This window comes from Uloborus diversus, chromosome 9, assembly GCF_026930045.1.
Source record: "Uloborus diversus isolate 005 chromosome 9, Udiv.v.3.1, whole genome shotgun sequence".
Lineage (NCBI taxonomy): Eukaryota > Metazoa > Arthropoda > Arachnida > Araneae > Uloboridae > Uloborus > Uloborus diversus.
In genome coordinates this window covers 142,423,345-142,495,433 of record NC_072739.1, presented here as the reverse complement: position 1 = coordinate 142,495,433, position 72,089 = coordinate 142,423,345, and the positions used below count along the sequence as shown (strand labels likewise).

Below are 72,089 nucleotides of genomic sequence, written 5' to 3'. Positions count from 1 at the left end.
ATAGATGCCGCCCCCCCCCCCCAAGGAAGATGGCACATCTCCTCATATGCTACAGAGCCCCGCCCCCTCCCAAATTAGATCAAATTTCCTGTCTTTTCAAATTACCCCCCCCCCCCCCCCCCTCCCTAAATTTTGTGCAACTTGCGCCATGGATCATATTCCCTCAAAGTTTCAGTTTAAGTCATGTTTCTTTAGGTAAGCAAGTTGGACACATTGTCGTAAACTTTGAGTATATTTTTCTTTTGTAAATGAGAACAAAAATCTGAAAAGAGCAATAGCCCAGTAACCAAACTCAGTCAACCCTTTGAAATATGACATGCTGAGAAGAAATATCTTGCAGATAGAACCAAGCAAAAAACGGTTAACATTGATTTCATGTAGGTACTAATCTCATCAAAAACAACCCTGTTGTAAAAATTTCCCCGCCAAGAAAACCTTTAACTTCTCCGCACAAAAAAGAAAACCTGAATCCTAAACCCAAAAACCCTCAGCCATAAAAAGTTATGATACCTAGTTTGCCCGCCAAGTATCTGCCAAACTATCATCCTCCCTCTTCTCCTTTTTCATCACAGCTACTTCCATTAGAACCTCCTGCCACCTTCAACTCCTCAGAAATATGAATAGATCTTTTAAATTGTTTATCTTGTTTGGCGGGAAGCTTTTCAATGTGAAGTGGTTGCTTGGTGAGCAAAAAGCTTCCCGCCAAACAAGATAAACAATTTAAAAGATCTATCCATATTTCTGAGGAGTTGAAGGTGGGAGGAGGTTCTAATGGAAGTAGCTGTGATGAAAAAGGAGAAGAGGGAGGATGATAGTCTGGCAGATACTTGGCGGGCAAACTAGGTATCATAACTTTTTATGGCTGAGGGTTTTTGGGTTTAGGATGCAGGTTTTCTTTTTTGTGCGGAAAAGTTCAAGGTTTTCTTGGCGGGGAAATTTTTACAACAGGGTTGTTTTTGATGAGATATCACATCTTTTTGCATTGATATTATTACTTTGTCTGTATTTTTAGAATTGAGAACATAAAGTCAAAAAATTTTCAATTGAAACAATGCTGTTTTGTGTTTTAAGGAACAATAATGGCTAGCCTAATTTTACGTCAAGTTATTTTCTGACTATTAAGATTCTATGTTCATTTTGCGAGAATTGGGCGGTTTAAATTTCATTACAATTCTTGTATCCTCTATCTGTTGCAAAGAAAATTTCTTGAACAATAAAATACTATATTTTAAATTATATTGCTTTCGAGTATTTTACAACTTCGCAATAAATTCTATTACAGTTTCTTTATTTGACAGATTAATCAACATTTTCATGAAGGTTTCTTTAAATGTTTCACAGCTTGAGGGCTATTTTAATCTAGCTTTTCACTTTTTGTATAATTACTTTTTTTCTTAAATCGTGGATTATTTTACGTTTTATGGGATAATTTTAATTGCTTGGTGATTTATCTTTTTCTTGATAGAAGTCTTTGTCTTGTTTAATACCTAGTTTTGTTTAAAAGTTCATTTAAAAAGCGAAATAACGCATGTTATCACCGAGCAAAAAAAAAAAAAAAACCTTAAGCCATTAAATATTTTAAATTTGAATGTGTCAGAAGATCTATACAACTTTACTCGATGTCAAATCGCGGATATCCCAAATTTGCCATAGCGAATGCGCATGTTGCGCGCGGACTAAGCCCATTAAAAGTCTTGCTTAAATTAATTGCAAAAAATTTTTCAGCTAACAAATTACTGCAAAGCACGGATATCCACACACGTATTTCATATATTTTCAATTCATTATGTATTGTTTGTGCAAAATCCATTAATTTAGAAAATAAGCAAACCAATAAAAAAAGTGCTATTTTTCGCTTTCAATTAAAAAGTTATATGTCCCGTATTCATATGCGTACAGTTTCATATAATTTGTCACGTAAAATATTGTAATGGTTTAACCCCAGTTTCGCGCCGACATTTAAAATTTCTTCCCTCCATAAATGTATCAAAACTGAAAAACAGGAAGAAAAGAAATTTTGTATCGGCAAAACTGGGGTTGGGGGGGGGGGAGGACAGCATTCTAATCTCATTCATTAATTTGTTTCTCTGCTTAAGTATAAACGAACAACATAGCTCATTGGGCTTTCTGTTTTCAGATTCTAAGTCTGCGCGCATGCGCAGTCGCTGTGACAAATTTGTGATATCCGCGATTTAACGTCTAGTTGCAACTGTTGGATATGTTTTAGTCTTGATTGAATTTCATTTCTTAAGACAACTTTGGAATAACTGTTAGATCTGTTCTAACCTTGCAATTGCAGTCCGAGATAAACAAACCCTATGAGCTGAGAGTAAGTACATAGGAATTTAGGGAAAATTAGTGATTTTCAAACTTTAATTACTCCGGCCCATGATGTCCCTGGGGGTTGAATTTTTGTATATGTACTCAATGGCCCCCCAAGAATATGTATGCAAAAAATCATTACCGTAGCTCCCCGGGGGGCTGTGATAGAACCCCGGGAAGGTACAATTTGGGAGGTGAAAACGAGGGGGGGAGGGGAGGGGGGGGTCAAATGGCACAAAAGGCACATCAGTAGGGCACAAGGAATGTGTGTGCGAAATTTCAGCTTGATTCCTTTTTTCGTCTGGGCCCTGTCAAAGAATGCGAAATCTTTTTGGAACAGCGATTTTATAACTTTAGTACCTCCTCCCCCTGATGATCTAGGGGATTGTATTTTGGTTTACGGCGTCAGGGGCCACTAGAAATTGAGTGTACCAAAAATCAACTCCGGGGGTCTTCATGGGGCTGAGATACAGAGGGGTGAAAAACCCAAAAAACCCCAATTCGTTCTTTCGCGTAATCTTGTTCTTGGTCTCTTTATTTTCTTTCGTCTTTGGCGGTGGATTTGCTTCTGTTGGCTGCTGACGTTTGGTTTCCTAGGCGGGGCGGGACGCTCCCGCGTCCCGTGATTTTTAGAATCTGAAAATTGAAGTTTAGTTAAAAACCTTAACTTAGTTTGTTAAATTCATGCCACACGGTGGTCAGCTGACCCCTTGACCCTCCCCTGAATCCGCCCCTGAGCTGGACACTACCTGTTTTGTGACAAAAGTTACAAAGCGATTGGTCTTTTATTTCTTGAGAAATCCATAAAAATGTGAATTATTGAAAGTGTCCCAATACTTTTGGTCATATAGTATATACTGACGTGGGAAGGTATAGTGTAATATCTGCTGAAATGAGTTTTTGAGATGTTTGAAGATACACGTTTTGGATTTCATACTAAGAACAGAGAAATGTTGGAACTTGACTTTTTTTCGTGCTCTTATTTTCGGCGGAAACTAAATCAAGTAATCTTGAACCATATTGCTCTAAGTACAAAAGACAAAATGAATAATTTGCAGATACTGCCCTTTGCCTTCCCAGTTTTTTTTTTTTTTTTGAGAGAGAGAGAGAGAGAGAGTTTTGCTCAACTTACGAAAAAATTGTTTCTATTCGGATATCTTTAAGAATTTGTTTTGTGACGCATTTTTAACGTTCGTAAATTGCTTTTTTTTCCCCTGTTTTTATTCATTAAAATTAAAATAAACTGCAGTTTTTTTCAAAAGTGTGTTATATTTCTGTTGTATGTTACATATGCAGGTCAATTTTTATTTCGTTTGCAGAGCATTCAAAGCTAAAACGGTTTTATTTACAAATTATTAAGAAACACGTGCTTATTATGTAGGGTAACGGCACCAGTCACAGACATGCTTAAGACATCGCTCTCAAGTTAACTCAATTTTCTAAGCCTTTTAATGTATTTAGACTTTTTAAACTATTTTTCTCTCATGCAACTACATCTCATCTAGCGTTTGGCTGCTTCTGGATCCTCTAAATTAGTTAATTCTACTTTTATTTGCTCAATTTCGAAAAAAGGTCAGACCCCCCCCCCCCCTCCCCCAGGAACAGACACCGAAATATCTGATGATATCCAGTAATCAATAGGATGAGGAAAGGATGAATAATTGACAAAATTCCCTTTTCTCTTCAAAATGAACAAAAGTTCTTTTTTTTTTTAAACTAAAGCCTTATTAAATTCAAATGAACATGAAACACCAGCTGACCTCGTGATGGCTGTTCATAACCTTCCACCACTGCCTTGTAAATACCAACTCAGTATCGTAACTAGGGATTGGCAGAAGTGACCTCTCCTCAGGGGCGCAGCAGCCCGGGGGGTTTCATTTCGACTGATTTAAAAAAATTAAGAGTTTTTTTTCTTTTTTAATTATAGAAATTTAAAAATGCTTTAAAAAATTTAAAAAAAAAAAAACTCATGAGAAAAATATCTAGAGGGGGCATATATAATCTACTGGGAAGGAACACTGGGCATCATTGAAAACAATTCTAAAAAAGAAAAGAAGAAAAAAAAATCACAATAATGCTTTCTATTTGTCAAATTAATCAATCAAAATACTTCAAAAAATTTTTTTTGGGTGGGGGGTGGGGGGGGAGGTCACAATGACCTCCGATGACTTCCCACGTGGGCAACCCTGGGGAGGGGCGCAATTTCTTTAGTTCGCCAGGGACGCTAGACCTCATAGTTACGCTACTGTACCAACTGGTTCATAAAGTTCACTCTGATAACACTAGATATCTGCACCTTATTCATTGAGCCATAGCAATAAGTTTTACCCGCTTATTATTAAAAGACTTGTTATTTAAATTCAAACTTGTGACTGTCTGTTACTGGTCCCTTGTCTGTTACAGGTGACCTTACTCTATTAGTTATTTTTTAATTACTTTTTTTCACATACTATTTCACATAGCAAAAAAAAATGTAATCAAAAACACAAAATAATTAAACTTTTTAAGAAATTTAGGCATAACGTCCCGTTTTGCGGAAAAAATAGTCACGTTAATCACAACATAAAACTTGCCGTTCTTGTTCGTTTGGAAAAGCAATTCGGGTTTACCGTTTACCCTATTCTTGTCCTTAACCTTGTCCCCTCTGCGCTATTTCCCCCATAAAGCTGAAAAACCGTAAAAATGCCCGGCATATGTTTTCATAAGCCTTTCGCTACACATCTGCCTTTCGAATCGTCTGCCGTAGCGAGGAAGAAGGGAGAGAAAAACACCGCTATTTACCCCTTTTCCCTATCATTTGGTGTGGGTATAAAAAAAATTTCCTGTATTCTTGTGTCATTCTTCCACATCAATCTTTTACCCTTCCTTGACCTTCTACATTGACGAACAGATAATCATAATCATTAGCATATATTTTAGCTCTATTTTTCTGTGCGTTGATCTTATAAAAGTTGCTAAAAGTCAATTAAAATCATTAGGGTTCATTTAGTGTTCAGTTTTTATGCTCGAAATGTTAATAGTGTCGACACGAGTTTTAGTTGATTTGTGCCCCCGACAACTTAATGCTCTGTCAAATTTCACTTCATGTTTGTGTAATATTTAGGAAGAGAACTGTGAGTTCAATTGCAGAAAATGTGTGCTTTAAGTTTTGAGTGATTATCAGTATCGCGTCAAGACCCCAAAATTATAAAGGTTTAAATTTAAAAAAAAAAAAAAGTAGAATGGGATCGTTCCCAAAATTTTAAAAGTATTTTTTTCTGAAAGAGCATGCTTAAAATCATAGGATCTGACCATTTTTTAAATAATTTAAGTTTAATATTTTTAAAAAATTACTTAAATCGGTGAGCTTTCAGTGTGTACATTTCTTGGCGATGACATCACAAATGATGAAATGTCATTCTGTGTTGCAATTCATAGAGCAAAATATTTAATTCGCATCTTTACTCACGTGTATTGGCAACGATATGGTTGATAGCAAGCGCAGAGTGCAATTTTAATTCGCTGCTTGATTATCATAACGTGGAAACGTAGTAGAAAGATGCGGCAAAGTGCATCATTTGTGACGTCATAAAGACCACGCCTTGATTGAAAAATCGGACATTTAAAAAAAATTAATTAAAAAAAAAAACTCTTGGGAAAATGAAAGAATTTTCTGGGTCCATGTTTTTTTTTTTTTTTTTTTGCTATTTCTATCCATTTTAATAACTAAAAGTAGTACTTTTGATTGAAGGAAACCACCCCATTCCACGTGAGCAATTCGTCCCCGAATAAAGCCTCGTGAGTTCAGACAAAATTCGTGGACGTAAGAAATACGCAGATCGATTTTGTTCAGCGAGTGACTCAAAATCCACTTCGCCTAACAATAAAATATATTTGCAACATTCGCATCGTCTCAATGAAAAGCATCGTTTCTTCCTAGTTCAAGGGGCTGGAGTGAAAATGATGTATAATCGAAACGTTACTTATATTTTTACAAGTTAAACTCCAGTAATACACTACTAGAGTGACTCTCGTTTCACGCGAAAGTTACGTTCAACGGAAATGCCGCGTAAATTACGATTATGACGAATAGTAGTGCTAAAATAGGAGTTCGGTTCCATAGAGGAGAAGAAATACTTATCTAGTGACAGATAATCTTTACTAATAAATAAATCTGAAAGTCTGTGTCTCTGGTTCTCTGTCTAGAACGTGCCTACACCGGTCGGCCGATTTTCATGAACAAAGTAGCATAGAGTAAACACCTCGAAGCGATTTTTCGAAAATTCGATTTTGTTCTTTTTCTATTTCAATTTTAAGAACATTTTATTTAGCAAATTATGACGTAGACGAGCAAATTACCATAACGTGGACGAGCAAATAAAGCTAGCAAATTGGCGAGAAATTCATCATCCATTATTTGTCAATATACAGGCAAACCAAATGACCTTTTAATTTTCTACTACAGGCAAAGCCGTGCAGGTACCACTAGTTATACATATAATTTTTATGTGTACTTATTCTGATATATATGCACAACGTGCGTAAAGAGTACATGAATGAACAAAGTGTTTATAAAAAAATATTTTAAGCTGGTTGTCATTATTTTTCTCTTTTTATTCTTTGTGAGGCATTAACGCATCCATGATCACTCGCGTCATTTCTATGACGGGATCTTGTTGGTTTCTTATTAACTTGTCATTTCTAAAAGCTCTTCTCCTGGAAAAAGCTCTGGAACCAATGGCGAAAGAATTTCGCCAGTAGCCTATGCTCGCATATTAGCACGCAAAAATACAGTTTATAACTCGTAATTTGCTATCTCCTCAGGAGATAACCATTACAAATGGTAAATGAACCTCTTCTCTGTCTTGGGACAAAAGACAGCCCTGGCAGGTGCTATACAGCATGATTTTTGAAAAATATTTAAATGAAAGCCTACCGAGCAACGCAACTTTAACCGCGTTTCACTCAAAACTTAAAAGTGTCCATTTACATCCCTTTGCTTTTCATTGCTTCAGTTGTGTTTTGAAAAAACAAAATAAGCCCTAAGTTTATCAACAGTTTACTACATTTAAAGGAATAGAAAGCGGTGGTGTCACTTCGTGCAGACCCGAGATTTCACCCCCCTATAGAAAACGAAAAACTTAAGTCAAGCAGGAAATTTCCCCAATTTATAAGCCAGGTTTGCCAGTCGTTCCGGTTTTCAGACAAAATTCCGTTGCCCCGGCCGATGTACTTCCCGTTAAAAGATAAATTTGACTAGAGATGACTAAAAAAGTCTAAAAGTAGGGTTGCCAACCTTGGGGAAACAATTTGAGGAGCATCTGTGGTGATTTTGAGGAGAATTTTGAAGTTTTGCGGAGCAGATCGGTATTTTGTATAAAGTTCAATTACAAAAACAAAAACCACTTATTTAAAATTGTTTTTGAGCTTTGATAACCATTTTAAGCACTAGCATAAAAATATAAAACAGCTTTAAACGCTATGTCATGCTTGAAAACACTTGGTCGGGAAATGCGGCGCAAATACATAACTTTTTTGCGGAGCAACTCTGTCTGCATGATGCGAGCAGTTGGCAACCCTGCTAAAAATAATTAACTGTGAAGGATTATTCAAGTAATTACTTTTTCATTTGAAACATTAACATGCAAAATTAATGATGGACTAGCTTGTGAAGATATTTACAGCAAGATTAACACCGAAAAATATTCTAGCCAATGAAAAGTACATGTAAATATTGTTCAAATTTTTATTCCTCATTCAAATTGTTTCTTCTTACTTAAGTAACTTATCCCTATCAATATTAATTTGTAAGAAATAAATGTTTAATGTGTCATGTATTATTACCCCTGGTTTTGGTTTATAATTAGTAACCATTTATACATAACATTGAGAATAAATTGTCCTCTAAAACACTAAAAACCAGCCAACCGTATGTAGCCTTATGAATAGGCTTGCCAGACGTCCCGTTTAGACCGGGACAGTCCCAGTTTTCTGGGAAAATCCCGGTGTCCCGTCCAGTTTACTTCAGGTCCCGGAAAAGCTAAATTTGATTAGCTGACCAAAAAAGTTTAAAAAATATTAACTGTGAAGGATTATTTTGGATAATTATTTTGTCATTTGAAACATAGACTTATAAAATTAATATCGAATCAGCTTGTGAGGATTTTTACAACAACATTAAAACCAAAAAAGTCTTTTCAAAAAAAAGCCCTAAAAATGAAAAATACATGTAAATATTGTCCAAGTTTTTATCCCTCATTCAAAGTATTTCTTCTTACTAAAGTAACTATTAAATATTGACTTGTAAAAAATAAAATATTTAAATTTATCTGCTTGTGTCATTTATTATTACCCCAGGTTTAGGCTCATAATTAGTATTTATTCATAGCATTGAGAATGAACTACCCTCTAAAATACGCTAAGAACCAGCCAGAGGTGTGTTCCCTTAAGGTGTGTTTGTGATCCGAAATTTTCAAATATTTTGGGCTGACAACACATTTTAAAGCTGAAAAAGTGTTAAAAAAAAGAAAAGAAAGAAAGAAAACTTTTAAAATTTTTCTTTTTAATAATTTCTGTTTGCATGTTGCAAAAATTTTTTACGGGGGGGGGAGAGGGGTCAAGTTTCTCATAGTTTCTGAAAATTTCGCACTTTCTTCAGAAAATTTAACTTGAGTCACTATCAACCCGTGGTTTCCTTTTGAATACTCACGACGAGGGAGGGGGGGGGGGGTATTCCGGTGGCCCCGGTTGGACATTTCAGAAATCTGGCAAGCCTTCGTATTTCCGATAGTTCATGATGTTGTAGGAAACTTTTGTATTGAAAGGATGAGAAATAAATCATGACTCTGAAAATAGGTATAAATGTAAATGGCAACGTAACGACGGACGTAAAGACGACATATAAAGGTAGTCGAACGTTATATAAATAGGCTTTACTAAGTATCATTTTTGGACTCATGAAGAGCGATGCCTCCAGAAATGCTAGAATATGAGTAAAAATGCGATCCTATGTGGGCAGACATCGTCTAGTACCAGGGTTGTAGTTTTGGCCGGACAAAACTGATTTTATCCAGGCCACTGGCTAAAACCGGCCAAAACTGGATTTAACCAACTGGCCAAAACTAAATTACATGAAAATACACTTCTAATTTGTATGTATGGAAGATCTGTGTTTTGCAACTAATAAATCTGTTATTTGAAAGTTTGTTAATTAAGCACAGCAATTTTAGTTAATTAAATATAATATTAGTGAAGTAATTTACATTATTATAACAATAGGAGTGAACAAATTTTAACTTTCTTCAAAATTAATAACAGAAATTGCTCACAACTAAAACAAAAGACATAAGGAATACAAGACAGCCTGTAACATAAATATTATACAGTAACTTTTCAGTAGTGTTGCTTTTTAATTTCAAAAGTGTTTCCCCTGTACCTTTAGTTTTGTTTTGTTTTTAAATGCTCATATATGTTTCAAAAAGAAGCTTTCTTTTTTTTCTTATTTATTCTTCAAAATTACTTCAAATACTTTGTACTTTTGTATGTGAGAATTAAAATCTATCTATTCAACTTACAATGTTTCACTCTATTATTTTTTTGATGTTATTGCATACTTTTCATGTAAACCTTATCTTCTAAACATGCTGTAATTTCTAAAAACTGTAAAACATGCTATTTAGATAAATAATGAAAGATGATTGATTATGGTTTGTTTCGCATTTCTTTTTAATAAATTATTATTTGGTTTTCATTTAAAATTTGATAATTTTCTAAGTGGTCAAAACTGGATAAAACTGGTTTCATCCCGGCCGGTTTAAACCGGTTTTATCCATGGTTAAAACCACCACTGGGCGAAACTCTTACAACCCTGTCTAGTATCCACATTGTATTTTTGCGCGTAAGTAGTTACCCAAAGTTATGAAAAATTCAATATCCTTTCATTTTTAACATATTCTAAATGGCTATTTTATGAACTTATAATATAAGGATATTCCACAGCCTTTTTCACTTAATGGCCTTTTCATGCCATCATGAGAATATTTTTGCCTTCATTTACATAGGGCCATTTTTCTCCATTCGTGTGAAAAGAATATCGAACAGTCAGCTGGTTGCTATAGTGAAGTTAGATACATTTATCGAAGGGCATTTGTTTCTTTATTTATTCTGAGAAGGAAATGGATGTTGTGTCAGAGAGTTTTATATGGTTCCTCCAAAACGAATTTTGTTTGGGTCTCTTTTTCAGGGTGGCGACAGATCAGGGAAAAGTCAGGGAACTTTATTAATCAGGGAAAAGCGAGGGAAATAACAGGGAATTTTGGAAAAAAATACAAAAAATCAGGGAAAATTGATTTTATGAAGATTTTTTTTTTTTTGCTTTACAAAATAAAGTACTCTAATTCCCTACGCATTTTCCGCCAATTATCTGTTCAAAAAAAAAAAAAAAAAAAAGGTAAGATTAATGAGGTGCTATTATACACTGCCGCATATTTGTGCATCTTTTTTCCTCAACGTCAAAGTATTGAATCTTACTTATTAACCACAGGATGAACTTCCTAAGATTGCTTCTGTGTCTGTTAGGTTGTTTATTTTACCTAGCTTGAAATTTCCTTTTACGCTTTCAATGCTACGTAAAATAAACAACCATACAGGCAAAGAGGAAGCCTTCATTAATGCCTTAGCTCCTTTGCCTTTATTCCATTGTCTCGAAGTAATTAGCGTATTGTAATCACGATTTCAAGAAGAAATCTTTGGTTTTTGAATTAATACTATAAAAGCTTAAAAGTTAATAACTTCTTCGCATTTTTAATTTAATTGCTAAAATTGAACGTTCAATAAAAAAAACTTTGTTTTTTGCCGTTATACTATTTGTTGTCACCGCAGATTATAAAGGTTTTATTTTCTTCAGACTTAAGTGATTCTTTAATTTTATAACCAAGTTGTATTCTTCTTTTATATATCTTGAAATAAACTAATTGCTTTTTTTTCTTGTTTTTTTTCCTTGCATTTCAAAGTTGTTTGTTACAAAAGCAATCTTAAGATTTTTTTTTCGTTACATATTGAAATCATTTGAAATAGAGTTAACTTGTGTACTTAAGTAAATATCTTTATTTTTTATTGTTAAAATGCTGTATTCTTTTATTAAAACCTATGTTCTGGATTAGAGAAAAGCTCCTTATGAATGGATGTCAAATGGTTTCATCTGTTTTGCATAAATATGTCAATTAGTTATATAAGAATAACTACATTACTTCTATTCTTTCACTATTACTTGTTATTCTTGCAACAATTATAAATACTGTTTGAAAACTTAGTTCAAAATAATTTCAATTACTTTTTAGTTCTATCATAAATACACATATATTTTTAAGAGTAATTTTAATAGTTTCTTAAAGTTCTTATCTTAATCAGGGAAAAGTCAGGGAACTTTTTTTCATAGTTCCTGTCGACACCCTGTTTTTCCTTTTCTCTCGCGTGTGGGGGGGGGGGGAGGGTAAATTAGTTTTGTAAGATAAATGTTATTTTTTATTCTAAATGCAAATATTAATTTATCGATTGGGAGAAATATTGATTAATTATCATAATCGTATTCGTCATCTCAAATGTGAAATCAGATTGAAAATGAAGAAATAATTTTAAGTCTTAATGCATCCCAGGGGAAGTCATAACCTTAAAACTTATGGAGGAGGAGGACTCCTTATCATCCACGCTTATGCAATGTATTATGTAATATGTGGGTCACAAAGTTGTTCTTTAACATTTATTGCATCTTAAGTTCATGTCATTTATTATTCCTTAAAATTATTTCTAAATTTTGTACTCATAGAATTTTACAGTTTGGTAGTACAGTATTGAAAACATTTTTGCTCCAAAATAAATGCTATTTATTCTTGCTAAAAATCCATCAAGTAAAAGTTATTTGCATTTCACGTACAGTTATCAAGCTTTTTTTATAGCACGTTCTTAAAATTAGTAACATGTAAGTTTGTTTTGATGTCTTGAAAGTAATAATGTTGTTCTTTCATGTTCCTTAATAAGAATTTTTTTTAATAGATTTTCTTACGAATTGAATAAATGTAAACAATTAGCTCATAGCCCGTAACATACAGTGTCTTTGTTCTCTGAATTTTGGAGACAATTTGAATGGTAGTTATCCGAGTCTGCGATATTCGTTTAATATCCAAATACGGAAGACAATATATTTATTGTACATGTAAAGTATGTGTTTTATTTCTGGGCCAAGTTTCAGAGGCAGGCATCTAAGCTTAGAAACTTTAAATTTTTATTGTTTTATTTTATTCATTTATTTACATTGTTCTACTAATGGGGTTGTTTCCTTCAGTCAAAAGTTCTACTTTTAGTCACTGAAACTGATAGAATAAGCAAAAAAAAAAAAAAAAAACATGGAGCGAAAAAAAAAACTAAAATTTCTTCGAGAAAAAACTTAATTAAAATGATTTTTAATTAATTTTTTAAAATGCCCGATTTTGAAAATAAGGCGAGGTCTTTATGGCGTCACAAATGATGCACTTTGGCGCATCTGTCTACCGCGTTTCCACGTTATGATAATCAAGAAGCAAATTAAATATTGCGCTATACACTTGCTATCATCCATATTGTTGCCAACTCATCGGAGTAAAGAAGCTAATTAAATATTGTGCTTTCTGAAATGGCATCAGTGAATGGTATTTCATCATTTGTGATGTCATCCGCTGAAGCGTTAACAATAAGAGCGCACCGATTAAATTTTTTTTTTTTTTAAATATTAAACTTAGTTATTAAAAAATTGTTAGATCCTATGTTTTTCAGTATGCTCTTTCAGAAAAAAATACTTTTAAAATTCCGGAACTGACCCTATTGTAGCACTTATTTTTTTCTAAAAAATTAAAACATAAATGAAAAATTCTTGCAATTAGATTAAGTAAAATTTCAAGATACACATTATCTGGGCTTCCTGTAAGCTGAAGATCGTTCAAAATTAAAAAATCATTTCAACGCCGTTTGCCTCATAATCTTAGCACTAGGTTTAGGCGGCACTAGGCCTTTAGGGCAGTACGGAAAGCATCAGTCATGTTTCTTTCCATAACTATTTGGACGAGTTTGTTCCAGAACACAGTAAATTCAACTGCTTCCCTAAAAATAATTAAAAACTCTGAAAACAGGGAACCTGACAGAAGTGATTTTTGGTAATGATAATATGATTAATCCTAAGTCGAATACAATTTTAATGAAAATTGATGTCGTTCACCTCATAATCTCAGAAAGTTCAAATAAAGAATCTGATGGTAACAAGACCGCAAGTGTGAAACTAAATGCCGAGAACAAGCATAGGAAAAAAAGGACTTCCGAATGCGGCACGTGTTGGGAAGTTAGAATTAGAATATTCTGAAGACCTCCTGGGAGCGCCTTGCTCCCCCGCTTATAGGCTTAACTAACTAGATGTTTATTCCAATGCCCCTAACTCGGGCCACGACCAGAAGCAGACGCGCAGAGCTCAGCGGGTGAGTACACATTTCCTGAGTGTTCTTCGAGCAATGCTGCTTTCGACAAATTCTTTTGCATAACTAAGCATCAATACATTTTCTGTGTATTCTTCGAGCAATGCTGCTTTCGACGAATTCTTTTGCATAACTAAGCATTAATACATTTTTCTGTGTATTCTTCGAGCAGTGCCGCTTTCGACGAATTCTTTTGCATAACTAAGCATCAATACATTTGGATTCTTCGAGCAATGCCGCTTTCGACGAATTCTTTTGCATAACTAAGCATCAATACATTTGGATTCTTCGAGCAATGCCGCTTTCGACGAATTCTTTTGCATGACTAAGCATCAATACATTTTCTGTGTATTCTTCGAGCAATGCCGCTTTCGACGAATTCTTATCCGTAACGAGACATCAATATAATTTCCAGAGCTTTCTTCTGGCAATGCCGCTTTCAACGAAATCTTATGCGTAACGAGACAATACATTTTCTGAGCATTCTTTGAGCAATGCCGCTTTTAACGAATTCTTACCCAATAACGAGGAATCAATATATTTTCAGATCTTTTTTTCTGTCAATGCCGCTTTCAACAAAAATCTTATGCGTAACGAGACAATACATTTTCTGAGCATTTTTTGAGCAATGCCGCTTTCAACGAAATCTTACCCGTAACGACGCATCAATATATTTTTAGATCTTTCTTCTGGCAATGCCGCTTTCAACGAAATCTTATGCGTAACGAGACAATACATTTTCTGAGCATTCTATGAGCAATGCCGCTTTCAACGAATTCTAATGGGTAACGAGACATCAATATAATTTTCTGAGGTTTCTTCGAGCAATGCCGCTTTCATCGGATTCTTTTACACAACGAGGGATCAATACATTTTCTGAGTATTCTTCGAGCAATGCCGCTTTTATCCATTTTTTTTTTTTTTTTTTTTTTTACGTAACGAGACATTAATATATTTTCTAATTATTGATTGAGCAATGTCGATTTCATGGAACTCTTTTCTGTCACAGGCGCAATATAATTTCAGAGTTTTCTTCTAGCAATGCCGCTTTTAACGAGTTCTTTTGCACATGCATCAACTATGTGTATGAAAATGCCCGAAATTGAACTGATTTATCAGATGCCATATGCACCTGCCAATATCCCTGTATTTAAAAAATAATTTCGGATTTTCTTTACTTTTATGACTTGAACAACCCTAACATAAGCTTTTTGAGATCACATGTTTTGCATTTTTATGTCAGGATCTATTTTTCTTAAATTGTTAAAATTATTTCTGCGTTAATAACCTTACTATATACTTATTCTGCCGTGGGAAGGTAAAGCACAGTATCTGCAGAAATGAATTTTTGAGATATTTGAAGAAACGCGTTTTGGATTTCATTATAACAAGAAGAATAGGGAAATGTTGGAATTAGACGTTTTATTCGTACTTCATTTTCAGCGGAAACCAACTTGTCCAGTAAAGCAATGACAACAATGCCAAAAAACGAAAAATTTATCTTTCCATAACAGTTCAACGGAAATGTAACAAATTTTGCTCACCCCGCGGTTTTCATGTTCGCTATATTTAAAATTGCTTAGAAGTCAGTTTTCCATTTTTAGAAGTATTTACTGTGACAGATCTTCATATTAGCAAGCAGCATACTCTCCTAATTCAATCAAAAAAAAAAAAAAAAAAGAGTCTAGCAACTGTTGATTATGTCTCAAAAATTAATTAATTAATAGTAATAATAATTTAAAAAATAAACTGAAAAAACAGAAGGCAAAAACTCGAATTAAGTGCGAAGAACAAGAAGTTGTACTTTTCCTTTAACCGTGGGTGATGCTTGATCAGAAAATAATCTTACTAAACGTCTAACATGTTTTGTGTGAACAAAATGCCCAAGTTTTTACATTTGTTTTTCGTTTTTCAAAAGAAGGCATAGTTTGAAGCGACTTCGTTAAAAAAAATTAGCAGTAACGGATTAATTTCCCAGTCTTTATTTTGCCAAAGAAGAAATTAACGCATGCGGAGTGGAAAAGGTGAATCACTAGTGCGCCCTAAAATTAAGAATTGGAACCACATTTTATGAAAAAAAAAATGTGGCAGTACATTGTTTGTACGTTGAACGCTTTGAAAAGTTACCGAAAAACGTTTCAAAAGTCATGACTTAATTCAATTAATTTCCATAATTTCTAAAGCCCGATGTCTAGAATTTTTTTCTCTGAAAAATGTCTAGACATGGAGCTTAAATTTCTGAATACTTGCAAATTTTGAATAGAAGTTTATGAGACACTTTCATGTTCGCGAAAATCGTTTCAAATTGATTAATACTTATACAGGAAGAGAAAATTGTATTGCGTTTAAAATTAAACTAAGTTGGCATATCACGCGTTGAGCTTGTAGTGAAATGCAGTACTGTTGTTGAAAAAAAATATTTGGGGAACACACACGCACTTCTTTGTTGGGTAGATGTCAGGGTTGATTTTTTGTTACATGAAAAAATTTCAGTTAAGATTTCTTATGCCACCTTTTATTCGAAATGTAGACTTTTTTTTTTTTTTTTTCAAAACGGTTTTTGAAACTAATTCAAGTTAGGTTTGTATTAATTTAACGATAGTAAACCATATGTTTCGGGAACGATCCCCCCCCCCAATTACACCGTACTGACATGTTGAAACTTGCTTATACAAAGCAGCTTCTGAGATTTGTTGATGGTATACGTCAGTGGTGCCCAACCTACGACCCGCGGGCCACTTCCAGCCCGCGAAGTTGATCCATGTGGCCTATTGTTTTGTTAAATGTCACAAATAGAAAAGCATGAAGTGGCGATGTCACAGATTTGAAGCCAAATACAGTGAAACCTGTGTAAGTTGACCACTTGCGGTGCAGTACTTTGGTGGACAACTTAGACAGGTGGTCAACTTATAGAGGGTAGTAATGAAAACTTTTTTTTTTGTCATTTCTTGTCCCAAGCATTTATTTTTTAACTAACTGGAATACTTTAAACTCACTTTCATTGTTTAACATTACTTTAAAACAATAAGAAAAAAATGTTGTTTGAATATTTTTAGAGATTATTTACCAGAATGACGCGTAAAGTATCATACAAATTTAAAATTTTTGTGAATTGATTTTAAAAAAAAAATGCCTCATTGCTTATGAAAAACTATTTACTTGATATTAACAATTCTTAAAAATTCATAACAAGTCAAAAGTGACTCAAATTCTTCATTTGATTTTTTCTTGTACATTTGTAACCATAGTAATCTATTTTTTAACAAAATAACTCCTTATTGAAGTTTGGCTCATTTTCTGGGACTTAACATTAGCCCAATGTTTTCCGATGGAAACATAAATATTCATAGGTTTTTCTAAAATGGTCTGGTTACTTATTTGAGGCATAACTGATGAAACTTTTAGTACAATCAAGATAGAGAGGTGGTCAAGTTACAGAGGTTTTCCTTCATTACATAAGATAAGACTAATTCCGTTCCTGACAAAAGCGGTCAACCTAGACAGGTGGCCAACTTACAAAGGTGGTCAACTTTACAGGTTTTACTGTATTCAGAAATTAATTTCTGAAAAGAAAAAAAAAATCATTTAATAAAATACGCATCGAGTAATGATAACAACAATTACTGATTTGTGTTTTTCTCCCCTGTTCCATATTTTCCTATGTTATTTAAAAACCAGGGAAATATTTCAAAATTTTGTATGTTCTGACTCGCGAGAATGATTTTAATGTTCGGCCCTCGAGCAGAAAAAAGTTGGGCACCACTGGCATAAGTATTAGTTACTGCTTTATGTAAATAAGAAGAACCTATGCACATGCAATGATTGCAAGATTGCAATATCTCGAGGTGGGTTAAAAAATAGCCCACCATCCATTAAAAAGGTGGGAATTTTTAATTCAAGCATGCGCCAAAGAGGTTGATGTGCTAAACTGCTTCTTAGTTCTTTATTTCAGCTTAAAATACAATAAAGGTTTGCTGAATCCATTTGCACTAATGAGATGTGTTTACGCTTATATTTTCACTTAGTTCCGTAATTTTAAAACTTTGGTATTTAATTGCAATTATTCGTACATAAGGAATTCGCAACTCCAATAAACTATTGGGGACGCTGCAGCCATTGTCTAATGGCGGATGAAAAAGGTAAAACAAACAAATGCCGTAACTTATAACTTACTTTGACGCTTAATGAATGACAGTAATTTTTCATCGTGTTTTTGTGGAAAGCTTTCTTTTCAATTCTTCTGAAATTACATTACATCATAAACTGTCTGAAGCCTGTAATTTACCCCAAAGAACACGTGGAATGGAATATTTTACCTTTTTCTTTAGTATTGTTAATCACCGCAAGGTAGCGTATTCAAGCTCTAGAGTTGCGAATCGTTGTGTATTATAATATGAAGTATATCAACTAAAGTTTTTTTTTTTTTTTTTTTTTGTATTTAAAAACTAATGATTTGTACGTGTTGCGGGCGTGATCGTACGTTCACACCCGCAGCACGTACAAATCATTATTTTTCAAGTACAAAATGTTATTATAGAAAGTTAGAAAGTTGATACTTCAACTTATGGTAATAGTATATATCTTAAAGTATTGTACGTACTACGATGAGGAATACACTGTACTCCCGATGATCCGTGCTAATTAATGCAAGGATTTGCACGAAAAATCGAAAAGCACTGATAATCTGAAAATGACCAAGCATGCAATAAAGTGTGTATTAGGAAGCTATAAGTAAAGTACATGGTGGTATATAAAATACTTTGAGTTTTAATTACGATACTCAACTAATACAAAAAGTATTACATTAGTACTAGTATTTAAATATTTAAATTTTCGGCTGCACGGATAGTTCACACACTGGTAATCGGGAGTACAGTGTATATGAAAACAACTGCAAGTTCTCCAATATTTCGAGTTGTCTTGGTAACACGAGTGTATTAATTTTAAAATGGCGTCTAAGTAGGAAAACTGCGTGTTTGTGTTACGTCCTGGTAGCGTCCAGCGTTATCCTGGTGAAGTCATCTCTGTTTGATAGAGGCTGTCCTTGCGTTCTTCTACCCTTTTGGTATTGGGGTACATTAAGGAGGTCATTAATGTGCCCCCAAAACACTGCAAGAACTGATGAACATCGCGCGTATTTGGTGAGTTTGTGGTAATTTCCATGTATGTGCGTTACTTTTGAAAATTATTGCGTTTCCAGAACGAATGAATATTTCGTAGTAACCCTGTATCACAATTAAACGCCAAAGTTTAAAATTCCGGTAATAAAGTGAAAATATATGAGTAAAATGTAACACATGACTTGCAAATGGTTTATACAAGATTACGATTTTCTCCATTCTAATTTCTATGCTTTTATTTCAGCATTGGCGCTAGCAACTTCAGCAGTGATCAAGGAAGTGTGGACTCTTGTCATTACAGCAGCAATGGCAGCGACAGCAACAGTGGGTCATCTCCGTGTTCTCCTGAGGAACCAGACAGGTTTTCGAGATCTGGCACTCCTCAACCCATGCCGCCCATACCGCCAGCTCTACAAGAAGACTGCCAAAGTGACGACTATCCGCTTGAACACCACAGTACAACCATCAAAAAGGACACCAAACACAGCTTATCGAGTAGTAATACGGACGATTTCTCTGATGAAAAAGGAAGAACATTTTTTCATCAAAAAACTTGCCCCGATCGAACAAAAACTGTCAGTGAACCAGTCACTAAACCCGAAGGAATCAAACACTTCTACCTCCCACAAAGTAGTTCGGTGCCAAAATCTCATTGTGAATCATTCCAAAGAGCTGAAACTCAAAATATTGTTCCTTCTTTCAAACAGACTGCTGACGCTTCTTGTTCTTCGAGTGAATGCAAAACTGCTGAATCTAGTGAGACAAGTGGTCATTCCGAATCTATATTCCATTTTGATAAGCGAAATAATAGTCAAATTAATTCTTGTAGCAGTATTAGTCAGTCAAATTGTTCCTCAACTGAATTTCAGCAATGTAGCTGGTTACATTGTAAAACGTGTGTTGAAGGAAATGCTGAACTAGTTGAGCATATTAGATCAGATCATGTTCAACCACAAATGGACAAAGAAAGTTTTGTGTGCTTGTGGACCGGCTGCAAGGTAAGAAAATTTTGGTTTATTTACTTTTGCTGTTTGAATTTGTTAAGCACTTTTTCGATCCTTCGCCCTTTGGGAAACGTTGTGAAGCTCTTCCAAATTCCCAGGTGTCGTGTGCTGGTATGATTGAAACGTATCTACCGGTGGATAAAAACTTGCAATCCTTTCTTTTCTCGAACTGTGCTTTGATTGATCTACTGGTAGAATCTTTTCTAACAGTACATGGCCCTTGAGTGCTAGTTCCTAGCATGTGCGACAATTCCGTGCCTGAAAAAAGCGGTCAACTTAAAAAGGTGGTCAAATTACAAGGGTGGTCATAGTTTTCCTCTTAGAAATATTTCTGAATCAGTTTTTACTTGTTTGTACGAAGTAAATAAGGAAGCATTTGCAAGAAAATTTCCGACTCAAATTTTTATTTTAATCACACTTGAATCCCCCCCCCCTCCGTACGTGTTTCTGTTAGTACATATTTGGCAAACAAAAAATCTCTTCGAGGGGGTTGAATCATAATTTCTGTACGTCCAATGCGTGTATGTATCCTTGCACAACTCAAAAACGGTTTGAAGTTGAAAGTTCGCTTGTGTATCCGAGGGCGGCATATTAAAAAAACCTTTACTCAGCTAGGAACCTTGTCATAGTTTTGGGACTCCTGATTGTTCAGCCGACGCAAATGCATCGACTATGTTTTTTCTCTATCCAACGCATGTGAACGAATTTCGTTTCTCAGAAATTCGGAATTCACGTTTGAGAGAGAGTGCTTTTATCTCCTCTCCCTTCAATATCTAGGAAACCCGGTTTCGAAATGAAACATTGAAAGAGCACGCAAAACAGGCTGTAAAGAAGATGGCTGACGCGTTTTTATGTGTTCGCCAATCAGCAGTCTTCAAATTTTTACTTGGTCTCTAGCAAAGTAAAGGTTATTTATATGCATCCGGGCGCGTACGGTTTGACTATGTTTAGTTGAGCTCCGACCTTGACAATGTTTACCACTTTTGAGTTCAGTAAAAAAAACAAGGTGTTATTGAAGCTGATTTGAGTTGGAATATTTAAGCAAATGTATACTACGAAAGTAACCCAACTCAACTCAGCACCAATTACTCCTTTTACCCATAAAAAGGTTAACATTGTCAAGGTCATGGCTCGACTAACCAGTACTATATACACATTTATGTGTTTGTTTATTGTTTTATCTTTCATATCTCAACAGAAAGTAAAAGTATAAAAATTAACGAGCCTATTTCTCATAAACCAAATCGATTTTACAGCATCATATAACAGTTGGCTTACTTAGGTTGTAAATTGTTTCAAAATTTTACCTTTTTAACGTTTGCTATTGATTCTTAAGAGTAAAACTGTTTGTTAGCATAAGTTAGAAGACAAATATAAATTCATTCTCTCTATCTCAAACAGCTAAGCGTTACGTTTCAGTAAATTTCAATCATTCATATACTTTTCATATTGAAATTTATTTTTTGCGAGAAAAAAAATAATTGACGTAATTGAAACTAATTTGAAGATTCAGAGCTAAAAATACACAAATAGCAATAATTATCGTCGAAACCTAAGAAGCACTGCCATCTCATGTTAAATTGAGCCTCATAGACACGCAGAGACTCCCCAAACTCAATCCCTCAGTTTTTACACATTGCCAATCCTAATATGGTAATTTATCTACAGCTGAAGACTTGTGACCCCCACCTACCTTCCCCTCGCAAGTCAAATTCTGACTGCGCTAATGACTCAAATATTATTGTACTCATTTTCACAATTCTCCGCATCACTGTATTTCGAGGCAACTGTAAAACAATAATTAATTTAAGAATCTCATTTTTATTGCACAAAATCTGAAAATTCGAGATAAACTTCTTTAAAAATAATCGTTGTTACTTTTCAGGAATTAACTGACTCTGAATATGGGCGGTAATAACATAAGGGTCATAGCACATTATTTAGCTTTGAAATGTCTCGTACGTAGCTCTAAATTTCGAAATAAATATATTTTTTCACTGTGAAAATCCAAATGAGACTTAAAAAATATTAGTGGGCTCTTTTTATCTGTAATTTTATAGTGAAAGAAATAAAAGAATTTTCACATTTATAGTTACGTAGAAGACATTTCATATCAAAATATGTGGAATGACTCTTGCCTTTCACGATCGATAAGGGCACTATTTTTATTTAGAGAATATCAATATAATTTAAGAACTCTCTTGTCTCTATTTTCATGGAATTTTTATAGACTACTGTCCTTGTTTTAAAACTAGTGCTACCCGCACGGCTTTGCCCATAGTAGAAAATTTAAAGGTCATTTGGTTCGCCTGCATATTTACAAATAATGGATGATGAATTTCTCGCCAATTGGTTTTATGTTCATTTGCTCGCCCATGTTACGGTTCCACGTTATGATAATTTCGTAATTTACTATTCTACGTTATGATAATTTACTCGGTAAAATGTTCTTAAAATTGGAATAGAAAAAGAACAAAATCGAATTTTCGAAAAATCGCTTCGAGGTGCACACACCCATGTTACAAACTAATTCTGTGCCAAATTTCGTGAAAATCGGCCTAACGGTTTAGGCGCTATGCGCGTCACAGATCCAGACAGAGAAACTTCGAGCTTTATTATTAGTAAAGAAAAAAATATCAAGAACGGTTTTCGCTATTGCAATAAAATGTGGATTTTTTTTTTTTTTTTTTTTTGGAAACCAAGCTTATTAAACAGACTTCGTTGGAATGAAGAATTAGGTCTTGAAATCAGCCTGATATAGAGAGAAAAAAGTGTCTTCGCAAGAAGTGTGAGCCTGCTAAATTATTCATTACCGTGAATCCCCGAAAATAAGACCAAATCAAAAAATAAGCCTTAGTGTGATTTTTCTCGACTAATTCATAAGTCATACTGCTTACTTCCAAAATAAGCTCTATTTACGATCGTTTTTGAAAAGAACGCTTTGGGACACGAGGAAGGAGGGGGCCAGGAAAGTATAATACTAGTGCAGAATAAGAAGATCTGGAACCCCCCCTCCCCCCCAGTAATTTCTCAATGTGAAGTCCTGAAAACGCCATTTTAAGCTGCCTTTGATTGTCTTAATGGGATGTCAAGTGCCCTGTTTCACCATCAAAGGTGGGATTGTATTAATTTTGTTCATTTTAGAATGTTCATTGAAAATAAATAAATGCTCTGAACTGGAATAAATGTATTTCTTAAATGAAAATAAAGTTGTTTCTTTTAACCAAAAAAAATGTGTTTTTAAGCATAAAACAAATAGTACTAATTTAAGTGTATAAAAAAAGTCATCCCCTGACAGTAGGCCAACAAAAATTAATATGAGACCGCGACCCATTTTCGGGAAAACACGGTACGAAGGGTTATTTAAAATGCAAAAAAGAACTTTCTAAACTTAAGTTGATAATATAAAAATTTTTTAGTAGTACAACTGCTACTGAAACAGTTTTATTAAATTAAAAAGACTTCGTGTAAATTGCCGACATCTTGATTTGATTGGATATTAAAAAAAAAAAATACCCTACGTACAAAATTTGGATTGTATCTTGATTTTTAAACTGTTTCTCAATATGTCTTCTTTTTATGAGATGTGGGATATTTGTAATCTAGTTCTAAAGAGACCCCCCCCCCGTACACACACACAACTTGGTAATTGTATCATTCATTCCATGCCAAATTAACGAGCCTCTGAACCTGACCATCATCGGTTACTACAAAATTTACAGGTTTGAGTCGACCCACGTGAGTATAGACAAAAAAATAGCTTTTTTTTGACCGTTAGTTTTTTGTGTGAGACCCCCCCCCCCCCCATAGTACTCAAAAACGGCAAAAAGTGATGGTTCAGTAGTTACAAAAATTCCCTTTTCTCAACTTCTACAGGAGTGGAGTGCCGTAGGTATCATTTTGAAGCTCTTTCGATTGGTTTTCGCATGATATGTCACTTGGCAAGGTAATGTGACAGTAATATTTCAAGGTCATTCAATCATTAATTGACCTTGAAAACGATATCAATATGCTATTCTCAGAAATTTAACTCTTTTATTCCATTGAACAAGAATCTGGTAGATATGAAAGCATTTTATCTTTTCAAACAATTCAACAGTATAACGCGTAACAACTTTCAAAAATGATCTTGAATACTCAAAAATGGCTGGTTTCTGAAGATATGATGGGTATTACTAACAAGGGTGGTTGTATTTAGATGCAGACAAAAAAAAAAAAATTTAATGGAAAAGAAAAATTAATTTGAATTTTGACATCTTGAATTCAAATTGTTTTTCGCAATCACGAGGGTGTGTATGTAGGCGTGTGTGTTTGTGTGGGGTATGTGTGTTTGTGTGTAGGGGGGTATGTGTGTGTAGGCATGTGTGTTTGTGTCTGTGTGCTGGCATAAGTGTGTGGGTAGTTGTGTGGGTATGAATGTGTGTGGGGGGTGTATGTGTATTTGTGTATAGGCATTTGTGTTTGTCTGTGTGCAGGCATGAATGTGTGGATAGTTGTGTGTGTGTAGGTGTCTGTATGCGTGTGTGTATGTGTTTGTGTGTGTGTATGTGTTTGTGTATGTGTGTAGGTGTATATGTGTGTATATATGTGTGTGTGTATGTGTGCGTGTGTGTGTAGTTGTGTATGTATGCGCGTATGTGTAGGACATGGATGCAACATGGAGACGGCTTTCGTTATAGGAGCAGCATCGTGAGGAGCCGGTCGACGGTTATGGTGCGGAGGGTGGCGGTGGGAAAATAAAATGATAGCACGCCAAAAACAGTCAAGTGAGAACAATAAGCAATCTTGATTGCTCAAAAAAAAAAAAAAAGTAGTGAAGAAGCAGTTTTTACCATGGACCTTTACTTCAGATTTCTTCTACTATTCGAACTTTTTTAAGAACGTTCTTAATGCACCAACAAATGACAGAACCCCAGCAGAAACCCGAAAAGAAGGGTTTACGACCTCTCAAAGCAAGAATTGAACTGTGCAAAGTGCAAATCATTGAAGAGTATTTTCAGGTTTGCAATTTTTCTGTAAATATCTATGACAAAATTGTCTATGCTCACATCTCAATTTCAATAATTGAAATGTTGAGAGGATGAAAAGTCATTTCTTTTCATCATGAGCCAACTGCAGTCTCATTTTTCAGAATTTTTCGGCACATTTCTCATGGTGATAGGTATGGATTTTCAAATATTCCTTATCGATTAGCAACTGCATAGTGGGAAAAATTGCATTCTGCGGCATCGAAATACAGTCTAACCTTCATATAACGAACTTCCACTTATGGAAATTTTCTATGCAGGGTGTTCGTTTTAACTTGCAAGACCTTTATTTTTGCTACTGTTAGTCCTAGTTGTATACTTCCAATTTCAAAAATGTTCAAAATCAGATTCAGAGTTAAGATATTGAAAGTTTGAAGCAAAAATAAAAATGAACCAAAATATACAAAATTTAACTTTTTATACGGGCCCCAGGTCCCCTAACTAATATTTAGAATAATAATCTCCATTGAAAACTATTCCTGGCACAAAATACTTGACATTTGTGCGACCAAAACTCACGGAGATATTCGAGTTTAAAGTTTTAAGGGACCATACAAAAGATGAGATTTGAACTTGCCGCCCTTTCTGAGGAATGTCAGGTTGTCAAAATAAATAAAATAAATATTTATTTTTTCATTGCCATTCCAAAATTCATGCAAATGTTATGCCATTATGCGCAAAAGCACACTGCAAAACCTCAAACAATTTGAAAAATCGCACTATATGCACACACATCGTTTTAAACCCTTGTTAACCGTTATATTTTCCCCCAAAAGGTGTTATTGATGGCGAGTGTAAAGTGGTGTAAGTCACAAAACTGCGTTTCATAACTCGGTGAATGTTGGTCGTACTAATGTCAAACTTTTTTTGTTGGAATGATTTTTCAATGGGGAGAATTTCCCGAAATATAAGTAAGGAGACCGGGCGCCGGTATAAAAAGTTAAATTTTGTATATTTTGGCTCATTTTTGTTTTTGCTTCAAACTTTAAATAACTGCATCTGATTTTGAACATTTTTGCAATTGGAATATACATCTTGGACTAACAGTTGCGAAAATAAAAGTCTTGCAGGTTAAAACGAAACACCCTGTGTATCAAAATCCCAGCAAATTTCAATGTTCATTACATTGTTTCTATACATCGAAAAAATCTCTATACTATATCGAAATTTTTTTTCGAGACATTCGTAGATTTTTATTCCACTTTAAGACAGTTTATCTCATGAAAAATGAAGGTTACGGGAAAAAAATTATCTTCGCTAAAGGTTGCTACGAAACTCAAAAGGAATCGGGGGTTGAGGGGTGTGTAGATAGGTCGTTGTTCCGTTCTGGAGTTTCTTAAATTCCCTCAAGTTAATTTGAAATCTTAGTTGTAACTAGTAGCAGTGTAAAATCAGTTTCAAGTTATAGTACAGTAAAATTATACCAAAAAATGGCCAAACCCAAACATCCAAAAAAAAAAGGTGAAACCTGTTGCAAATTACTTCTTACTCTTCCAGCAAGAAGGGGTAAAAAGTCCCAGCACTTTGCGCGTCGGGTTTTGGGGGGAAGGGGGGGACGAAATAATCCTCTATTTAAATAAAAATAATTTCTATTACTTAAAAAAAATTCTCAAACCTCGCAAAAACCACTCTATAATAGTAAAACAATAAACTCTCACAGAAAAAAAATCCAATTAACAGGGGTGCACAGGCGGGGGGGGGGGGGATGGGGAGTGGTCCATAAAGCAGCTTTGCGTCATTGGAATTTTTAAGGCAGTTTTTTCAAGGGGTATTTCTTTCTTTTTTGAGGACTTTTATTCTGGATGGGTACTCCGTCACACTTAAGGGGTGCGCCATCGCTTTGAGGGGGGGGGGGTAACCCTGAATTTACATTCTAAAATCAACTATTGGAATGAAGTTTACGAAAAAATTTCCCTAACTTAAACTTTTCCGAAGTACAAAATGCCTCACAATGATATGGTAATGTCAGAAGAATAATTCTAAAAGATCTAAGCGAGCTCAGTAACCAAAATATCTGTGACTGGAGTTATTAAACTGTTTAGAGCGCTGGAAAACAAAATTCCTGTGCAGCATAAAAAAAGTCCAAATTGGCCAAAGTTTCCCTACTTCTTGATTAACTTACTTCAACTTTTCTACAATCTTTTGCCATCACCGTACGGGTGGGACAAACCGGAATTGCCAATAGTGAGACGGGCAATGCTGCAATTCTGCGCCCTCTAAGTCGGTGGGGGTTACATTGCAAACACCAAGCTACCTCTCTTTTACGCACCTGGTTATGTGAATTATGCTAAATATGCGAACATATACTTGCAACACTATCTGAAACCTTTCAGTACATTATGCGATAAAAAATTTTTGATCACATCAAACATCAGCTATCCAAAGATCTAACGCATGACAAATTCAGGTGGTCTAGAACCTGTAGTGATTTAACGATAGAACATCAAGTCTTGATGAGAGCAATGAGCAATACAACAATAGAATGCTAAATATTTACACCTTTTTAGCTCCCAGTTTGGAAATCACAATCCGTTTCTAAAGCTCCCAGAAGTTTCTTCCCTCTCAAGTTGGTAGTGGTATTGCTCGCTGATGATAAGGTGAGTTGCGATGAGACCTTGAACATTCGGGTAGTAACATCAAAGGAAATTGAAGGCAAACAATTTTGTAGCATTTCTTTGTAAAGGAGGTAAGCAGTTATGTCTTTAGCTTCTGTTACGAGAGTAGTTACTATCTGTAAAGATGTGTAAGTCCAAACTATCTTTTACACCGAATGGTATGAACAGTAAAGATGGAATAACAAATTGCTAAAAACTTCTGGTACGAGTTATGCGCTGATCCTCCATCAGTATTCGATGAATCTGGTTTCAGAAGGAAAGAAATCCTGTATCGTTAAAGTGCTATTATCTGAAGCAAAAGGTTCATCCAACATCACAGAACGAACAACTGGTGTCATATACAGTGGCTCCCAAAAGTGTCCGTACACTTAGAAATTTTTTAGTAAAACCAAAATAACTCGAAACTGAATTCGAATATGGAGTCCAATATTTGTTCACATCATTCCTATGTCATTCTAAATACAACCCATTGGTTTTTTCAAAATGTTAACGGATCTTCTTTTTGAAATAAGTCAGAAAACGATGAGACAGAGAAATAACACGCCACAAAAGTCATCGTACACTCAACTATTTTCGAATAAATTCATAATTAAAATTATCATATGCCGTTTTATTAATATTTTTGCATTGTGTTGACCCTTATAAGTCATTCGGCTTTAATTTTTGTTTATTTATTCCTTAATATTGTCTGTATTGCTATAAAATCGCTGGTATTCGTAAAAAAAAACCGCAAACACCATTCAAAATTCAAATTTGTTTCCCACAGTAGTGGTAAATTGGTTTGAAATGACTCTAAATTAGTTAATTTTTTTATTTGTATAGTAGAGTGCTTGATAAAATGCTTTAAACAAATGAATCGGACCGAAAACAAGGTAAGAAAAGGTCAACCGGCAAAGTTGACAAAACGTGATCGGCGATTTAAAGTTGAAAAAATTATGAAAAATACACATTTAAGTGCTGTAAAAGTTTCTACAGAGTTAAAAGAAAAATTTTACGTTTAATTTTCACCTAAAATTTTTCGCGAAGTTCTCTGATTAGCTGGATTAAATGGGTCCTCTTCCTGCAGAAATTTTCTTGATCGCGCGAAAAACAGAAAGCTTACGCTTTTCGTCGCAAAATCAATGATAAATAAGCAAAAAACGTTTTAGAATTACGTCTTACTTACAGATAAAAATTAATTCAACATTTTTGGTTAAATTTTTGCATAATTGTAAGTAGAAGAAAAAATTAGGAACTTAATCTTAACAACTTAATTGGATCAGTTAATCACGACGGTGGAGGTGTTCTAGTGTGAGGGTGCATATCAGCATCAGGACTTGGTAGTTTGGAATTTTTTGATGAAATAATGAATTATGCTGTTCCTTTAAATATTTTAAAAACCAATTTTGAACTCTAAGCCAAAAATTTGGTTATTGGAAGCAACTTTGTTTTTTTATCAAGATAACGATATGAAGCACACGGTTTTCAATGTTTGCGTCTAGTGCCTCGAAAATTGTTCTAAAATTCAGAAAATACCCCCTCAATCTCCAGATTTGAACTTAATGTAACGTATTTGGAGATATCTATAGCCTATAGATTACGAAAATACGGTTTTTAAACAAAAATAGAGCTAGAAACAGCAAGACTCGAAGTGTGGTTGAACACTTACTCAAAAATTACGCAAAAAAAGAAAGAAAAAGAATGAAATCAATTCCCAGACTTTTAAAAGGTGTTATGAATACTGTATGATATTCTACTAATTAATAACTTAATAAAAAGTTAAATTATTCAATAATATAAAGACATTTTATAAAGTGTACGAAGACTTTTGTGACATAAAATTTCGGGCACTTTTTGGTTTTTGATTTTTTAAAAATTAAGTTTTAATATTTTTTAAAACTTTTCATGTAGTTTTGTTAAAAATTGATCATAGATCTTATAATTAAATACCTATTCCGAAATATTAATTCTAACCAATGGATTGGGGCCTATTTCGTTGAAAGTCGTAGGTGTACGAAGACTTTTGGGAGCCACTGTATGAGGCAGTAAGGCAAAGGGATGTAAGTGGACATTTTCAAGTTTTGAATAAAACGCGTTTAAATATAAGATTCTAGGTAGGCTTTCATTGATTTTCTTTTCTAAATCATGCTGTATAGAAGCAACTACCAGGTCTACTAGTACCATTTCTTGCTCCAAGATAGAGGAGAGGTTCACCAACCATTTGCACTGGTTATCTCCAAATATTTAATTTTGCCACTTACATCCCTTTGCTTCTCACTGCCTCATATGTAATAGATGGAAGATACCAGCTTAATCATATTTTTGGTAATAATGATATGTAAGCTTCAAGGAAATGTGCCAGCAATGCAGTGTATAGGTCACTTGTAAGTATGGGAAAGCTAGTGTCATTTTTGATGGGTGCAAAAAAAGCACCACAGAAATATAATCTGCGTCCTATTACAACAGCCAAGCCTCCTGCTCTAGAAGACTTCTTGCGTCTCAAATCTTGTGCTTGCTCTGAGGGGTTCATTGGATATAGTGAATGTTGGAAAAGTCTGAAAGTGGACTGAAGTACTCAATTATATGCACAAACTGTGTTAGACATAGCTGCAACAATAACGATTTTGCTGAGGATCTAGATTCCAAAAACCATCTTGATAACGAAGACTTTTTGTTACAAGCTTAGGAGAAATCATTTGAAAGCAAAAAACAGCTCAGCGTAATTTTTCTGGCCATTTAATCAAATGTGCACCTTCAGAGGAGGTGGGGGGGGGGGGATAATATTTTAGTATATAATTTCATTTTGGGAGGTGAGCTACTGTTCTTATGGGGTGGGCAGAACTGATTTAATGCATTTTAGATTTGCATGAAATAATACTTCTACTTGAAATAAAAGGGAGGGGGATGAGTATTTATTTTATTCGGCGGAGGGGGGTGTGCTGTATCTTTGAGAGGAGGTGCACCATCGCTCTTGGAGGATGGACACACTTGATTTCTAACTTTAACTTAGCATAAAATAATGTTTCGTATGAAATGTATGGTGGGGGGTTCGGGGGTGCTGCTTCGTTTTACGGGGATAGGGGGACTCTGTAGCATTGGTGGGTTATGTCATCCCTTTTGGGGGGTCAAACACCTTTAATTTCATGCATTTAAATTTAATATAACATAATATTCTCACTTTAAATTTACTCTAAAAATTCTGGAAAAATACCCAAAACAGCAATTTTTAAATGCCCCCCATTCCAAAACCCGACGCACAATGGGGTGGGACTTTTTACCTGTTCTTATTGGGAGGGTAATAAACAATTTGCACCAGGTTTAGCTTTTTTTTTTTTTTTTTGATGTTTGGGTCCGACCCCTATTTTTACTGTACTATTATCCCTTTTGTCTGTTGATTATCATTCCTAGTCTTTTTAGCTTCAGTAAAAATTATTCAAGTTAAGTAGATTGATTTTTTACTTTTCTCTCGATTACATTGTCAAAACGAAAATCCCCTGATGTTGCGGATTAAGTTGAATTGCCGAATCATGAAGATGTATGAACGCGCAAATGTAATTTATGTTCATTTTTTAATTATTAATTTTCATTTAATCCCATGCTCGTATAAATAAGAAATAGGGTTTCATACACGAAAATTAGCTTTAATTTTGATATTTTAGTATATTTTTATGATAAAATAAGATCGTTTCCATATATCAAAATTTCTATATATCGAATTTTTTCTGGCAATTTGCTACTTCGATGTATGGAGGTTCATAATTCATTTTCAGTATGATCTCATTGCTGTCCCATTCCGAAGCTTTTGCCACGTGTAGACCACATTGGTAAACAAAAAATGTGTGTTTTTCAGTATTTTCAGAAATCTACTTTTTTAAACACTCAAAGTCAAATAATGATTTGCATGACCTTGAAATATTAAAGTCACATAACCTTGCGAAGTGACATATCTTGTGAAAGCCTAAGACCTTTCAAATGATACTCTAGCTCCTATAGAAGCTGAGAAAAGGGAATTTCCGTAGCTTCCGAAATGTTACTTTTTGGCCGTATACTTACTTTGAGAGGTCTCATACAAAATAACTAACGATCAAAAGAATCCGAAAAAAATCAATTTTTGTCATACTCATTTATCGTCTGCTTTTTTTGCGCATTTCAAAATTACGTGTAAGCATCGTACTTTTGTCTTATACGTTCGATTCGACCGCTAGTATTTTATTTTGATTGGTACTGTTGCCGAGATTTATTATTATCATTTTAGAGCAGAGGTTCCCAAACTGCAGACTTCCGCGGACTCCCTCCGGAAAAATTAGGAACTTCACGGACCCCCCCCCCCCTTCCCCTCCATGCAATATATTTTTACGCTTTTTTTTTCCTTTAAATTTATTTATTCATTGTTCTGTATATTTCTCAGAGCTCTTGTCTGGTTTTCATTTCTTACACGAGCTTACATGATCCTTTTCATTTCTTATATTAATTTGAGTTATCATGAAAATAAAATTCTATTTGAAATTCAATTAGGAATAAAACGTTTTGTTTGAAGTATAATATCCCAGCTGTAAAAATATGCCCCAAATCTTTGCATTTTACTTAATATAGTTTTGTAACAATATGAACTTCGTCATGTACACAGAATTATTGTGTAGTGTGTTTACTCCCGAGTGTTTCGGGGGGAGGGGGTGCGTCTTGCATGTACTTAAGCAAGAACTTTATTTCTCAAAATTTGCTTTCCGTTTGAAATAAAATATCGTTACTCGTCCTTCAATCTCAATTATGTATATTTAACTTTTAGCTGGATAGCACCGCGGACTCCGTGGCATGGACTCGCGGACCCCGGGGGTCCGCAGACCACGGTTTGGGAAACTCGGTTTTAGAGAATATCGATGTTATTTGAGAACTGTGCTCTCTATTTTATGGAATTTTTATAGACTTATGTCCTTATTTTTAAGGACAATTATCGCTTTTGTTAAATGAGATTTAGAGATTTTTTACGTTATTTAGGAGTAGAACTCTTTCTTATGATGCTTTTAAGGACTGGTGTTCTTAATCGAGTAAGGATTCTTGGGAATTGTTATGCTTGTTATATTACAGCTTTTTAAGGTTTATTATCGCTATTGCGAAAGGAAAATTTCTTATTTCACTTCTCATTATTCATTTAGTGGAGAATGTTGTATATGTATATAGGTGAAAATGTTAGATGAGGGCAGCCCCGGAACTATAAATTTTAGGCCCTCTATTTCAAAAGTACAGCAGTCGAGCTTCCTCAAAGTTTCCGAAAATTTCACACTGTCTTCAGAAAATTCTATTTGAGTCAACTATCAACCCTTGGGAGAGTGATTCGCAGGCCGGTGCGCTTTCCCACCTGTACACGCCTTCCGTTTTTTTTTTTTTTTTTTTTTTTCGCCCTCGAACCTGTGCGCCTTCGATTTTTATTTTTTCCATTATTTTTGTCTTCGGACCCGTGAGCCGTTTTTTTTCTTTTTTTTGCCCTCGAACTTGGGCGACCTTTGAGAGTCAAGGTTAGCCCCCCCCCCCCTTTTTCGGGACCCAGTCCGCCCCTTCCTTCGGGTATCGGATAACTAAAGGTTAAGCCACGCTGTTTCACGACTCACGAGTATGTATTAGTTATTTATGCATGGCTTAGCATAGCTGTAATGAGATGGTTTGCCTAAGTGCCAGAGTGTTTTACCAAGACACTCTGGAGTTTAAAGTTTGAATTCAACTGTAGCTGACTAAAAGCCGTTAAAAATTGACCTTGGAAAAATTATTTAGTGAAATGAGACTTCATTTCGAGAAGTAATTGTTTTTATTATCGTGGAACGGAAGCAGCTAAATGCAAAATATGAAGAATATATGAAGCATCTTTGATATAAACCAGGATCATATATGATAGTGTAATGTATGGATATGATAGTGTAATAATGAAAAAAAAAAAGAAAAGAACTATAAGTAGCAAACGCGAAAGAGAAACCATGTTTTAAGAGCATAATTATTCCCTCATCTCCCCGTAACCGAAATATGTTGTCTAAAAGTTTTTAAAAAGCTACGAAAGCGAGTTTCTGCGAAAAATAAAAGACAATTTTTACACGCTTTACTCAGCTACTATTTTGAAGCAAAGACGACTATTTTAGCCAAAACATGGGCAAAAATGACTATTTTGCAATTAATTGTATAAACGGCTATTATTTTAGTGAAAAAGCGACTAAAATGCGTACCCCCCCCCCCCCTCCTTGGGTGAAAAAATTGTTTAAACAGATTGGGGAGGGGTTACAGCAATAATTGTTGAAATCAGGGCTGGATTTAGATTAAACAGGGGCCCTTAGCTATTTCAGGTATGAGGTCCCTTTTAGTAATCCAGACGATGTTTCTGTCGGTGGAGAAAAAGACCATTTTTAGGTACCCCTCTTTTTTTTTTTTTTTTTTTTTCGCCTGTGATTTATAAGCGATAGTTTGCTTTTTCGTGTGTCACTTTATCAATGTGTTGTATGCTGTCCTTTTTTGATTTAACTTTATAAGAGGGAAAGGTATCAGGGCGATTCTCGAAAAAATCCCGTGCGTAACGCTAAGTTTTTTATTTTTTCCAGCTAACCAAAGCATTTAAAAAGTAATGCTGTTGGGAAATAATACATGCTTTAATATACTATCAAAGCATAACAGTTAATCCCATATTTAATTAATAGTTACTTGAATAAAATTAAAAACTTAGCGTTACGCAAGGGACATTTTTTTCGAGAATCGCCCATCAAGAGAGTCGAGAGTGGCGCAGGGAATCTTTTAAGTGGAATATATTAGAATACTTCCATTTTTAGGGGGTCCGAAGGTTCACTTGGAGGAAATTTTGTAAAATATATATAAAATTCTGCATTTTGAAGTCTTATAAGAAGTAATTGGATTGGGGGGGGGGGAATCTCGGGAGAAAAAAAGACGATTTTTTTTAATACATAATGTATTGCAAATTACGATAATACACAACAACCCAAGTATTTTTTGCTTTTGAAATCACGCAAATTGGAAATAAACATTCTAAAAAAAAAAAAAAATCGAAACGAGTAGATTGTTCTGTTAGCCTAAAGTGTGTGTAGGGAGGGGGAAGGGGTCAATTGTCTTAGCTTCTAATTTGTTAAAATAATCGTCGATAATCTTAGGGTTCGGCTGGCCTAAATTTTCATTTATATACTTGATCCTAATGGATTTCAGTCCAAAATAGTCACTTAAGACACATTTTCAGCGCCCCAGGGACAGCTTTACTATTTGTATTTAATGTACGGTGTTCTTTTTCTTTTCTCCCATCAGAAAAGGACATTCGCTCTTCATTTAATTTTCACTTCGAAACAACTCAAAAAACTATTGTTTGTTTTAAGATTTTGGAAGCTGTGTTGTTACTATATGAAGTGCTCCCAAAACTGGGAGGGGGGCATTGCCCCCCTCTGCCTCTCATAAATCCGCCCATGTCTGTATGGCTGTCAGCGTGAGAAATTACTGGTGGTCCACTGGTCCCAAACTAGTGAAACCTGCCTCGGACCACCATAAAAAAGTAATTGATGGTCCCTGGGACCACCAACCGCTATCTATTTTTTATCACACTCTGTGCTAGAAAAAATTCAAAAGCATTTGCCTAGCCAATGTTTAGCTATTTATTAGTCAAACCGTTGGTTGACAACTTAACAATTTTTTTATGTTTAATCAACGAGCTAAAAATGAAACAGTTAGATTTAAAATAACTTAATAAAAGTAATCATAATAAAGTGTAAATAATCTTTGGTACAAACATATTATAGTGTTTAATTTTAAGCGAACCAGTGATGTTGTTTGAGGACCAGTACATATTCATTTTGACTGGTCCGAAGAACCAGTAGGAAGTTTTACTGATTTCTAACACTGGCTGTTTTCCAATAAAATTTGCATTGCTTGCCCCCTTCCTGAAAAAATTTAAAATGACAGAACTGGTGGGAACTTAAGGTTTTCTTCTAATTTGAAGATACTTGCAGAAGATTTTCAGAGATCTGAAGAATTTCTGCTGAAAATGTCAACTTGACTGTCCGCTTTCCTTTTATGTCCCTTATTCGCCCTGCCAAATCGGTTCCCCAATGATCATCGGCTTAATAAATGTTCTCTTTGCAGACAACAATTTCCCTTTTTAACTTATGATCAATATTTTTGCGTAGTGATTAACAAATACGTCTACAACAAAATTGAATAAGGCTTCGAAAACTATTCCTGCAACGTCAGCTGAAACTGAAAAAGCTTTTTTTTTTTTTGCTGACCAATTTGTTCGTAACATAGATAAGAACTAGGTAGAACGATAAATAGGTTGATTATATATTCTTTAATTATACTTTAAAAAAAGGAATACCTAATATTTGCATTTTGTAACTAAAAGAGTAGAAACTTCGGAAGTTATATATTATATTGTGTTGTTACTATTGGTATCACTTTGAAATAAATATTTTTTAGCATTTTTCAAATTCTGATGCATTTCCTGGAAATCTCGAGATGGATGTGCTTCCGGAATTTCCTGGAAAAAGTGGGACACTAGGATTCCCCAATATGTACTCAGACCCGTCATTTCGATTTTTTCTTGGGCAAGCAATGCAAATTTTATTCGAAAACAGCAAAATCCACGCCCACTTACGTGTAAAAACATTCATTTTTCAATGCTGGGAGGCCAATTGTCCCCCTCCCCTGACCCCCATAAATGACGGGCCTGTATGTACTGTGCGTTAGAGAACTAGACAACAACGGTTCGCTAAATATAACAATTAACATTCACACCAAACTTTCTTTGCTGGCTAAGAACGTCAAAAACAAAAAACAAAGAAAAAGTTTTTTTTTTCGTGCATCTACGGAAGAAAGTATTGAATTCGTGAAAACTTCATGTTTTCGAATTTTGACAAGGGGATGCTGAACACAGAACGTTTTTTGCAAAACTCTGTGTGCGTGAAGTTTTTTACAAAAAAAAAAAATATATATATATATATAAATAATGTACGAATTTGAACGGAATTCGGTACTACATAATCGATCTGGGATTTAGAGTGGATCTAATTAACTTTTGGCGCTTTCTCACTTCATGCGGGAAGGGGGGCAATCAATATTTCCCCCCTTAATCGTGAGTATTACATTAGAAATAATAAATCGATGCAAAAAAAAAAAAAAAAAATGTTACACGGCTTGACCGCAATGGAAGCACGTGCTGATTAATTTTGGGAGCCAACCGCTCCAAGAGGGTTGGCGCAATCGATTGTTTTTTTTTTTCAAACATCTTGACTACTGTGTTTTAAGAAATAATGCAAGAATTCCAAAAAGAAAAACACATAGAATACCAGTACACCTCGATCGAGACTGGTACTGATTTGTTTTCGGCTTCGGTGAAAAGTTTCAAGGGAGGTACTTTTTTTTTTTGTTTACTCTGACTGTTCCATTTCAAGAAGGAATGCTGGAATTTATAACAAAATTGTTATACCAGTGTGGACTAAAGGGAGAACTGGTGCCGATTAAGTTTTGACGCCAATAGTTTCAAGAGAGTGGCGCATCTCTTTACGTTCGATATGCGAATCGAATTTTACTCATTTTTGATGCTTACTACGCTTTGTCAGGAGGCAAATATGTTTTTTTTTTTAATTTCATTTAAAAGAAAAATGAAAATTTTTCAAGCGAAATTCTGTTACTCTTTATGAGTGTCAAAGGGTTGGATTTTAAATCGATGACTTAATTTTATTTTTGCCTCAGTTACGTCGATAGTTATAGATAATATTTTTATCATAGAGCTTTAAAATGCAATCTTTAAATAATTTTAATCAAATATTTCTTTTATATGCCGTTTTATTATACTTTTAACGTCTTCATTTTAAAAATCGCGATCTGTATTCATCCGCTATGGGAATCGGATTTTCCGCAAAATTTATGTTTGCTATATTTTATTAATGGTCAATCAATCAAAATTTTTTTTTATTTTCATTAAATTTAAAAGTTCAAAACGAAATTCTGTGCTTTTTAACTTTTTAAATGTCAAAATATTGAAATGTTGGTAGGATTTTATTTTCGTTTCAGTTGTTTTAAGTTTTTAGTTCATACCTGACGTTTCACTTTTGTATAAGTAAAAATATGTAAAATCAGAATATGTACGGAGATTTGAGATTATCATTACTTAAAGAACATTTTAGACAGACAATTTTGTAATCTCCTTTGAGGGAAATTTTCTTGTAAAACCTTTGCTTTCACCTTAAAAATTTTTTTTGAGGATAATTAGTGTTATACGAACTCGAAAGTAGCTTTATAACTCATTAACACTCAAAGATATATACAATACCTTCACTGAAGAAGCTGCCATCTACTCGTAATTTCTCTACCAATGTTAAACTAATATGGGTTCATGGAGTGGTTTTTTAAATAATCGACGTTCGAGGTTTTGTTGTGTGTTTTTGCATATCATGGCCCAACATTTTCATTTATTTTTAAATAGCAATGAAGATTACAAATACTTTTTTTTTATCTGACTACCTGCCATTCTTCTGAAAGGGCGATAAGTTCCAGTCTCATCTTCTGTATGGTCCCTTAAAACTTTGAACTTGAATACCTCCTTGAGTTTTGGTCTCACCAATGTCAAGTTTTTTGTGTTAGTAATATTTTTCAATTGAGAATATTTCCCTAAAAATAAGTTAGAAGACCCATGGCCCGGATAAAAGTCAAATTATGTATTTTTTGACTCATTTTTATTTTTGCTTCAAACTTTCAATATCTTAACCTTGCATCTGATTTTGAACATTTTTGCAACTGGAAGTATGCATCTAAGACTAACAGTTGCAAAAAAGGAGGTCCTGCAGGTTAAACCAGATATAGACGTATGTATGTATATTATCATGAACTTTCTCTTTAAAACTTTCAGGTATTTTCTCATGAACTCACAATCCCCTTGATGTTTTTATTTTATTTCAAACTCTTTTTAAATTCAAACTAATAATTCTCAAGCTTCAAATAATTGTGTGTCATGCAGCTTTTCCAATACAGATTTTGTTTTTAAAGGAAATATTTATTTTATCACCTCGTAAACATAAGATTTTGAAGTTTATACTTGCATTATACAGTGACTTTTTTTCAAACATTTAGGTATACAATCGAACGTCGTGTTCCTTGAGCTGGCTGGAGCGTCACATCTTGTGCCATGGTGGTAACAAGCCTTTCAAGTGCATTGTGGACAATTGTAGTCAACGTTTTCCTACTCAGGCAGCTTTGCAACGACATGTCAACTCTCATTTTGATCAGAATGGTAGCCATGGAAACAAGTCCAATAAATGTCGAGATGAAATGGCCTCAAAGAACTTTCGAAGAAAAAAGCACCTTAAGTACAAAAAAAGAAGTGCATCTTGTAAGTATTTATTTTCTTTTTTTAATTTTACTTTGGATTCTATTATTTCACTTTAATAAAAAATTATCCAAATTCTCAACTGGGCATACTCTCTTTGCATGATAGTATTTAGGGTTTTAGTTTATATGTAAGTTACAGTTTTAGTTAGTTATTCTAAGAAAAATAAATAACCGTGAAGACTGCATGAAAATACATCATCATCTCTCATCGCCAATTTTTAATAAAATCATTTGGTATACCTGGTAGCTTCCAAACTTTTGGACAAAAGAGAAATATTCGTGAATATTAATGAAGTATGTTTTCTTACGAATCTTTTAAACAAAGGTTGCTCCTGTAAACAAACTTCCTTTATACATAGTGCAAAATATCAAAAGTTTTTGTTTTCCATGTTTTTATGGTAATTATCATTCTGGTGTATGTGTATAAATTTATATTTGATAAATAAAAAACTAGATTGTTAAATTTTATACATAAATTAACAAGTCCTACTCTAGTTTTGTTGCCTTAGTAATTCAAGTTATAATTTATAATCAAATGAATTTATCTCTATTTTCTCTATTAAAAACACATTACATATTTAAAAATAAAGTATTTTCTTCAATTGAAATTTCAATTAGCTATAACAGTCGCTTTATAAGTTTATATAAAATAAATCTTCAAGAGGTATCGAACACATGAGGGATTGCACGGGAATCCAGTACGCTGACCACATAGCCACCGAGCTGCTGCTGGCGAGAAATCTCTACTAGTATATATAAGCTGCGTGTAAAACTTTAGGGGCTGTTTTCCCATAATGTTCTGGCTAGTGCATTTTATTACTTTACCGTATGAATACTCTCAAGGGTTATTACTAATCTACTGAATTTCATCCCGATCTGAATTTCCGAAGCCGTAAGGTCTCCTTGTTAGAAACTTAAAAATACCCCCTTTAAGAGTTTCTGTGACAGTGTGACTGCTCTCTCTTGTGGGAACAGTGGTGGATACAAAGGGAGGGTCAGGGGGGTCATCACCCCCCCCCCCCAAACTATCGACAACAGTATCCGTCCACATTGTGTTCAAACACTTTATGTATAAAAGGTAAACAAATACCTTATCTTTTCAATTCATTAATTATTTTCGAAAGTAATTATCTGAACTAGTAGTTTGTTTCACTGTGTCTAGAATTTGCAACGTTTATATCCAATTAGGTGCCTTATTCCTGGCCAATTTGGGGTTTTTTATTGACTCCCCAAGTGGTTTCAGAAATTTTGGAGGGGGTCATTCTTCAGCATGACCCCCCCCCCCATGGGCGCCGATGAGGAGGGGGGCGATTGGGGGCTTTGAATAAGTCATTGCAAATGTCAAATTTTAATATCTCAAATCTGTATTGAAATTGGTCTCCATAGAGAAAATATCCTGTTAAAACACAGGGGGAAATATCTTAAATTTTTGCATATTCTTGCCCATGCCCTCCCCACCTAAAATGGTTTTCTGTATCTGCTACTGCATGGGAGCGCCTGACATAACCTCCTAGCATGATTGTCAATCTTGCAAAGATACAATGAGCATACTAAAGACAATAAATTTGAGACATTGGGCCAACATCATTTTTGTTAGTTTTAATAAATCAATTTTTTTATGGTTTGCCTTTGTATGCCTAGTTGAGAGTTAAATGCAATTATTGTATCTTAATTCATTTAAAAGACAATTTCATTCATCATATCTTGACAGTACTTCATCTGTGCGTAAAATCGTCAGCAATTTATGATTTGATATTCAGATTTGATTTACTTTATTTGTTTATTTTTGACTGATTGAATGTTATATATTTTTGTATTGTGTAATTTCAATCACATATGTGATTTGCATTTGGTGTATTTGTATTTAGTAATTTCATTCAAATACATAGTATTACTATTTCAGGATTGCATTAGTTAAGCTCTTACTATTTATCAAGTTTTAATGAAGTGTTTATTTTTGATTAATATTTCATACGGTATAATTGTCTCACAATCTCAACGTATGACAGATGAAAACCTTTTGAGTTATTTTGATAAGAGCCTGAATATGAAAATAATAATTTGACAAGGTTGTAACATAAATTTATTTACTGGTACTTTAAAGCCAAACTGGTACTTAAAACCCAATAAACAAGAGTTTTTTGTAATGTGGCCACAGCAAACTATCAAACAATCAAAAGCTCATCCTTTGAAGCTTTCAGAAACTGTAACTGGGAAAACTCTGAGCAATTTTTTGTTTTCCCTTTTTTATGGGGAGGGGGGGGGGGGAGGGGTGCTGAAATAAATGCTTCAATGCTGAGTTTGTGAGACTCTACTTTACCATAAATTTGAAATATGATTCATCCCTTATATTATTCTCCCAATTTTTCATTTGAACCCTTTGCATTCGAAAAAATTTTGTCGTAACACAAAGGTTGAATTATTTAGTGTTCAAGTATGTGTAGTCCCCAACTAGTACACATACTAGTTGGGGAAAACCAATGTAAATTAACACTGAAGTTTGTGTTGACTTCATTTCCCGTTTGATCTGATGCTGGTTAAAATGAGTTGGAATACTTGGATTCTCATTACCTGTACTATGGCATGGTACTCATAAAGAAAGCTGCTAGAGCTGCAATTTTACTACACAATAAATTTAAATCTATTTAGTGTAGTGTTTATATTAAAAAGTAGAAACTCTGAGCTTTTGAATATTTATTACATGAAATGGGGGGTGTATGGAGTATAAAAATTCGAACTTGTTTTGTCTATGAAACAAATCAAAGACTATGCATGTAAAACAACGTTTAATTCCTTAAAGCTTAAAATAAACTTAAAGAATCCATTTATGTTTAGATAAATCTGTGATAAGTATACTAGTAATGTTATAAACATGTTTCTTTTACTCCTAGTGTTAGTTACTCTTTGTGAAAATTTTTAAAATTGTGTGTTTCTTTTCTTACAGCTTTCTTATAATTCTGACTGACTCATGCGGAAAGATGTTATACGTCTGTGCCTGAGTCTTTTTTTTTATTACCAGTTTTTCTTTTCTTTTTGAGGGTCATCAGTGGAAACATATACTTTGATGGTTTAATGGTTTACCAAATTTATTAATAAATATTGTTGTTCTTGAGCTTTTATATTTAACTATAATAAACATCTCTTCCCTTTAATAAAATAGAAAAATAATCTATTTCCAAATTTGTAATTTTTTGTACTATTAAAATTAAATAGACATTAACAGTTCTGAAAAAGTTTTAAAGCACAAAATGAAAAAGTTGTCACTCCATAAGTTTATAATATTAAATTTTAAGTTTTAACAATATATTAGACAAAAAAGAAATCTGCAAAATGAACAAAATAGAAATAAGTGATGCGTTTAATAAACAGAATGCTACAAAACAATATAATGACAAAAAATTCGAATGATTTAGCAATAATAAATACAAATCTCCCTTTTTAGTCTTATTTCACTTCTTTCAATATTTTCTTGATATAATTCCAGTAATATTATTGTTATTGAGATGAGCTCCTAATTAAAAAAAGTTATTAAGGTAATACAATTTTTATTCAAAATTACTTTAAAAATTATATAATCTAATTTTAAATAAATTTTATAACAGTAAAAAGGCTAGACAAATAATACTTTGTTTGATCAATATCTTCTAGTGATTTTTTTTCCATTACTCAGGAAATCTATCACTCGATTAATTCAAAATTGATTGCTCATTGTTAATAAATAGCATATGGTAAATGTTGAAACATCAATAAAATTGCTAATGTAGGATAGATATCTTAATTTTTTAAATAAAAGCTGATACTAAGATTTTTTTTTTTTTTTTGAATTTTCCAGCACATAATTGCTGTTTTTATGATTATATAATTCTTTTCTGTCATTTATGAAATGTATAATTTGTGTAAAGTTGGAAATTAGCCATGATAGATATTTTTGCAACTAAAAATTTCAAAATGATTAACTGAAATTTTTGAAATCTAACTTTATTATATCAGTAAACTAAAGAGGATTCCGAATATCTTTTATGTCTCATACACAGTAGATTATTCACTCACTTTTACTTTCATTCTTACTTCAGAGCTCAAGGGTTCGTTACAATGCCTAATATTTCTTGCATTCTTTGGAAAAGAATTTTGTTTTCTAAACTGCTGATTTTTCTGAAAAATTATCTTTCTTTTTTTTTTTGTCTGTCAAAATGATTTATCATTCAGGCTTAATCGGTGTTTTTCCCCCCGAAACTGTTTCTTTAAAATAAGTGTATTGTAATACCATTTACCTTTGAGCAGAAACCATAAATTATAAAAAGAAAGTTATAAAAGCACAAATGAGCAAAAATATTGCATGCACTTGTTTTGTCGTTACAAAGAATCAACCCTTTTGTTAACATGTTTATCACCACTATGTATCTATTTATATAATGAAATCTTTCAAATTAAATTTTCACCGACTTCCTGTGCTGAATTCATTTGTAATTTGGCATGCTAGTGACTATTCAGTAGGTATTATTTATTATGATGGAGCAAAGTTTATTTTATAATGTCATGGCATTGGGGGCATACTTTTATGTTTCAATCATTTTAAATTAACCACAAATGAATTAATATTAATTTAAAGGAAAATATGCTGTATCATTTAAAATAACTTGCTGGAATTATAAGCCTAACCATATACCCATTTTACCCCATTTTCAAAATATTAGATTAAAAATAGAAAAAAAAAATTTTTTTCTTCCTGTAAGTTGAAGCAGCAACAAAAATGTCCAACTAAAGATATTATGACACAGTAATTAAAATTTCTCAAAAATCAGGAGCTGGAGATAGAAGTTTAAGCAGACAACATGCAGCTTGAATTTATCAACTTCAATTTAAAGTGTTACCTCTCACTAAAAATAATCAATTGAAAAAATATATTTTGTGAAATAGAATTCAGAACAGCCAAGTATAATGTCCCACTCAAAAAAATGCAAATTTAACTTCAAATAATTTGTTTTTAAAACTATATATTTTGACTACCCATTTTACCCCACTACCCATTTTACCCCACCTGACCCTAGTCTATAATAAGTTTAATTAATAAATCTCTAATAATTAGTTTGCTCCAAGTTTAAGGAACATTTTTCACACAAATCCTCTTAATATGCGAGTGAAAAAACTATGCTTGTATGTCAATAGAAAGCCCTGATTTTTCTGCATGAGATTTCAGAAATTGCATTGTTTAAATTTTCCAAGGCTATGAGAACATGAATAAAAATTATTTTACCTCTAACCAATTAATTCAAACTAAAATGGGAGTAAGCTTTTCCCGATAAACATTAGTCATTGTAGAATATCTTTATTAAGATTTTTCTCAATTTTTTAAGTAATATAAATTTAATTTTCTTATGCTAAAAAGTACAAATTATTGCGTGATAAAATTTTCTCAATTTCGCTTATCAGATTCGTCATTGGGGGAGAGGGGGACAGGTTAATTGTCTCCCTAGTTGTGAGATAATAATGTATTTACATGTATGGGGAAGAGGTTTTTGTTGTTTTTCGATATAATATGCATTGAATATATACATGTATGCTGTAATGGACTCTTTAAATTCATTTTCACTCAATTTCAGGTGTCCAGTTATTTAAAATTTTACATACATAGGCACATACAAAGAACTGATGATATTATAATAGTTTAGTTTTTGGTATAAATAAACTATGGGATGGGGGGGGGGGAGCAATCTCGTTTAGTATGACTGCAATGACTCAGAAAGTAATGCCCTGCTATTAAAACCAAAATTTGGATTGATATATATGTTAATGAAAACAAGGGCTGATTCAATTTTGGTGAAGTTTCACTGCTGCGTCTCGATGGATATGATTCTCTCTTGAGATTCAAAAGGTCCCAGTCTTGATTCTTGCCGAGCCCTTTTTTTAAGGGGGGGGGGTATGAAGGAGAATGTTTTGAATCCTGTTCAAACAAATATTTTTTCATGAAACAATTGAAATTGAAGAAAAAGAAAATTATAATTTTAAAAAGCTAAAAAAACTCGTTTTTGTAGGAATGTGATCTGAAAAAAGAAATAGTATGTTAAGTATGTTTAGCAGCGAGGGAGTGTTCCACGACTAAGTATAACTTAATGTTTTGAATGAGCTTAGAATAATAGAAATGAAATAATTGACAAAACAGTAAATGTAAACGAAATTGTTGGAGAAGAATTGTGTGGAAGTTGATGTAGAATCTTTGTGAAAATGTACGTAAATCCCACATATGCACTTGCACATCACATACACATTTTTTTTTTATTTTATTTTATTTAAATTAATTGATTGGTCTACTAACTTTTCTATTATTTGAAGCTCAGTCAAAAAAATAAAAATAAAAAAGTTGGTTTAGTTGTGGGATCTCCTCTTGTTGCTGAACATACTTTAATTTTTTTTTTTTTTAAAGTTTTTAGCTCATATCGCTACAAAAGCATATTTTTTAACTTTATAGAACTATAATATTCTTGCATAAAGATGTGAGCTTCATTTTGTATGAAAATTCCAAGTGGACCCAAACAGTGCTTTACTTAAATGAATTTTATCTTGAAGCTCACATCTTAATGCATAGATAAATTCATTCAATTATGATTGTGTTCCTTGTAACTCTGACACAGGTGCAATCAATATTTTTGCTTATTTGTTCTTTGATAATGTTTTCATCATTTATTTCTTATGGGTTTACTGTGCTTCTTCTTCTATGGGCAGGGATACTTTACTTTCATAAATATCAAGTGCCCATAGGCACATGGTATTTGAAGCAAACATAAAGCAAGAAAGTAACCATTTCATGAAATTCTGGAAATAATTAAAATGAAGTATTTGAAATGGTTATAAGTCTTTATTACTAAATGGAAAATTCTACTAATAATAAAAGAACATTAATCACTCAAGTAGAAGTACTTAAGAAAATGTTCTGATGAATAATGGAGAGTTGCAGCAGGGAAAGAGGGACTTCGGGAATATATTTCCCCAACCCTACCAAAATCCAGAAGATTTTCTTTCTTAACAAGAAAGAGAATAACTACTCAAAATTTTACCATATCCCATTCTGAATTTTTTTTTCTGGCCTCACCACTAAGTGACAGTGACTAAGAAAAATGTTTTAAAATGAACAAAGGGGAAATGCTTCAACAGATGATGGCCATAAATACGAACCCTCTACTTGAAGAGCTCATTTTATCTTCTAATTTCCTTTCTGATGCTAAGTTTTTTTCAGTTGCACTTTCAAAATAATCAATTTTAATTATTATTATATCAAACGTTTTTTACTTCAGTAAAATGTTACAAGAATATTAAATGCCTTTGCTGATTTTCTGACCAAGAAATCCTGTTAGATGACATAGTTGCTTAACTTTCTTGCTCTGATTTCCAACACTATGTTTTTGGACATTTGATGCAACAGTCAATAATAGTTTCTCTTAAAACATAATCCATGAATTGTTACTTTTTGTAATTTTAGTTGTTTAATCTTAATGCAACAAAAATATTTAAAAAGTAATGACTTTTCTGTTGCAATGAACTGTCCACTGTGAAATTTATTCATTTAGTGATAGCTGTTTGAAACTTAATTATTAATTAATGCCCTTACTTTAAAAAAAATGCACAAGAGAAAACTTTTTTTTTTTATTTTAGTTTAATTTAAATATTTATTTAACAATAAAAACTTTTTTTTTTTTTGAATGTAAAACAGTTTGATGAAACATTTTGCCTACATCATGTCAACTAGATTCTGTTCATCTTATAATATTTAGCTTTCCTGTGAGCATGTTTGTAGTGTGAAACACTCGTAAAATGTTTTGGCGTATAGTTATTGAAGTTGAAAGTTAGGCAGCTTTCTGAATCAAAAATCTGATTCAATTGTTCAGTTTTTCTATTTGCACTTTATTACTTCTCACTTTTGCACCTTCTTTCTGTGCTCTAAGTATGCACATAATTTATTCACTTACTCAAGAAAATCTTTCAAAATTGGTTTATTAACTTCAAATTTTCAAGGAACATGACTGAGTTTTTATTCTGTTTAATTCATTCTGCCAACAAAAGAAATAATTTTTATTGTAGGAAGGTTTATCTGCTAGTAATCTAGTTTCAACCAATTATTGACCCAAAACTTTTTACATTCCATGTGAAAATTTCTGCAAGCAAAATGGCTTCCTCCTTTGCTTTCTTAGAAAGTAAAACTGTAATTGTGTATTATTGATTGCTGAGCAAATTGTTCCAATACTATGCGTTTATAGTCTGAAACCGATAAGTATATTTGATATTTAAAACAAGAAGCATGATCTTCTGTCAATTATGTTTTTTGGAAAATCTTCCTAAGAGACAAAAAATGACTACAACTCATAATTCAGTTTTGTAAACAGCATACCATGCTATTCTATCTGCTAAAAAAAAGAAATATTTTTGCTTGATTTGGATTTTTCAAAACCTAAGGAAGACTAGAGTTTTTCCAAAAATAATATTTTTGGTCTGTTATTATGGTTTTCTTACCATTCTCCCATATACATTTGCTATGACATGATTTGGCTTCTTTCTTGGAGGTAAGGTAAAATAATGGCTTGTGCTTAAAAACTTCTTTCAGCATTCCCGAGAGTGACTAAATAATTCCCGCCAGTTTTCAATTTTCTAGAACAAATATTTTAACTTTTGATTCCAGAAAATTACTAAAACATTCCAGCTATTCACTGAATGAAATTAAAATATATTATGGTTCTCTTTCTGACTAAGTTTGTTTTGCAGCTGCCACAGAAGACTTCTTTGACACCAACATAATGGAACAAATAAAATTCAAGCTGGTGGAATCGAACATTTCATCTCAGAGCATGTCTTGTCCTGGTTTCGTCATCTTTCACAGCAGGGTGAGTACCTTTTTAAGTCTTTAAAGTTAAAATAAATAAATATGTATACCGAGTACCCCCGTTTCACCTGCAAAGAGCTCTAATTTTGCAACCATTAGTCCTAGATACATACTTCCAGTTGCAAAAGTGGTCAAAATATAGTGCAGAGTTAAGACATCAAAAGTTTGTAGCGCAAAAAAAGAAAAAGAAAAAATGCAAAATCAAAATTTGTATATGGTCCCTAGATTTCCTATATTGCATTTGAGGAAATCAAAAGCATGAAAACACAATTCGAGCACACAAAGTCTGACATTAGTAGGACCAATGTTCACCAAGATATGTAACACATCTATTCATGGAGATATGAAACAGCATTTTATGACTTGTACCACTTTACACTTGCATTCAAAAACAACTATTGGGGCAAAATATAGAAACTAGCAAGGGTTTAAAATTATATGCATGTATAGAATGTTTTTCAAATTGTATGAGCTTTTGTTAGAGTGTTTTTATGTATCATAGCATAACATTTGCATTTATTTTTTCATGGCAATGAAAAATAAAAACATTTTGCTCTTTTACTTCAACAACTTGTCACTCTTCCAAAAGGGCCATAAGTTCTATCTCAACTTTTGCAGGGCACAGTTCTTTAAAATGTTTCAATTTTTTTGTATTGGAATTGTTTTTCAATGGAAATCATTTCCCTAAATATAGGTCAAGGAACTGACCTACAACCTGTCTAAAAAGTTAAATTTTGTATTTTTTCAGTATTTTTCTTTTTTGCTTCAAGCTTTCAGTATCTTAACTCTGCATCATATTTTAACCATTTTTTTGCAATTGGAGGTATGCATCTAGGACTAAAGGTTGTGAAAATGGAAGTCTTACAGGTTAAACAGCGACAAACAGTAGATGAATAAATATTTCCTTAAAATAAAAGCAAAAAAATATATATTAATTTGAATTTTTGGCATCTTGAATTCAAATTATATTTTTCACAATCACGAGCGTGTGTGTGTATGAATGCACGTGTGTATTTGTGTAGGCGCATGCGTGTGCGTGTTGTGTATGCTGTACTGTGTGTGTAAGCTCGTGTGTGTGTAGGCGTTTGTGTGTGTATTTAGGCGTATGTGTTTGTGTCTGAGTACAGGCATGAGTGTGTGTGTGTAGGAGTGTGTGTTTGTGTCTGTGCGCAGGCGTGAGTGTGTGTATGCGTGTGTGTGTGTAGGACATGGATGCAACCTGGAGACGGTTTTCACAAGAGGAGCAGCATCGTGAGGCCGGTCGACGTGACGGTGGTGCTGGCAGAGGGTGCTGGTGGTTAAAATAAAAGGATAGGAATTCAAAACAGTCAAATGAGAACAATAAGCAATCGTGATTGCTCAAAAACCTGAGACAATTACCTTTCTGCTTTCTATAAATTTACACGGTAAAATTTACATGCACCAGTACTACATTATAGGAAAGGTCCATTTCTCAATGCAAAAAAAAAAGATGTAGCAAAAACACTGGGCTACATCAACTTATTAACTACGTAAGGAACACCAGAAAAGAACAGGAAAAATTAGGTTTTGTTGTAGGCTGTTTACAAACTGTTTTTAATAGCAATTAAAAGGTAAATTAATTTGTATAAGGAAATTAACTAAATAAAGTTGATATTTCCTGTTAAATATTTATCATATAAATTAAAACAGTTAACCAATGGCTATATATTCTCAAGGAAAAATAAGTAAATAAATTGTAGCTGAATGTTCATGACTAATTGCAATAACCCTCTTTACTATGACGTTGAATCTCTAATTCATGAGACATATCCAAATCAATTTAACTAACACTTTATTCATATTCAAATGCTATTGAGACAAACAAGAAATATGCATTCTGGAACAGATTCAACTACATACTATCGTTCGTTCTTCCACCTGAACCAAATTTACATATTTTGCTACAAGTGTGCTGTATTCAAATTAGCCTACTGATTTTAAAACAGCAATGTTCTTTTTTTCAATGCAGCATCAGTTTTTGTTCTTGTAATTAGCTAGACATCGTAAATTTTTGAGCATTCAAATTGCCCTATAGTTTTCCCCATAAGTTTTTTTTTTTCTTTAACAAACAAAAATATTTGTAACCAAGATTGTTTCACTGTAGTATTCTAGCACTATAAAAATTATTACATTCATTTTTCAAAGAAGTAATTCTTTACTAAGTATTTGTATAGAAATTATGGTGGTGGTGCAGTAAAGTGGGATGGTATCCAAACAACTTTTTATTCTATTCCAAATGTCCCCCTACTTTTTCAGATTTCAACACAAGTGTGATTCTTTTTTGATTTCAGTAACCTATGCTCGTATATGTAAGCATCCTTCCAATTTTCCCTTTTCCCCCCGATAACCACAAAAAACAGGCACTTTCATCAAAACCAAACACAATTTTTTATTTGTAAAAGAACAATATAAAAACACCAATCTTATAAATTATATTCAGTTAGTCATCTTTAAGAATGAGCTTAATTAAAATATTAAGCCAAGTGGTGGATGATCTTGGTTTTCTTTATTCAGTAAAAATTTGAGGTAGTGAATATAACTAAAATCAATTTATTCAATTTAAATAAATCCACATTACAAAAATTTTAAATATTCTGCCGTCTCAAGTTTAGCATGTATTGAAATTACCATTTGAGTAACCTTAGTATTTTTTCATTCTCTTCATTCATGGATCATGCATGATTCTAATTTAATCTTTTATTATAGTTTATGCTGTTTCGACTGTACTTCACTCTGATTTTTCTTTTTCAGCTTTTTTAAAAAATATTTTTGACTGTATAATCAAACTTCTTTCTTTCATAGGATATTATAGCATAACATTTAGGAGTTCTCTGTCAAACATTCAGAATGTCTGAAACTTTCAGATTTTTCTGATGAAACTTCTCTGCGGATGAATATTTTATATTTTCCCCCCTCCACTCTCTTTTCCTTAACTTTTTGGTGTACAGGTAACAAATATTCTAATGTACTAATATATCGTATTTCCATGGAAGCAAGTAACTGGTTTCTGTTTCACTCTTTAGTAACTGGTTTCTGTTTCACTCTTTAGTAACTCGTTTCTATTTCACTCTTTAATGTGTATATTTTTATTTCAGACTTTTTCTTTTCTTAAATTTTTGTTTTAATTTTATTTCCTTTCCAGATTTATTTGTGCTGTTTTAATTTTAATTTCTTCCAGAATCTTTGTTTTTTCTACTGTATCTTACCTGTGGTTGAGTAAGATAATTATCTTCAAGGTTTTCTTCAACTTGTATGAGCATTCTTGCTTGTAACAGTCAAAGCTCTGAAATTTATTAGGAAAAAACTTAGTTGATTAGCAGGGAAATATCTAAGTGATTTAGGGAGATATCCCCCCCCCCCCACCAAAACCCTGATTTTTTTTTTGTGACCAAAAAAAAAAAAAAAATGACTAAAATTAAATATTTCCCCCTTTGAAATTTTTTTTCTGGCTATTTCACTCATGATAAGCATCATTCTTCCACCCCCCCCCCCCCTTCAAAAAAAAGAGCGAAAAGATTTGTAATTTATTTTCATTTCAATTAACTTTTCTAAGTCTTAAAAGCTGCACACTTCAATATGAGACATTACGTTGTTTGTACTTAACTTACTTAAACTGAAGTAACCATATTTGCAAACTGAACTCATGAATGATGTGTTTTTTCCCTCTCTCTCTCCTCCCCCCCCCCCAATTGTTTAGTTAAAGTATATCTTTAGGCCAAAATATTGATGGTTTTTATATTCAAGTTGATTATTTACAAATTAAACTAAATTCTAGTTTTTTAAAAAAGAAGCCACTTATAAAATTTAACTATTTGAACAAAAAATTAAAGAATCATCTTTGAATATAAAGAAAATTCTACACGGTGATAAGATGTCACACAACTAAGTATAAATTGTTTTTTTTTTTAGTAATCTAAATATAAGAAGGATAAAATTGAATAAAAAATTAACTTCAATGTAAAAAAAATAGCAAAGGGTGTAGAAGGAGTTTAAATTGAATTGGGGGAATTTGTTACAATTTTTAATTAAAAAAAAAAAAACTAGCTGCATACGGTGGCTTGTGCAACCTGCCTGCAGCGAGTATGCTCTCAACCAGAAGCTTGTACCATTCAAAGATTGAAATGCTTCCGCTTCAAGCATAAAAGAGAGGGATTATAAACGCAGGAAAAAGTGGCCATAATTTTGCTGAAGCGAAAGGTGGCCTTGGGAAAGAATGATTGTGTGGGAGAAATGGGTAGCCTCCCAAAAGAGTAGAAATATCTTTGAGAGTTGATGTTTTAATTAATATCTGTGCTAATTTAAGTTGTAGAAAACCAAACGTTGTGTAAAATGGTGTCCAAAAAATTACAAATCTATCGATACCTGGTTGTATCATCAATTCTCTGGTGTTCAAAAACAGAGTGACATAGATAATCACCTACAAAGACACACTCAGTTTTTAATATATATGATATTCACCATATTTTTTTATCACATTTTGTACTTATATTGAAGTGAAGCTATATGAAAGCAGTTAAAAAAAGAAAATTTTCTGATAAAGCAATAAAGATTCTGGTACTGAGAATGCATTAATGATTACTTTACAGCATTGTGGATTTTTTTAAGCTTCTTTTTTAGTTGCAATTCGATTCTTTAGTTTTTATTTATTTTAGTTATTAACAATCTTGTGTGCATTCTTTTTTATGTAACTTTTCTAAATTAAACTTATTATATTTTAGGTAAAAGCAAAAAGATTTGAAAAATCTGGTAAAGTGCTTGTTCTGTTAGAGTGGATACCTCAGAATGTGTAAGAAGTTTTCAATTGTATCATATTCTACACAAAAATAAAACTTTTTTTACGTTATTTTGGTGAAAGATGCATTAATTACTGTTTAGATTTGAAAGGTTGTAAATGTAAATAAGAGGGGCAGGGGCGCCCACCTAGGGTGGGGGGGGGGGGGTATTATTAGTTTCTTCATAGCTCTCATCTTATAATATATTTTCGATTGATTTTTATGAGTTTCTCTGCCTCAGGAATTGAGTCAAAACATTGCTAAATTGAGAAATATATACAGTCGGGCCTCCATATATCGAAGTAGCAAATTGCCGAAAAAAAATTCGATATATAGAAATTTCGATATATGGAAAAGATCTTATTTTATCATAAAAGTATCCTAAAGCATTAAAATAAAAGCTAATTTTTATGTATGAAACCCAATTTATAATTTACACGAGTATCGGATTAAATGAAAGGTGATGATTAAAAAATTAACAGAAATTACATTTTTACGCCAACTATACATCTTCATATTCTTCGGCAATTCAACTTGATCGCAACATTAAGGGATTTTCGTTTTGACAATATGATCGAGAGAAAAGTAAAAAATCAATCTACTTAACTTGAATGATTTTTACTGAAGCTAAAAAGACTAGGAAAGATAATCAACAAACAAAAGGGATAATTTGAAACTGATTTTACAGTGTTACTGGTTACAGCTAAGATTTGAAATAAACTTGAGGGAATTTAAGAATTTCAGAACGGAACAACGACTTAACTACACACACTTCAACCCCAGATTTCTTATGAGTTCCGTAGCAACCTTTAGTGAACATAATTTTCTCCTCTAAACTTCATTTTTCATGAGACAAACAGTCTAAAGTGAAAAAAAAAAAATGTACGAATGTCTCGAAATTTTTTTTGATATAAAGAAACAATTTTTCTACATGATGAACATAGAAATTTGCTGGGATTTTCGATATATAGAAAATTTCAATATGTGGAAGTTCGATATATGGAGGTTCGACTGTAAATACCTTTGTACTGAAATGTAAAAAGTAATTATACAATGTTAAAATGCAAAAACTTTCAAAAAATTAGACACCTCTTTCAGTGTTGCAATATAGTAAACTCCTGATTTATAAGCGGTCCGTTTATCTGCGGGTCTTTTCAAAATTTGTTTTTATTTTTTAAAACTTATAATTGTGTGCTTTTAGATTTTACATATATTTTTTATATTCAATGTTAGTAGATGTAATGTTTTTATAATTTAAATGTACCTTAAAATGGTCCAACTATGGGCCACTTTTCGATGTTTTCAATGAAAATTCGATGTATATCTTTGATTTAGAAATTTGAGGACTTTAGCAATGGTAGCTATACATCTCGTCTTTCGAATGAAATGTTTAAAAAAATCTAAGTTGGAAAGAAAAGGAATTTTTTTCCCCGTGGCCCAAAATTAAAACTCTACTGGGTACAACTATGGGCCACCTCATTTTAACCGAGAAAACACAGTGAAAACTTGATCTGGCCTATTGTTGGCTGAGACTGCATGTTGTCCTCTGCTTGAAACTGTATAAAGAAATTTTTTAATTCATTATTTACCTTTTTTTTCCATTTTTTTTAAGACTTCATCATCACTTGTCGTTTCGAGTGATTAATAAAGTTCAACATGGTAAACGTAGATAATGTTGTTATCTGCCTAGGTTTTGACGTAGAAACATTTAAAAACTAGAAAAGTCTCACCAACTAAAGGCTAGATACCTATACATAAGTCTCAGAAAATACAAAGAACTGACACATTTTAAATGAGATCAGAAAAAAAAATTTTGAAAACTGAAATACGAAATCACATTTCTTTTTCCAAATCTCATAAAAATAAATAATTTTAAAAATTATCTCAGTTTGTATTTGGTCTGGCCTTCAGTCAGCACCTTCTTCAAAAACTCCTAGTACAGGCTATTGAGTGTCGACCCCCAAGTCGTCTTCTTTCTTTTCTTGCCATTATTTACAATAAATAACACAAAATATGACAAAAGCATCCCTAACATTCCCATTTTCGATAAATGTTGAGAGCTTGTGAAAACTACAAAACATTTTAAGTCAACAAGCCGCTTAATTCATAACTGACAAATTAGTAAAGCAAATCTGAACTTACCAGATCTTCCAAAACAGTTTTAGTGGTCTGTTAAAAGGAAACTTTTTGCTCTTCCATGAGTGAGTCGAATAACGTACTAAGAATGACTAAATTATCTGAGACATACAAAAACAATGGCAATCTCTGATGAAGCGTCTTTAACTACCTAAATGGTTACACTACCTGGTGATTTTTTTTGGAGCTTGGTAAGTTCGAAAAATAGGCCACTAGAGAGCAAAAATCATCGCCATAGCAACAGTGGCCTATTGTTGCCCCCCCCCCCCCTGGCACAAAGTTGTACCGTTTTACGGTTTGTGTGTTTTTTTTTTAAATTTATTTATTTTTTTTTAGCTATTGTGTACACTAAGCATCGTTTTTCTTGCAGGGAGATCAGGGAAAAGTCAGGGAACTTTATTTATCAGGGAAAAGTCAGGGAAATATCAGGGAATTTTGACAAAATAACAAAAAATCAGGGAAAATTTATTTTATGAAGAAAAAAAATTTTTTTTTTGCTTTACAGAATTAAGTACCCTAATTCCCTACGCATTTTCCGCCAATTTTCTGTTCAAAAAAAGTAAAATGAATGAGGTGCGATTATACACTGCCGCATATTTGTGCATCTTTTTTCCTCAACGTCAAAGTATTGAATCTTACTTATTAACCACAGGATGAACTTCCTAAGATTGTGTCTGTTAGGTTGTTTATTTTACCTAGCTTACAATTTCCTTTTACACCTTTCAATGCTACGTAAAATAAACAACCATACAGGCAAAGAAGAAGCCTTCATTAATGCCTTAGCTCCTTTGCCTTTATTCCATTGTCTCGAAGTAATTAGTGTACTGTAATCACAATTTCAAGAAGAAATCTTTGGTTTTTGAATTGATACTATAAAAGCTTAAAAGTTATTACTTCTTCGCGTTTTTAATTTTAATTGCTAAAATTGAACTTTCAATAAAAAAAAACTTTGTTGCTGTTATACTATTTGTTGTCACCGCAGATTATAAATCTTTTCTTTTCTTCAGATTTAATTGATTCTTTAATTTTATAACCAAGTTGTATTCTTCTTTTATGTATTTTAAAATTAACTTATTGTTTTTTGTTTTTTTCTTTTCTTTTTTTTTTTTTTTTTTTCTTGCATTTCAAAGTTGTTTGTTACAAAAGCAATCTTAAGATTTTTTTTTTTTCGTTACATACTGAAATCATTTGAAATAGAGTTAACTTGTGTACTTAAGTAAATATCTTTATTTTTTCATTGTTAAAATGCTGTATTTATTCATCAAAACCTATGTTTTTGATTACAGTGCTCCCAAATGGTCCGCTTTTCCCGCCAAAGTCCGTTTTTTAGGGTAAAGTCCGCTTTAGACCGCTTTTTAACATTTTGGTCCGTTTAGTCCGCTTTTGTATTGTTTTTACTAAAAAATCAGATTTTAAAAATTTTCAACATTAAAAAATACTGTGTGCGGACTTACGTTAAGCCCGAACACGCTGCCGCGGCGCCGTTTTTCTATTGAACTTGACTTTCTGGTATTATTTCGCTTCAGATTTACGTCATTACTCCTCTTATGGAAATCTAGCAAATGGAGAAGTTTGGGGGAAGAGTTATGACGTGAAATCAAAGCATTTTGCTACCGATATTTTTCACGGGTTCGTACGCACTTGAAAAAAATCAAGAATGTTTCATCAGTGCAATTTTCTGAACTTGTGTTCGATATGTAGCATCGCGAAAATTACTTCCTGTGTTTGCGAGTTCAATCTTTTTGCATCTTGTTAATATTTTGATGTTTTTGACAATCAGAAATTTCTTTAACATTCAGTAACTTAGATTAGCTTATTTTATGTTTAATTACAATAGATAATAAACTTTTTTTTCGGAACTATGAAACTAACTTTCTTGGACTTCGCCGAAAATAGCTTGCTGGATTTTGAGATTTCAATCTCTTTGCATCTTGTAAATATTTTGATATTTTTGGTAATCAGAAGTTATTTTGACACACTCCACCACAGATTAGCTTATTTTTTGTTTAATTTTAATAGATAAGAGACTACTTTTTTTTTCGAAACCATGGCAACATTGAACAACTTACTCGCACTTCGCGATCTTTTTGCATCTTGTTAATGTTATGATATTTTTAGCAATCGGAAGTTATTTTGACATAACACCTCCTTAGATTAGCTTATTTTTTGGTTAATTTTAATAGACAATTAATTTTTATATTTTTGGTACCATAGCAACATTGAACTTTCTCGCACTTCGCGGAAAGTGCTTGTCGTGTTTGAGATTTCAATCTTTTTGCATCTTGTTAATAATTTGATATTTTTGTCAGTCAGAAGTTATTTTGACACACTCCACCGTAGATTAGCTTATTTTTGCTTAATTTTAATAGATAAGAGACTACTTTTTTTTTCAAAACCATGGCAACATTGAACTTACTCGCACTTAGCGGAAAATTGCTTGTCGTGTTTGAGATTTCAATCTTTTTGCATCTTGTTAATATTTTGATATTTTTGGCAATCGGAAGTTATTTTGGCATACGCCACCATAGATTAGCTTATTTTTTGTTTAATTTTAATAGGTAATAAACTACTTTTTTTTTTTCGAAACCATGGCAACATTGAACTTACTCGCACTTCGCGATCTTTTTGCATCTTGTTAATGTTATGATATTTTTGGCAATCGGAAGTTATTTTGACGTACGCCATCATAGAATAGCTTATTTTTTGTTTAATTTTAATAGATAATAAAATTTCTTATTTTTGGAACCATAGCAGCATTGCACTTACTCGAACTTCGCGAGGAATTGCTTCTTGTCTTTGAGATTTCAATCTTTTTGCATCTTGTACATATTTTGATATTTTGCGCAATCGAATGTTATTTTCACATCTGCTATCCTAGACTAGCATATTTTATGTTCAATTTTAGTCATGTTTAGTTTTAGAGAATATATATATATATATATATATGTATTTGAAATTATGCCAACAGTGAACATACTTCGCGAAAACTTGATTCTCTTGCGCAAGATTTCAATCCTTTTGCATCTTGTAATTATTTTAATATTTTTTAAAATTGGAAGCTGTTTTGACATGTGCTACCTCAAATTTTTTTATTTAATTTTATTTTTAAAAACTAAAAATCTTTGTATTCCTATTTTTTTAAGTATTCATAATGACTATTTTCAATTTGAAAATATAGCTCTATGAACCTAAACTTACACATTTTTACATTAAGTTATCCAGTAAAAGCAGGCTCAAATTTACATTCAGTGTATTTATCGCTTAAGCAGCATTTGTATATTTTTAGGTATGGTGACTTTAATAAAAAAAATTTCTTTCTCACTAATTTTTATATGTACTTGAAGACAGTTACAATATTTTTTTGGTGCCCGAACAAATAATACATACATATGAAGAAATGATTTGGATACTTAGCATACTAATAAATGATTTGCAAACCTCTAATATTTTTGAACTTAGTCAGTTAGTAGCATAGCCAGAAATTACCTCCTGCTTTGGTGTTTGGTCATAAACTCTCATATGTATATAAACTTACCATATTTTGGCTGGAAATATGTGTAAAAACCAAGGGCTGTGGAGGGGGAGGGGGGACCTCCTTGCCTCCAAACTATATCTTCTTGTTTTGCGTTACCTTATATCAAAATGAATTCTCTTTAAACTGGTTATGTGAAAAATTTTGTAAACTACCATGTACTAAGGTGTTTACAGTAATAACTGTAACTAAAAGGTCTTTATTAGGTATGCACTGATTGATCGGTCACTTGGGTGATTATTTTTAACTAGCCAGTTTTTACCTAAGTAGTAGAAAATTTATTTTACAATTAAAGTTACTCTGTAAGATGGTTAGTCACATGCTTGCTTGTCACTCCTCCCCCCCCCCCCATCCAAATGTTTGTGTGAATAATATAATTCAATGGATAAGAAGTTCAGATGTACAGAAGGTGATAAGGATTTATCATTAAAGATCATTATTTTGGTTAATTAACGAATTATCTTCATGTATTTATTGCCAGGCAGCTAATTTGCCTTTTCGTGCTACCCTGGGTTTAACTATGAATGGTCCTCCCAAGGTCCTCTTTTTAATCCTTACTGGTCCTCTTTGGTCCCCTTTTTGATTCAAAGTGGTCCTCTTTTACCCTTTTCTATGGCTAAAATGTGTTGGGAGCCCTGTGATTAGAGAAAAGCTCCCTCTGAATGGATGTCAAATGGTTTCATCTGTTTTGCATAAATATGTCAATTAGTTATTTAAGAATAACTATATTACTTCTATTCTTTCACTATTACTTGTTATTCTTGCAACAGTTATTATACTGTTTGAAAACTTAGTTCAAAATATTTTCAATTACTTTTTAGTTCTATCATAAATACACATATGTTTTTAAGAATAATTTTAATAGTTTCTTAAAATTCTTATGCTAAGTGGTTTCTAAAAGTAAAGTTTTTTTTTTAATTTTCTATAATCTTTCCATGTAGAAAAATTTAATGTACTGTTTTGTAGGTTCCCCCCCCCCAAAAAAAAAAAATTGACTTGATACGTTTTTTAAACTATTTTATTAAAAAAGTAGCATTTTTTTAAAATATATCTTTAGTTCAACAACTTTACACAACTTAAAACGTTTAAAATACTGCATTTTATACAAACATACAATTAATTTCAAGTAGAGCAAAGAAAGAAAACCATTATCATTGGTAACGTAAATCAGGGAAGTTTGGTGAACTTAATCAGTGAAATCAGGGAAAAGTCAGGGAAATTTTTTTCACAGTTCCTGTCGCCACCCTGTTTTCGGTGCCTGATGTTTTTAGATTCAACTATCCTCTCTTGAGGTTGGCAAGGGCTGAAAACCCATTTTGGCCTATACATACGTAACTTGGCGGCAATTTCATTTTTCTTCATCAATGGATTGCCGTCCAAAAATTCTAGAAATTTCACTTTTTCATCATTTGGAAAAATCTTTAGCTTTTTTTTTCTCGCCTATCAGCTCATTTTTCTATGCAATCACAACTTAAAGCAAGAGATCACTCATGAAACAGTACTTAAACCAGGTAGTGAAACGGGTTTTAATTTGAATGACCTTTAACCACGAACTTGAAAAAGTGACCCCACATGTCAAATTTGTCAAGCCCAGCCCTCTCCTCACTGTCTCATTCTCTGCCCTCTGCTCTGCTTCCGAGGAAGCGCTCGAAATGATTGTCCTTTCGTTAGTCTTCCTGAAAAAAATAATACCTGGGTGCATTTCTCCCTCTTTTCCACTGCCCTTGAGAATAATGCTAGTGCTTCTGTGTTTAAGGAAAGTTGTTTGTTGTTTGGAAGATTGCTGGGCTTCGATATTCGAAACTGTCAGCATTGTTGAAATTCGAGATATAGAGGTATTCAGGATTTTTTTTTTTTTTTTTGAGATAAACATGGAAAATACATTAAATTTTGGCTGAAAATGCAGGGAATTTAAAAAATGTCGAGATACACATGTTTTTGAGATAAGCAGGTTCGAGATACACAGGTTCGACTGTAATTACATTAGAGAGGGAGAAGTGTCAATATGTTGCGAATGGTTTAAATGTGAAACTAATACTAGGTATTGAATACATGCTTGTGTTAGCATGCGAATTCGTTAGTTGTCATTTTGAATCTTTTGTTAAAGTGGGAAGAGTTGGATTTTTTTCTCTATTAATTGTGATGTTTCTTGACATATTAGATATCTGTCTTCTTTGTTATTAAATGCTGAATTTTGTTTTTGATGTTTTTAAGTGAATCAAATTTTATTTTTTGTTGAGCTATTTTTACTTCCTTTTACAAAAGAGGAAGTATTCTATTCACGAAAAAATGTTCACTCAAGAATCGGCCTTAATTTCCATTTTTCTCATCCCTGAAGGAATGTTGAGTTTTTTTATTCGATCCAACCATTTGTGGATATATGTCTAGGAACGTATATACACCCGAAATATCCATTTTGACAGCCCCGGTGTTAATTACAACAAATTTTCTCGTGATGTGCGTATGTGTGTATGTATCTTGCATAACTCAAAAACGGAATGTCCTAGAAAGTTGAAATTTGGTACGCAGACTCCTAGTAGGGTCTAATTGTGCACCTTCCCTTTTGGTTGCATTCGGATGATCCTAAGGGGTTTTTTTCCCCTTTTTTGGGGGAAATCATTGTTAATTTCGCTGTAAACTCAAGTTGTGTTTATATTAATTTGTCGCCAACTCGACAACAAATTTAGCGATTTTTTTTTATTTTTATAATTTGGTTTCAATTTGGCCACTGTTGGTGATATTTAGAGAGTAAACGAACCAATACAATTTACTGTAATGTCTTACAGTAAACTGGGACATTACATTAAATTGTATGGGGACATACAATTTAATGTAATGTCCCCATTGTTGGCACATTAAAATTGCCAACAATGGAGAAATTACATTAAATTGGAGTAAAGGAGGTCATGTGATGCATACATCAGCTCGTTTCCTATTATGAGCATTCTAATGTTAATTTGTTCTTATTATAATTTTTTTTACATTTTATAATATAGTACATATTTTCCTCTAATCTATTAGGTTACCAGATAGTTGGGAGTCAGAAAGTTCTGCTATCAAGTACAAAAAAATCCCATACTCATCACTGCCACCAGAGTCTCTTGCATTTCTAACTTCATCAACAAGCTCTTGCAATACACCTCCTGTCAAGAGGCGTCGAAAGTGAAAAAAATGTCTCAGTAGCTTTAACAAAATAAAATGTTCCTGCAAGTGCCATTTGCATAAAAAGACTTATTCTCTGTTGAGTAAGAAAAGCAGTTACTTTAACAATGTAATTTAAAACCTCTTTGGACTCTCATGAAAAAGAAAAAAATAACTTGAATTAGATTATATGTTGTAAAGTAAGAGGCACAAAAAAAAAGGCATAAAAATTCTGTGTACATTTTGCCAGTGCCTTTGTACGTTTTGTTGAATTCTTTTCTTATATCCTCAGAACACAATTCTACCATTAGTCACATACTATTATGCAGTCATTTTAAAAATAAGCATGTTTTTAGTTGGGTCAGAATAACCATATGAATACGAAGCTGTAAATTTGATAGACCCACTTTTGTTCAAAATGTTGCGGGTACAGTCGGACCAATGTTTTCTTTCTAAACCTAGGGAACCACCCAAATTTAGTCCAGTAGCGGGAGCAATATCATGTCTGTAATCATTCGATAAGTATGTTTTGCGTTATACTTGCATCTCTTGATGCACAAGTACTTTTATTATACTGGTATATTTATTTATTTGTATTTCCCATAAACATTTTTTTGTTTGTTGTATGTGTTAATGTTTTGGTAAAAACTTGGCATATAATGCCGAAGTTGTGTTCTTTATACAGTTAGCATATGGGACGTCAATACATTTGCTAAAGAGTTTTGCCGCTACTAACAAAAGTTAGCATGTTATAAACAAAAATTTTGTTGGATCATTTAAATCTTCGAAATAAAGTCTCCGAATGAGCACTAAATGCATTTCTTGTCATAAGATTCAACAAGAAAAGTGTATGTATCAGTAAGAATAAAGTAATCTTTAACCAGTTCCCCCCATTAATTTAGATCAATTCCTAGTAATTTTTCGGAACCACAAACGCACTTATTATTGAAGAATGTTTGTTTTTACGTATTAATTATACATATCTGCAATATCAAAGGGCAAAGTTTGTTGCTGTTTTCAAACCTCTATTAATCATGCATTAAAAAAAAAAACTGAAATTGGTATTTCGACCAATTTTTCTGTTATCATACTTTGAGGGGCTTAGTTTGAAAGGGAGCTCACAGGAGCCTTCTGTACTTTTTTTTTCTTTTCACGTTTTATGTGAATTTTCGAACATTGGGCAAAATTCAGACCATTTGCATATTCATGTAAGCAGGGTTCATGATTTTTTAGTTTAAATCAGAGATTTCTTTTTTTTTTTAATCTTCAAAAATTTGTAGTTATTAATTACTTCACATTCATAAACATAATATATTCCATACAGAAGATGAATTCATTCAGCTTACATTTAAAACTAAGATAAGTTTTTTAACTTTTCAATGCAAAAATCTTAAAAGATTTATAAGTATATTATAAAACTTAGAAGTGATTTTGTTTTATGCTTTGCTTAAAAATCAAGTTTTCATCATCATGTACGTTTTAGTGTAAAGGGATATGTTGAGCAACTACTTTGCTTAACTATATTATTGATTGTATAAGAAAAACTAAATTTTTATTTGGTTCTGTACTGAATTGAACTTTAATTTTGGAGTAAAAGCAATATTGCGAGAGTGAATCTGTTCCACACGCTGAAAGAATGATCTATGTAGTTTTGCCCGTCAAAGTAAAGATTGTATCATGCAGTGTAGTTAAATTTAGAACAAAACATTCTAAAAATGCAAAATTAATTTATAAAAATAAAATGAACTGATTTTAATTAGTGATTTTGTTTAATAAAATCACTTCATTTAAATCAACGAACCCTACATATGAGTTCTGAAAAGTATAGGGCTCCCACACTTCTTATGATTGAAATTATGCCCGAAGAAAACTTCGTCTGTGCGAGAAAATGTCAGTTTTGTTAGATTTTTAAGTATTGAAAAATGCTTTCCCTCTTCCCAGTCTGCACAAACATTGATTTTTTGTCATTTGTCGCCCTTCCACAAGTTATAGATTGAAAAGATACCTTTTCTTGTAAAGCTGGTTTTGTGTGACATTAAAGTAGATAAGTCTTGCAGTCAGCTCTTGTGTTATTTATTGCTCTGTATATGTATGGTGTTTTTTAATTGTTTAATAACTAAAAGAAGAAAAACTTTTTTTCCAACTGATAAAAGTTTTGAAGTGTTTAACAATTCATTTTTCAAAATGAAATGGGGAAAAAAAAAGATTGAGAAAAATTTGTTTATATCAGTTAACAATTAGATTTTTTTTTTTCTATGCTGAAGTGTTTCTTTTGATTTGCATATGTATTTATTGTATTTAAAAATTTCATTTCATAGTAACTTATTATTTATTTATTTATCTAATTTTATTTTTAAAATCAAGCTTTATTATTGTTTTTAAAGAGAATGAATTTATATTGTTACTTTTGTGAATGTACAATCAATTCAATAATTAACAATCAAATTAACCTAAATATTAGAATTCATTTTTTGAAAGTTTGAAAATTAGATTTCAACAACAATTTTTATTCATTTATTTTATTTGTTTTATGTATTTTTTTCTACTACAAGCATTCTGGATACTATATTCTAGCATTTTAATGTTGCTCTGTAACAATATTGTCCAGTTCTAACTAAACAAAAATATTTTCATGTTATGTTTTAAAATTTGATGCATTGTTCAAGTTTTTTTTTTTTGAAAAAGAAAACAAGTTTGTGTAATATAGTAATGGGTGGGTGGGTAGGGATTTTACAACTAAAACACGAGTTGAGTTTCAATTTATCTCAGTTAAATGTACAGTCAACTCTCAGTAACTCGAAGCACAAGGTATCAGCTAAAGAGTTCAAATTATTGGTACAGTCAAACTCAGGGCCATCCAGGGGGGAGGGGGCAAGCGGGGCAATCTCCCCCGGGCGGCACAAAATGCAAGGGCGCTGCAAGGCGTCCCTCATTTTGATGAAACACAACTACATTCACTCAAAATGAAGGACGTCTTGCGGCGCCCATTCATTTTATGTATCATAGATACACAGTCATAGACACACAAAATAGAGAATCATTGCAATGATTCTCTATTTTTTCCTTGGGCACGATAATATTCTTCTCTCTTAGTCTCCAAAACCTGTGTTTCCTTTGTATCATTGAAGCAGCCTTTGTCCATTCCCACCAAATTTGCTTGAATTCTGCCCCTGCATGCAGGAACGTAACCAGAAAAAAGTTTTAGAGGGGCACATTGAAAGAAAAAAAAATTGTTTTTCATCGGATTGAAAGGGGTGGGGGGGGCAGTCAAAATTTTGAAACTTTTAGTTTTAAAAATGCAATTTTAGCCTTAAAAACGCGATTATAGGCCACGATTATTGACATTAGGGTAAGGAGGGAGCTCAGAGACTTTCCGATCGATTATTTTTTAATTAGATTGAAATCAATACCTTCTCTCCCCTGCAAGTTTTCAAAATTGAAGTTTCAAAAACGCAACTTTAGACAAACTTTGAAGATTTTGTGAATAGGAGGATCTGGAGCATTTCCCTGGAAATTTTTTCAAAATTATGGTCCAAAATGCTTAAGCAATTTTTTACATTCAGGGGCTATTCCTCTTACATTTTTTGTGAGTGTCGTTTAAAAAACCCATTTCTTGTGATATTAAAGAAAGGCGGTATGGAGACCCTTGCATGAATATTTTCTTAAACTTAAATCTTATAATGCAATTGTAAGACCATATTTTGTAATATTAGGGCCAGTAATTTTTCGAAATTAGAGCTCCAAAAACGCAATTCTGAACGATTTTTGATGTTATTGAGTATTTGTGAGCTTTCCCTTAAAACTTACAAATATTTGATGCAAAAGGACATCTTTTTTTTTTAACATGTATGAAAGCTGGTATTAAGTTGATACGAGTAAAGCAAAAAAACTATTGAAAAGAATCATTGGTTGAGTCTAGATCGAAATTTAACTTTGATGTAATTTACTTCTTGATAGATACATTTTCCATTTATAATCAGCAAATAATTTGTTTGTGTTCTTAGTTTGGTCAATATGAGTAACTAAATCAGTTTAGTTATCTGTTTTTATCTAGTGGAATGAGATTTTACTGGATAAATATTTGGATAATTAACATTTCCGTTATTCAAAAAGTTTTTGGGTATTAATGTTTCACAAATGTTAGAAACAGATTCATTGCTTGTGTTTTAGTTTGCATTATGCATAGTCCTTTGATTGTTCTGTTCATTAATATGTAAAAAATCAAGTATGAGGTATGATGCACTGATGTCATGACTAACTTGATTTTTCTGTGTGTGTAAGAGGGGTGCGCCGGCAACTTTCGCCCCTGGTGCTGTCAGCTCTTTCAAAGGCCCTGGTCAAACTCTTCTAAAGAACACGAAGGGACGGTGAAATTTGCTCGTTATAACCAAGTGCTCGTAGAAAAGGGGTTGGCAAAAAAAATCACACAGGGATACACATATTTCCTTCGTTTGCATTTTTATTTCTGTACAGTACCAAAGAAGTTGGTTAATTTACTTTGGGCTGTCTTGCTGTGTCTTTCTTGTATTATTGCTTGTCAAGAACCACTCATGAGGGAAGAAACATGGGCATTTGCACCCACAGCTTCGAAAAAAGAAGTTTATTGCTCTGCAAAAGTTATTAAATTTGTAGAGAGTAGTTCAGCTTCAAATTCTTGATTCTTCATCAGCGTTGCTATTTTTTTCGGGTCCCCCCTCCCCTTTTTGCATCAGCTTGATTTTGAGTTATAATATCTTTGGAAGCGATAATATCGGCATCCATAAATATATATTTTGAAAGTTCTTTTCTACATTAAACTTAGCAAAATGGACTGTCATCGCTTGTTCTAAAGATTTATGACTCATCTATAACTTTGATTGTGAAATGTGAAAGGAATTTTTCCAAAAAGGATTAGCTGAGCAAGAAATAAATAAAAAATTTATGAACCGAAAAAATATTGCTCGCTTTAAGCGTGGTCTGCTTGTTAAAAACGAGTAATGCTCCCATAAATTTAACATTGTTCCAACCAAATATTTCCAAATTCCTCGCTAAATCCGGGTTATCGTTAAATCAGGTCTCGTTGTAACAGAGTTCGACTGTAGTTTGAGCTATAGGATGTTCAAATAACAGTCTCAAGAGATTGGGATCCAATGAAAGCTTAGAGATAAAGGAATATTCGAGCCATAAGCTTCGAGTTATCGAGATTCAACTGTGTTTACTGTCTTATCAATACTATGTTTGCCCATATGATGATTTTGTTAAGTTTAGGAAACCTAAAATACATTTTCCTTCCCTATTTTTTTTTTTTTCCAAAACTGATTTCAATGCTGATTAAAAGTTTCTCCAGTGCTAAATGAGTTTCTTTCTCACATACTAGCATTCATTTAATTGCATTAGCTCTTTTTGTCCCTCTCTCATTTGGCTCGCGTTTCCAATCATTTAAACTGTACTTTTTGAACTGTTTTGTTGAAACCTGAATATATATATATATATAAATAAAAATAACATTGGTTGTTATTAAAACAATTTCTAACTCATTGTAATATTTTTCTCAAGAAAATTTTAAGTGATGCATTTTTTGTGTATCAAAGCTAAAAGCATAGGTAAAAAATTTTGCACTGAAATACAAAATTTGAACCAATTTAAATTTCTGAATTTTTTTTAAATTTAAAATAATCAAGTAAAAACAAATTTCTGTGGTATTTTACACAGTTTCTTGGTATCACAGTACAAGAGCAGGCAGATCCATAAATTATACCTTTAAAGATAAGTTATTAACCCTATTTATGCTCTTTATGTTTTTTGTGCTTAAAAGTGTAAACCATTAGCTGACTGCATAAGACTAACATAGGAACTTTGAGTGTGCTAAAATTTGCTTTGTCTTGCTGGTCCGTCCTCATCTGGTGGTTCTCTCTGCGCTTAAAGTAGTAGTGATAGACGGCTGTCGCCTGCAAAATGTCATTTTTCATTCCTACTATATATCGTGATTGATATCTGTGATAAATAGTACAAACACCTCAGCACTGTTTTAATTTAATGAATGTGTAGAGGTTGCCAACCTGGTCAGTAATATTCTCATTTGTGTTGTAAGCCAGTCATTTCTCAGGCATGTTGTTGTCGTATACAGATTGTTTAAAGTTAAATTTGCGCCAATATTTCCTCATAACTTATTTTAATACACTCAAAAGTAAAATCTAAATTAAAGTATTAACACATAGTTGTCCGGATTTGTAACAGTGCACTATTTGATAATCAAACATTACTTACTACAAGTATCGAATGCTTTCGTTTTATAAACCAAATAATATCAAGTTATTGGTTAGGCAGCTTAATTTCACCAAATCGATCAAATACTTTTCAAAAATGTCCCTCAATTAGTATTGATAAACTATATTTTTTTCAGGAAACAGATGAATACTTCATCATTTTTTTTACTTCATATCTTCAAAAAATATATGTATCCTGAGTTTAAAAGTTAAAGTTCGTAAATTCTTAGTTTGTAAAATAATGGTTTTAATTTTCCAATTTCTTATTAAACACGTTTTATGTACATACAGAGCTGTAGTTCGCTGTCCCCTGAAATATTTGACTTTTTCTTGTAAACAATGCAAATTTGATGTAAATTGGTTTCAAACCACCTTTTTGTTTGGTGAGTTCCCCAAACCCCAAGGTAAGCCCCTGCCTCCCTTTTTTTTTCAACTACAGCACTGTACCATTTATTGATGAAACGAGCCTCTAGGGAATTTCATATGTATTTGTTTATGTATTAATGCTATCAAATTCCGATTTCTATTCCTTTTAACTCTTAGCTCCGTAAATCACTTTTTTAGTCTTAGGAGAGAATTTTCCTGTATGCCTCTGTTTTTTTCCATTTGTTTGTTTCCATACCTCATATTTTCTCACAATTTATGATTTTGTGTTTCCTCCGTTGAAAAAAAAAGGAAAGAGGGGAAAAAAATGTTTTAGAACTCTGCTTAAAAAAAGGTAGTACATTTTAAAATACAACTTTTTAAAAAGTTGTTAGGCATTTTTTTCAGTTTCGCAAAAAATAACCCGGTCAAAAATGTGTTAATGCATCAAATATTATATACATGAATATTTAGTGTTAAATAAATAAAATATTCCCTGGCATTATTTTTTTTTTATAGTTTTTTTATTGTGTTATTTGAACAATCTTGAAGAATTGTAAATCAGAATGCTGCATGTAATTGTAAAAAGATATTTATTTTATGTCACATTTTTATTTATTTTGAGAGATTTTAATGCATTAGTTTTGTGTGAAGTTATAGCATTCTATTTTATATAATTTATTAAATTTTAAGTGATGTAAATAGTTTTTATCAGGGGAAAAAATCGTGATAGAGTAATGGGATTCCCGCCAAAATTGTCAGCTCTTCCTCTCTTTGAAAGTCATTAGTTATATGAAAATTTCAACTCAGCTGATTTTCAAGTTTTTTTTTTTATTGAGTTTCAAAAAGGTAAATTTGCTGCCCGCGGCCAGGACCCCCGATTTGCTCCCCCTTAATCTGGCACTTAAATGCTCTATTTTGTACAGTAAATAACTTATGAATGTTCGTGAGTTCTAAGAATTTGAATACAGTTGCGGGAGATGGAGATAAGGCTTCAAACATTAACTTTTAGAAAGCACAGATGAGTAAAAAGCTTAAATAGTTAAACAATACATCTATTTTCCCTCCTTCCAGAAAGCTGTGAACTCTTTGACCTATAAAGTTTGGAAGGGGTCTCCTTTCTATTTAAATTTTGAATTTTAGCCCCTGATTTTTGAACTTTGATTGAAAAGTTTTTTTTAAACTAAATTATTGAATGAATAAATATTTTATTGAATAAAAAGATTTATTTTATTTATATTAGTTTAAGCATTTTTCAATAAAACGTGAAATTACTTTCTGCTTGAAAATGATCATTTTTCCTTTTGCTTGAATGGGGTCCCCCCCCCTTTAATTCATCCACTGTTTGTTTATCTAGTCATTCTAATTCATAATTATGCTTTAAATTAGTCTTATCAATTATTAACAGTGGGTATTTATATTATCAATTTCCGCTTTTCCCCTTTATTTTTATTTTGGTTTTTAAATGTAAATGATTGCATGCTTGAAATTTTGTTTTTTATTTTATATACTCAAGATTTTTTGTTTGAATGTATATATGATGTGTAGATGTTTATGTTGAATATTTTTCAATCATGTAAAACCTGTATATTTGTATATCTGTTGAATCCCAACACGTCTTTGCTTTTGCCTGCCAAGTATGTCTGAGGAATTCTGGCTTGTCTTTCCCACCGTCTCATCAATTACATTACAATCATTCCTAAGAACAAAACATTTTCACAGCAAAATTCTTAATTTTTGTATCAAAATAATTTTCTTACTTTTCATTTATGAAAAAGTTTAGTTAGTAATCGTAGAGAAGAAGCTCTTGTAAGTCAGTAATTTTCAGTGTTCTACTCAGAGCTTTCGGTTTTGTCTACCATGTGCGAGATTCGATAACTCTCATAAAAGTTTGGTCTTTGCTCCAGCGTTTTCTGCCGTAATTAAATGTTTTGTAATAATCGTAAACATTATGCTTCTTAATAATGCTGTCATAAAACTGCATGTCAATTAAGGTAAATAAAAATAATTAAGTACACAATATAGTATTGATTACCCAAACTGCAATCGACTTTACAGTGCAACTATCAGAACAAACTACCCCCCCCCCATCCCCCCTCAAATTTTCAGGACTGAGGATGCAAAATCATTCCCTCAATGCAGGGGTACCCATCTGTTTCAAAGGTAATTGTGCAACCCCTTCAAATGCTATGGAACATCCCTCCCCCTAAGAAAGACCAAAAACCATTCTCAAATTATCCCACCCTTAAAATTTTAATAGTAGTCACACCGTCTTGTACAATTATATTTGTCTAAACAGGCTGAACCTGAAATACCCTTACATGGGACTGCTGGGGGACCAGCTCTGAATCACTAGGACAAGCAATTAATTTGTTTTTCTTTGTGCAAAAAATTTAAATCTTGTACACTTTTATTTGGCTAAACAAACTTAGCATAAAGTACCCTTACAATGGGTGCCCATAGCATCAAATAGCATCCAAATCACAAGAATTTACATCTAATTTGTTACCTTTTACGCAAAAAATTAAAAGTTTAAAATGAATGCCTTTTAAATGGTTTAACGACTAGGCCATGACGCTCTTTCTTTTACATTCAAAAAGGGGCTCTTTGTAACCTCACAACTTCTGTCTGAAATTTTTATTCCTTCTTTGCACTTCTAGCTTTGATTTTTAACAGTGCCCTTAAATAGTCAAAAATAAATTTTCATTAAAAATCCATGCTATGAATTTATTTGTTTTGCATGCAAGAACTGGAGCTTCTTCGGCTACGATTGCTATAAACATGTGCTACATGTGAAAAACTTATCTTGGCTTTTAAAGGAACATAATTTCTTTTTACATAATATAAATGAATCATAAACTTCATAAGACAACCCTCTACAATTTGATCTGCAGTCAAGAAGAAATCTTTGATACAATAAATATTGATATCAACACTGCCATTTTCATTTGTTGTGGCTTTCATTGTGTATCTTTATATAGATATATATATCACAAGTGATGTGTGAAGCTGGTTAGGCTTATAACAACACTGCCATATCAAGGAAACTCCTTATGTACCTGACCAAAACAAGCGTGTTTAATTATGTAATATTATGTCATATTTACGTGTATTTAAATCTAATCATTTTGAAGTGTTTTTTTCTTTTTAATTATTTGTGCTGTTAAAATATGTTTGTTTTATTACAAGCAATATATTTTTTACATCTGTATTGCTCCAACCTCTTGGTTTTATCTGTATATTTTGAAGATAGTCACTTTTCTAAAAACTTACTCTTAATTTCATGCACAGTATTCTGTTTTGTATGAAATAGGTTTTTGGAAAAATGTTAGGTTTGCCGCTGCACTCATTTTTATGATGATAGTTCTATACATCTCTACCGTCAGCGCTTAATGTATATGTATGATGCTTAAATTATTGCTTTTCTTCAGTTATATTCATGTATAGAAATAAAGAATACACTTTGCAATATTGCTGTTATTATTCTGTTTCACAATAGCTGATCATAACACCACAAAAAATAAAAAGTAATTAGTTTCTTCAGTATCTAAAAACTTTTTAAAGAAGCAGTCAAGTTTTTTTTGTACTGTTCTTAAAAAGTGCTTAATTTTGGTTTTTGTTTATAAATGGCTCTTAAAAGTGCTAACATAGTTTATCTACAGAACAGCAAAATACTTATTTTTTCAGGTCTAAAAACTACATATGCTGTGCAAATAAAAACAGGATTGTTTTAGCAAATTAAATTGACAGGGGGGGATGAAGAAACTTAGCTTAATGTTATGATGTTTAAGAAATGTTTGGCAACTTTCTTTGTTTAATAGTTTGTTGCAGTATTTTACTAGTGTTTCATTCTCATTTCTTAGACTTTGCAAAAGGAATTTTTTAATAAATTAATCATGCGTTTAGCTGGAATTTACTTCTCACTAAAAATTTTTTGTCTACAAAATTTTAATCTGCTTTGAAGATTAAGGTAATTTTCATAAAGTTTTAAAGAAATTGTCTATATATTTGAATAAATTTTCTTAATTTCTACTTAGTTTAAGTTAAAACCTACGCTTTGGAAATGTAACGTCAACATTGAACACATACTTCAATTGCTTTGAAAACTGAA

At 32.7% G+C, this 72,089-nt stretch overlaps 1 protein-coding gene across 1 annotated transcript; it reads left to right on the top strand.

The window, feature by feature from the left end:
• The first annotated feature begins 14,555 nt into the window (after positions 1–14,555).
• LOC129230538 (zinc finger protein aebp2-like) lies at positions 14,556–63,633 on the top strand. The gene is made up of 6 exons (XM_054864942.1): positions 14,556–14,581; positions 19,161–19,914; positions 38,642–38,900; positions 47,651–47,769; positions 52,508–52,575; positions 61,251–63,633. The coding sequence occupies exons 1-6, from the start codon at positions 14,556–14,558 to the stop codon at positions 61,393–61,395; spliced, it is 1,371 nt and encodes a 456-aa protein (XP_054720917.1). The 3' UTR covers positions 61,396–63,633.
• The last annotated feature ends 8,456 nt before the right edge of the window (positions 63,634–72,089 follow it).

Excerpts from the sequence above, each read along its gene's own strand:
- LOC129230538 (XM_054864942.1), top strand. The coding sequence starts at position 14,556 with ATGCCGCTTTCAACGAATTCTAATGG. Across the intron at positions 19,915-38,641 it reads GCTTGTGGACCGGCTGCAAG|GTATACAATCGAACGTCGTG; the intron begins GTAAGAAAATTT and ends TCAAACATTTAG. Across the intron at positions 38,901-47,650 it reads CAAAAAAAGAAGTGCATCTT|CTGCCACAGAAGACTTCTTT; the intron begins GTAAGTATTTAT and ends TTTGTTTTGCAG.